This window comes from Juglans microcarpa x Juglans regia, chromosome 1S (assembly GCF_004785595.1).
Source record: "Juglans microcarpa x Juglans regia isolate MS1-56 chromosome 1S, Jm3101_v1.0, whole genome shotgun sequence".
In the NCBI taxonomy this organism is placed as follows: Eukaryota; Viridiplantae; Streptophyta; class Magnoliopsida; order Fagales; family Juglandaceae; genus Juglans; species Juglans microcarpa x Juglans regia.
In genome coordinates this window covers 8,174,369-8,246,457 of record NC_054595.1, presented here as the reverse complement: position 1 = coordinate 8,246,457, position 72,089 = coordinate 8,174,369, and the positions used below count along the sequence as shown (strand labels likewise).

The window sequence follows — 72,089 nt, the reverse complement described above, 5'->3', positions numbered from 1 at the left end:
TTGATATATTTTCGTATCTTGCATTGTTGTTGTGTATTACTCTCATGTCTTGTATGTTTCATCAAAATAAACTTTAGATCCATTCGAAAGTTATCAATCTAGATGAACAATTGATTGATAATTTTTGAATTATCTAGAGTGGACAGTTTGGAATTGTAAGATCATGTCGCAAACTATACAACTGTATCTGTTAGCGTCCGACATTATGATATTGGTAGAGTCATCCCTTCTTGTGCTCTGGATATGCAGTTTTAGTGATGGTGCATCAACGTGCTACTTGTTGGTGCACATGACCAAACGAGCATATTTGGAGAACTATGGAGAGATGCTGCCAAAATTTAGTTGGACATGACAGATAATAGTTGATAGGTTGGCGACTATGATCTTTCAATCCCGAATGGGATAGGACCAACTATCCGGTGAAAAGAAGAAATTGCACAATATGTTAGATACATGCTTGCTTGTTGATGCCCACTTGACTGTTTGTAATATGGTATTAAGAATGGATAAGAGTTGGATGTGAGTTAGAGATCACTTGGGTGAGGATTACAATGTATATGCTAAACGTGTTAAGAAATTCTTGGAGTTCACATCCTGTAGTTGATAGTGACGGGTGTATTAGATGCCCATGCCAACAATGCAAGAATTTGTGTTCTCATAAGATAAACTTGGTGAGAGAGCATCTGTTTATCAAATGTATTGACCAGGTTTATACTGATTGGGTCTTACACGGCGAACCATATCCAATGTCATTTGAGTCTCCATATGAAGAAGATGACATCGATGAAGATGTACTGCCAGAGGTTGTTGGTGATGAATACAATGAAGATATGGAGCAAATGCTAGGTGACATTGGTGCGGGAGTGTTTATGGATGAAGGTGATACGGACATATCAAATTCAAATGATGAGGGTAATAACACTTTTGCATGCTTGTGGAATGATTCATAGCATGAGTTATATCCAGGATGTAGAAGGTACAGTAAATTGTCATTTACAATTAGACTGCTTCACATAAAATCTATGTGTCAATTATCTATTAAGGTTGTCAATATGTTACTCAAGTTATTTAAAGAGGCACTTCCATCAGACAATATTTTAGCTTGCAACGTAATACATGCATATAAGAATGATTATGTATTATTTTGGCGAGAGAATAAGCAATTGAACGAGTGTCCCATTTGTCATGATTCAAGATAGACATCTGAGAAGCAGAATGTGCCGCGAAAGATTGTACGCCACTTTCCATTGATACCTAGATTACAAATGTTATTTATGTCTCGTGCAACGGCTGTAGAAATGACATGACACTCATCATCCAGAGTCAGGAACGATGGTGTCTTGTCACATCTTGCTGACTCCTAGGTTTGGAAGGAATTTGATTTGGAACACTCATGGTTTGCTGAAGAACCTCGTAATGTGCGACTTGGATTGGCAAGAGATGGATTTAATCCGTTTGGGATCATGAGTACTAGTCGTAGTACTTGGCCAGTTGTACTTATGCCATATAACCTTTCACCTTAAAAGTGTATGAAAGATCCATATTTCATGATAAGTTTACTCATTCCAAGTTCGAGATAATCAAGAATTAGAAAAAGAAGAGTATATTTTTTGAATTCCCATACTGGTCGACAATCCGTTTGCAGCATAGTCTCGATATTAGGAATATTGAAAAAACATATATGCGAGTCCATGTTGTGAACATTGATGTTAATTGAAGGCAAAACAAATGATTCGTTAAACTCACAGAAGGTTTTGAAGCTGTTGAGAATAAGATCGGGAATGCACTTTGAACAAAATGATTTGTCTGTTTACATGCCGATTGGGTTGTATACATTGTTAATGAACGAAATGGCTACATTTTGTGAGTGGCTAATGAATATTAAATTACTGGATAGTTATGACTCGAATCTAATGAGGTGTGTGCGAACAAATGACAGGAAAATTATTAGATTAAAAAGTCATGTATGTTTACAACGTATCTTGCCTATTGGTATCCGTGGGTACTTGACGAGAGATGTGCCCATGGCTTTGACTGAGTTGGGTGCATTTTTTAAAAACTTAAGTACTAGGACGTTGAATGTAGAAGCTTTGGATCATATGGAATGGAAAATTGCTATAATATTGTGTAAGCTGGAGAGTATTTACCCATCGTCATTATTCGACGTCATGGTTCACTTAGCCATTCATTTAACACGTGAGGCTCGACTTGCAGGACCAATCCAATAGATATGGATGTACCCCATTGAACGATTCATTAGGAAGTTGAAATGCACAGTGGGTAACAAGGCCTGCCTAGAAGGATCAATTGCAAAAACATATATTGACGATGAGTGGCATACATTCTGTTCCAAGTACTACCAAGGAGTTGACAAGAGGTTTGATCGGTGAAAAGAAACTTTGATGTTGACCAAGCAAGACATCGAAATGAGTTTTCTGTGTTTTCCCAACAAATACGTCTACTTAGTACAGCGCGTGGTTATGATTTGTGTGAAAGAAAGTTTGAGAAAGCTCAGTAGTGCATGCTAAACAATTGCCCTGAGATAGAGCGCTACTTAAAGTAAGTTGTCATTATTTGTTAATTAATATTGTAATTTACTTAAAAAAATTATAAGAATCTAAATTATTTGGTAATCTTTAATTTCAGTGATCATATGAATGTGCTCAAAAAATTGGGAGTAAATGATATAGACCAGAAACATGAATAAGAACTCCCAAAATGATTTCAACAACGGATAATGAAATTACAAACGCGAGTTTAAATTACCAAAAAAATACATTGATTGTTTATTTTTGTATGTTTATGCTTTATTCAATATGTAAGTTGTACAAATGCATGCGAGTAATCCAAACGATATACCAGACGACCTGTATGCATTGGCGCATGGCCCCTCGAGACGCACTGCTCGATATTCCGCATGTATTGCTCGAGAAAGTATGTATCACACAATGGATCAAGAAAGCTATAGGAAAACACAAAATAGTGGTGTCCTAGTTGAATGAAGTCATGACAGAGAAAACATTGATTTCTATGGGATTATTTTCAAGATAATTGGAATGAAATATTTCGGAGAGCTTGTGGTGTATCTGTTTAAGTGTGATTGATACGATTTAAGCAGTCCTCGAATGGGAAAAAGAGATAATGAATATTTTTTAGTATTAATACATCAAAAAATGGTATGAAGATGATCATATTATTTTGGCTTTTCAAGCATATCAAGTATTCTACTTAGATGATCCTGAGTTAGGAAATCAATGGCGAGTAGTACAAAAATTTTCTCCAAGAAGTATATATGATGTTATCCCTGAGGCGGAGAGACAAGATGAAGAAGAAGATGATCCTTCTACTCAAGAAGCATATCAAGAGATTCAACCCGTCTTTAACTTGTTTGTGGATTTGAACTAGTATGAGATAATTCCATTACATAGAGAAGATATTGAGGCTGAAATTGTTGATGCGAGAGTTGAGCAAAATGATAAGTCATTAGAAGTATTTACAAATGATTGACTGGTTTTGTATTTACATTACACATTATGACAAATCTCTTATGTAATGAATGTATCTGTATTTCGAAATTATGCCACCGAAGTGTAAGGAAGTTCGCATCCCATCTTCACCTGTTCCTAGCTCTCCGTCTGACTCACCACTGGAGATTGACTCTATAGAACAAGGTAAAAATCTAATAGTCATTTTGTTTCAATTAAGGTCATTCGTACATATTACATAGTTTCTAACCATCATTTACTTTGTTTCTACAACAAATTAAATATTTTATAAAGTTAACAGTACAATCTCATCAGGATCGAGGCACTACTAGAGGCATGATGTTGGAAAAATATCGTAAAGTGGGTAAGATTAAAGTTAACATTCCTGACGAATATACCAGAGGCAAAGGACAACAAGCAACTTGGCTTATATAGTACGTGAGTGTTCTTACATGAACTTATGCACCTTTGGCTATGAGTTCATAGTAGAAAGTCCAATAAAATGTGAAAGAGCTTATCAAGAAGTATTGTTTGGTAATATTTAAATAATTGATTTATATTAATATTATTTAATATATATGCAAAATTTAGAATATTCTAAGTTATAATATCTTTGTGTATAAATTTTTGCAATGATGATTTTGAACTAAATTTTGGTCGGAGAAAGGAGCATAAGACTATCGATGAGCTTATGTGTAACACATTCTGCAAATATAAGGCGAGATGTCATGAGCATTGCAGTAAGTTCGAGAACAATGAAGATGCACGCCAGCATAACTTTAAGGATATTCGATCTTCTGATTGGGAAAAACGTTGTGACATATTTGAGAATCCATCATATAAGGTAAATTAAATAAATTTTTTTACGTATCCTATTTATAATTTTAGCTTCCTAATATTTACAATTTCTATGCAAGAACAAAGTTCTATAAATAAAAAAATAGATCGAAGTTGAAGATTCATCATCATGCAAGCTCAAGATTTTTTCATCACTTCTTTAAGAAATCGGTAATGCTATTTTTTTTTATTGTATATAGTTTGTTATTTGGAAGTATTTTAATGACTTTATATCTCAACAAATGTCTCTTGTAGCAAGAGTCAGATACCAATTATGATCTGAAAAAATTATATGCTGCATCACATACTTATTGTAATGGAGAGTAGACTCATCCCGATACTCGTAAAAGTTATGTAAGAATTATAATCTGTTTTAACTAAACATATTTGAATATTTGTGACAATATTAATTCTTTTTCTTGTGTGTAGAATAAAATGGTTGCCCTTCGTACTGAATCTGCATTAGATCAAAATTCCTCAACAAGTAATGTTGAAATTTTTACACAAGTTCTGGGTCAACATTCAGGATATTTAAGGAGTTTGGGTCGCTGTGAAAAGCCTTCTAGCTCTTCTTCATTGTCCAGGTTTGACTATAATACCTCTATAGCGTTAGACAAAGCAAATTCCAAGTGCAAGAGGATGTCGCGTAATAATTAGGAATAAATTCCTAAATTGTCTCCTCAGGGAAAGTTACTTAAAATCAAACTCATTTAAAATGGTGAAAATATTCACAAAGAGAAAATAAAAATGATGGTATGTGCAATGGATGAAAGAGTGCAACAAGAATGAAAAGGGCACTAGTCATGGACTAGATTCATATTTTTGGATTTTTGAGTATCGAAATGAAATGTAAAAGACTAACCAATTGAAATTAACAATCAACGAATCAACTAAACTAAACAATCTTAATTAATCTGAAAATTAAACAATAAAACTGAAATTATTTAAGTCCTAATTAAACTTTAATCAATCTAATATGCAATGAAACTAAGAGATTAATAAAACTAAGCTAAGAATTAAACTAAATTAAAAAGTAATTAACAAAATACGAACTGATAATTGAAAAGCCCAAAAATCAAGATTCTAGGGTTCATCATTGTATTCAAATAACAAATTCTCAAAATCAATCCATAGTAATTGTAATCACTATTAAATGAAAGCTTAAAGAAGCGAGAAAAATAAAGAACACGAAGTAAATAAACAGCAAATAAATTGCCCAAACTTCTAAGCCAAAAATCTCAAAAATATTTCATAAACTTTAAACTAAAATTAAATAAAAAGTAGGGAATGAAAAGAGCAAACCAAATAAATAGAGATAGAAGTGGTAGGCAATGGAGGAGAAGGCTGGAGCGGCAATTGGACCCCAAAGGAATTCTTCAAACGGTGCTACGTCCTCTCCTCGAAAAAGTATGTTTTTTCGTCCGTCCCTCCAAAAAAAACCCTTGCCTTTTTTTTTTTATTTCCTTTCAGTGCGGCGTGCGTGCGTTTCCCTTTTCTTTTCTTTTTTTCTCTTCTGTGCGTCTTGCAGGTCTTGAGTCCCTTTTTGAGATAAGATTTTTTTTTTTCTTTTTTTTTCTTTTGTTACTTCCGTCCACTATCCAAACACCAAGAGGTTGGTGTCCTTTTTACTTCTTTTTTACTTTTTGACTTGCCTTTTTCTTTGACTTTTTTTATGCATTTCTTTGCCTATGTAAAAGTAAATAAAAATTAGAAAAAAAATAAAATAAAAAAAGAAGAATAGAATATAAAAAAAATATGTTGTGCATGTGAATGAACGTTGTCCAATTAAATCACAAGTTATAAAATTAAGCATAAATCATGCTATTAACCAATTTAAATCCTAATTCGGATTTATTCATCTTAACCATTTTCCATCTAAAACCAATAATAATGTAATGAAATAAATAAAATATATTGGTTCTAAATGTATAAAATATGCAATAACTCAGCTCAATCAGTTTGCCTATAATACCTCTATAGCATTAGACAAAGCAAATTCCAAAATCGAAGAATTGACTACAAGATAGCATGAGTTAGAAGCTTAATTGGTAAAACAAGTAGACATGGAGATGCGCATGAAATAGCAAGAACAACAACAAGAAGACTTCAGGAGAGATGTGTAACTCCAAATGCAATAGTTCAGGCCTCCAAGCAACTTATTTACATTATATGTATAGATTTTGGAATCTATTTCTGTATGAAGAACATTAGTACTACTACTGTTTTATTTGTTTACTATATTATATATGGTACTGTACTAAAGTATTCTTTAAGAATGAAAAAAAAATTTCATACAGAGATGACTTATTTATCCTAAAATAGATTTCTGCTTCGTAATAGATCACAAAGGATCAATCCTTGATACATTTTTTTTTTTGGGGGGGGGGGGGGGGGGGGGTCGAACCCAAATTCTCCATTTTGGAGATGTGGGTCTTGTGTCATCAGTCCACATGCCATTAGCTTTTTTAAGTTTTTTTACTAATGGGAAGGAGAGCTTGCTATATACATGCCAAACATGGTTATTCATTCAGTAAAATGCTAGGGATGTTCAAACATGCTTACAATAAATGAGCAATACATTGAGGAACTTCCTCTATATCAAACATTAAATCAGCAATACTTAACGCACTTCTTGCCAAAGCATGAGCAACTGAATTAAAGCTTCTGTGAATATGAGCAACTGTCCATTGTTGGAGTTGATTCAAGAGAGATCTAGCATCTGATATGAGCATATTGGAACTGTACCATCCTTGAACACCATTTTTAATACCCTCCATAACATTTAGAGCATCCTCTTCTAAAATAATTCGCTGGTAACCAAGCTCCATAGCAAACTTTGAGGCATAAAAAGAAGCATAAGATTCTGCTAGATGAGGATCAGGTAACAAATTCTGTTTTATCCTAATGGTAGCTAAAACATGATCCTCATTGTCCCTTATCACAGCTCCAAAACCAGCCAAATAAAGATGTTTATCAACCGATGCTTCCCAATTAATTTTGACAATACCTTGAGGTGGAGGCATCCAACATGATGAAGATGAAGTAGGAATAGATATTCTAATGGAATGCAAAAAATCAAATTATCATCAACAAATAAAAGATGATTTACAAGAAGGTGACCCCTTGCTAATGGAATGCCATAAATATAGCCAGTTTATTCAACATGATTCATAATGGAAGATAAGGCTTCAGAACATAGAATGAAAAGGTAGGGTGACAAAGGGTCACCCTGCCTAATGCCCCATGAAGGATTAAGATTCTGTTGAGGAGTACCATTGATGAGTAAAGAGTATGACACAGTTGACAGACACCTCATGATCCAATCAATCCATTTTCTGTCAAAACCTAGTTTATACATAACAACTTCTAAAAAAGACCACTCAACTTGATCATGGGCTTTACTCATATCAAGATTCAAAGCCAAGTAACCATCCTTTCCCTTGATTATGTTCTTCATTGAATGCAGGATTTCATAGGCCACAATAAAATTATGAGAAATCAAACGACCATGAATGAATGTACTTTGAGTTGGAGAAATGATAGAAGGCAGAAAATACTTCAGTCTATTGGCCAACACCTTAGCTATAATCTTATAATGGACATTACAAAGACTTATAGGTTTGAATTCAGTCACTTTTGTAGGCTTAGCAACTTTTGGAACCAATGCAATATAAGTTTTATGAATAGACTCATCCCAAGAGTTAGATTTGAAAGTCTCTTTCACAGCATCACAAACTCCTCTACCAACAATGTGCTAGTGTTGTTGATAAAAAAAAAAAATAGCTGGAAAGCCATTTAGTCTAGGAGAACCAAACCCATTCATCTGAAAAACAGCTTTCTCAATTTCCTTAGAACTAATCTCTCTTGTAAGAGAAGCATTCATAGTAGCAGTCTCACAAGGCTTCAAATTTATCAACCATTGCTGAAGATCCTCAGGATTAGAAGTAGTAAATAAATCTTTGAAAAAATCCTGGAACTCATAGCTAATTTATGTAGCAGAATGCAGTACACTTCCATCCATCTTAGAAATGTTCTTAATGAAATTGGTCTTCCTCCTCTAACTAGCACATTTATGGTAAAAGCTTGTATTTCTGTCTCCCTCCTTGAGCCAATGTTGCTTAGCCCTCTGCTTCCAATTCTGCTCTTCTTCTTCAAGCAACTTGTTAACTTCCTGCTTAAGCACACTAATGTCATCACCAAAAGTCACCTGATTATCATTTTGTAATCTATTTTATCAATTGTAACTTGAAGTTGATAAGTTGTTTTTGTCCCTCAAAAGCTATTGAACTCCACCTTTGTAATTGTTTCTTACATCTGGTAAGACCCCTTGAAGTATCTGAAAGAGTATTAAGATTAGGGGAATTAAATAGCCAAGCCTTCCACCCCACCTTAACACATTCTTCTCTTAATGCCTATCTAGCTTCATATCTAAAAGATTTGTTGCCTCTACTATTGAGAAGGTCTCTAGAATCAAACTTAATGAAAATTGGACTGTGATCTGAAGTGTTAGCAGCTAGTGTATAAACCTCAGTGCCATTGAAGTGCAACAACCAACTTGAATTCCCAAAAGCTCAATCCAACATTTCTTTTGTGAAAGCAGTCCCTTCTCTATTATTACACCAAGTGTATTTCCCACCATGATAACCCAAATCATGAAGGTCACAATAAATTAATCCCTCTCTAAAGTCTTCCATCTATTGGTAAGGTCTGTTAGGGCCTCCAAACTTTTCATTCTATCTAATGATTTCAATAAAATCACCAAAATAGATCCATGGTAGATTAGTAATAGGTTTATGTAACGCTCGTCCTTGTGGCGGGACTTTTTATAAAATGATTTTAGGAAAGATGACGGGAATTACCATTCTATTTAAAACTTTTACTTCCATACCCAAGGTGCAAGACTCTACGTTATAAAATAAAATGTACTTTAAGAATAAAAGAGGTTTATAATGGAAAACATTAATCTTTAAAATAAAAATGCCTCTCATACATTTAAACTCTCATGCCTAGACTTCTATGCTCTTCCCTATGGGCCGTGTCTGTTGTGACGCGTGCTACTCATTAAGTTCCTGTGGGGGGAGGGGCATGCATAAAACTAAAATGAGTCGATGACTCGTAAGCATTATTTCATACGATTAAAATATAATAACATAGGTTTTCATTCATGCATTCATCACACTATACATACTATACATACGTGCATACGTGCGTTCGTTTGTTTGAAAACATCACTGGACGGGGTTTTTCTTTAAAAATGGGCTTTCTCTTCGTAAAACATTTCTCCCGTCAGTGCCTTCATTTTTTAAAGAATGCGATGCATTCATGCATTCATGCATTCATACATTCATACATTTTATCTTATTGCTTTCATCGGTCGATACACACTATTACGCCCCGTGTGTTGGGTTTAGTGGTCTTCCTTTGGACTCGCACTCCGCCCGTGGCCACTGGTTGGGAATCTCTTTTCAATTAGGGGGAGCACTGGGTGCACTATCAATACTACTTACCCGGCATTACAATCTGCCCATTCATTCGATACCCTTTTCATTCATGTGGTTGTTACGTATTTTCATACATTAAACATTCAGTCGTTTCTTTCAATTCATTTCAGCTCTATCTTTCATTTAACAAATCGTTCATAGAAAATGTCATTTAAAAGCATGGGCTTAAACATCATCTTTCATGGCATCATTTAAAGCATTGGTTCATGGCATCCTTAAAACATCAGTTCATAGGGACCTTTTAAAACACTTTCTTCACATCAGTCAAAGCTCGAGGCACAAGCCTCAACATTTCTTTTCGTGAAAAATACATACAATAGATACAACGTATAGTCATCCATTCACATGCGTACAATTAATACTTTTGGATGCGTAAAAAGAGGCTACCAAGGAGGGTCGTACATACGTATATCTTTGAACACTTAGACTTAGGATGTTTTCGTAAAACATCTTTCATGTCATTTCGTAAAGCATCATAATGGAAAAAGATTTCATTTTCGTTTCTTATATTTTAGAAAACTCTAGAAGAGTATGAACATAATACTTACCTGGACTCCATGCTACTTTCATATCATGCAATCCATTCATGTGCGTGTCAGATGACAACCTACATACATACACATAACCTTGACTTCATTCTCTATCTAATGCATAAAGAACTTAAACTAGAAATAGAGCTATACTTCACTTAGAACACTCTCCTTATATACATTGCTCTTACGTGCCCTTTACTATGCTAAACCCCTTCAGGACCTTCTTATGGTCACTATCTCTTCCAAACTCGACGTTCTACTTCAAGTGCTCATTCACTAAGGTGAACCCATCATTCACCTTATGATTAAGACACTAAGACCATCATGCTACCCGTCCCTTTCGACAGTTCATCTCAACACTTAACACGATAAGACTCCATTCACAACTACGCCTTATGTCACGTCATATAGCTCGAGACTACTCCAAAGCTACACCGTGACCGTCTCACGTCACCTGACATCCCTCTACGTCATTTCTACGCCAACTCCTAACTCATCATGAGTACAATCCCTCACGTACTCCTGTCACATCCTGACATCTCGTCACATTCCAGCTACGTCATTTCTACACTAACTCCTCACCCATCACAAGCACGACTGCTAGTAACCATGTCACTTTGTGATATTCCTCAGTCATGCTTCCGCTGCGTACTATTACACTCGTTCTACCACTTCACACATACTCCCAGCCATAAGTCAATTACGGTGGCACTTGTCACTTCAGACTACAGGCCACATCACAGCTACTTCAGGACATTGTTCCATAGTTCCTGACACTACTCACCACGCTCTACGCCCATCAACCACACAACCATCTTTATCTTTGTGACATGCCACACGGTGTATCATTGCGCCTCATGGAGTACACTCCACATGTACTCCCTTCACACATGCTACGCCACATCACCACTACAGCATACCCACCATATGGTGTATCACTCCATCACGTGAAGTACACTCCACGTGTACTCCCTTCACACACGCTACACCATACAGAGTACACTTTGCATGTACTCTTCTCATTCCACATTACACCAAGAGGGTATATTTTAGATATACTTTCCTTATCCGACACTACGTCACGAGAGTACATACTCTCTTCCCAATCCATATGATGCCACGCCACCATTACAACACAGTCCACAACACTACACATCACACTACATAGATACGCCCAACACTTCACATACACAGCACATCACATCTCCATACTACACACCGAACTCCACAGTACAAACAGTATAGTCCACAACCTAACCAATCAACTAATAAAGTAAATAACGAGGGATAGAGGGTTATACCATTGTCGGGGTTGACCCATGCGTTGTTCGCTGACCGTCACGATTGATGATGTTGGAAGGGTTGTACGTGGCAGCTAAACTACCTACAGTGGCTATTTGGGCGTTTGGATAGCTAAGTAGGGTTTGGGAAGGGCTCATGGTGGCCTTGTGGTGGCGGTGAGGGGGCGGAACATGGCGTATCTAGCCTTGTACAATGGCGGTTAGCCATGTGCAATGGCAGTTTTGGCCACTAAAGGTGCGGGTCTGCTCGTGCCTGGCCATGGAAGAGCTTGAGAAGGGTACGGTGGAGTTGTGATGGCGAGGTGGAGGCGACATGGCAACAAATCTAAGCCGTGAGGTGGATAGGAGCCGCGGGAGAGAGAAATGGCTTGAGAGAGGTGGAGGGCTTGGTTGGCTTGATGAGCTCGAGAAGGAGTCACGATGGCCAGGGTAGGTGCTTGGTGGGGCTAAAATTAGCACACGGTGGCACTAGGGCCGTCGATGGCCTTAACCCGTGTGAAACCCATTTTTATGGGTGTTGCGCGTTTATGTGACGGAGAGGGAGAGGGAGGTCCGTGGTGGGTGGGTTTGTGAGAGGTGGTCACCAGTGTGAGGTGGTGGAGGTGCGGTGGCCTGGATAGACGCTCACGGTGGCTGGAAGGGGAAGGAACCCGGGTGGGTAGACCCATTTCGGGAAGAGAGGGAGAGGGCTGCCGTGAGGGGCTGGGTTTGGTGGGGGGGTCGCCGATGATGACTGGAGGTGCGTAGGTGGCCGGCGACGTGGCTACGACGGCGGCATGCGGCTGGGCGAGCAGAGAGAGGGAATCAGGTGAGGGGGAGGGGCTGCTGCCCGCGACGTAAGGGAGAGGGAGGAGAGAGAGAGGGGAGGGAAAAATGAGGGAGAAAGAGAGAGGGTCTGGGTTTTAATCCTGGTCCTTTTATTTTGTGATCTTCAAAATGATCTAACGGTGGAGGATTAAAAAATTGATTTGAAAAAGCGTAAACATTAACTTAATTAAAAGCACTAACAGGAATTAAGGTAAAATATTATTTAAACTAAACTTTAGTTGATAAAATAATATTCCTTCATCATTAATAAATCATGAAGTCTTATTTAATATCTTTAAAAGAATAAAACCATTTAAATAAATTAGAGTTTTCAACATAATTCAAATCTCATCATATTTAAATAACTGAAATCATTTTAATAATAAGATTAAAATGATTTCCGACAATTATAATATTTTTGGAGCTCTTCAAAAATATTATAATTGTCTTATTTAAAATCAAGGTTAGTTCAATAATACTGGAAATACCACATATAAATATTTCCAATGCATTTAAAACACTGGACGTACTTTCGAATTTACATAATATCTTTAGAAACACGCCATCGAGGTTCGGCACGCATAATGAGGCTTGTAGTCGCTAGAGAAAATGGACAAACTATTACATAATTTATGTCCTTAGAACTTGCTTACGTCAAAAGGAATGAGCGGGGTGTTACAGTTTAAAAGCAGCAAGTAACTTTCAACTCTCAGATCTCTTTGCTATAACTAGATTTCCATAAAAACTAGTCAAAAGACAATTGGAACTAGTCTCCTTATGAGTAACTTTTTGGGAAATATGACATTGTGTATAGGTATCCAACACTACCTCAAATAGATCATCCCAAAAGAAAGCTAAGCCTCCACTCCTTCCTAAACAGTCCATAACAAAACTATTTCTGAAACTCAACTGATTTCTAGTTGAGTTTCCTAACCATCTCAGCTTTACTTCTCTTGCACTTAATTTCCATCAAAAAAATAAAATTTGGGACCTTAGTTTTGACCGAATGGCCTAGCTCACGAACTGTAGGAGGGTTCCCAAGCCCTCTATAGTTCCAACTTAGGCAACTCATTGTAGTTGGGGGGCTGCTTAGCAGCCATCACCAATGATCCCTGTGTTTGACTCTTTACAGGACTCAGTTGAACCTTCTGCTTTTTAGGACATTGTTGATCCATACCACCTCTATCAAATAATCCAACTCCCCTTTTCCTTCTACCCACACTTGTATCCATAGGGGATGACTAGTCATGTTATAACCTCGAGCTCTCCTTTTCCAACCAACAGGTTTTGAAGTTTTAGAAACCAAAGAAATAGGAGACTTATGAAGAGAAGATTTCCCTTGAGTGACCCCCTTACCCTCCACAGAATTAGACTTAATACTAGGGACAAAAGTCAAAGATTCAACTGAAGGAGTAAAAGGTAACTTACTTGGAGGAGTGATTATTTGATGTGCCACGTGGGAAGCTGCATCCTCCTAGAGTAAAGATGTAGAATATTCCATAACAACTTTATGATAGGAAGGACCTTGAATATTCCCCATGCCACTAATTGCATCTTTATTGACCTCAGAGCTGTTATATATCTCATTTTGTTACTGATGGGAATCAGCATTGAGATCCTTAGAAAATTCCTCTCGATCTTGCAATCCCTCCTTGCCATTAAGGTTACCATTATCACCACCACTCACAACTGGGGAAGGAGGTTTCCTCCACCTCTGAGAAGACAAACCACCACGAGAGCCACCACCACCATACAATTTCTCAGTCGCAATGGAGAACTTCATTAGTTGTGCTCTGAGCCATGCACCATATTGAAGTTGATTAGAACTTGAAGAAGGGTTACTAGCATCAACCTTAAGACAACTGCCACCATTGTGTCTGAGAATGCCACACCTTAAACAAAAATTTTGTAGTCTCTCATATCTAAAAGCTATCCACTACATTCTATCACCAATCTTTAACCAACTGCCACGACACAAAGGCTTGGTAATGTCTAGCAACACTCTAACACGAAGAAACTTACCCCACCCCATACTTTCCTTATCAACATCCACCTTCAACACCTGCCCAACACTAGTTTAGAACCAATGTCAACATTCATCCCTACAAATGGAAGATTATGTAACTACACCCAAAATGGCTCAGTTTTAAAACCAATATCATCCCTTGCTTTACAACCATCAAAATCTTGCATTGAGACTAGCCATTTATCAAAAAACCACGGTTGACCTTCCATAATTCTGTTCTTATCCTCCACATTTTGGAAATCCACCAGGAAGCGATTATCACCAAATTCCTTGAATTTGATCCACCCTTTAGAATTCCATACCTGAGACATCGTAGAACGAAAACCTTCCTTATTCAAACCTCTATCAGCCACCATTAATGCCAAAAAACAATGTTGTCCTCGAGCCTCATAAACTTGGAGAGTCTCTGAAGAAATATTAATGACAAGTTCTTTATTCCTTCCCAAGGGAAGAAAAATCACTCTCAGCCATGCAAAAAGTCTACAGGAATAACCTGAGAGACAACTTCTTTGCCTTGACAAAGAAGACTTTCACCTCACTCTCGAGAGAGAGAAGGACTTCAATTGGTATGTGAATTTGGTTGAGTGAGATTATAAGTTATATGGCACGGGTTGGGTTTATGGGTAAAGTAGGCTTTCGGGTTACATATTATTGACTGGATATGTACTTCACGACTCTTAGTTAGGCATCGTATTTTACGAGGTTTCATTACGTACGGTCATGTTTATGAGTGGCCTCATTATTTTGTGTGCGAGTTGTGACATGAGTTCACATGAATTAGATGAGTTTGCATGAGCCGTATTATAGGACCGATGGATGGAGTTAATGTGATTTTAGGGTTTAATGATATTAGAATGAATTCTTTGGATGGGAAAAAATTATGAGGATTTTATATGGATATTAATTTTAAGACATAAATTATGATGATGAGATTTTATATTGGTTATGATGGGTCGTGGAGTTATAAAATTATAGCTAATTTTATATGTATGGTATGGGGTATAATCATAATTAAAAAGAAAGGTGGTTACCATTATTTTATGTCATGAGTAATTGATATTTAATGAGTTACAGGAATTCATGACATAAAATAACGGTATAAATATATATATATATATATATATATATATATATATATATATATATATACGGTCTTAGGGTTGATTACAAAAGACTATGATATTATATGTAACGCTCCAAAAGAATACCCAAACCACATGATCTATACTCCAAAAGTATTAGTCAATGATACAATTGAAGCCCTATTAGAACTTTATAAAGAGCAAAAACTTCTCATTCCCAAGCAATGTGGGATCTCATACACCACCAACCCTTATCCATATCATATGGGGTATCACAATCTACCCCCTTAAATTCTCAACGTCCTCGTCGGGCCTGTCCATTGTAGGTGGCACGGCTCAAGTCCCACATTTCTAGTTGGAATAGTCTCTGATATGATTTTTAACACCCCAATGGAAGACTCAAATCACATGGCCTATACTCCAAAAAGACTAGTTATTGATACAATTGGAGCCCCATTAGAACCTTATCAAGAGCAAAACTTCTCCTTCCCATGCAATGTGGGATCCCATACACCACCAACCATTATCCATATCATATGGGGTATCACATTATAGGTTAACAATTTGAGGCAAAGTCACCTGTTGGATAATTGAATATTTATTATGAGGTCAAGTGGAAATTATTTGAAGATCACATATTACGGATCAAGCCTTATTAAGTGAAGTTTTGAGTCTTTAACAGTTATGGTGCGCTTAAGAAGGAAAATTGAAGTTATAATATGACGTTCTATATATGTAGGTGCCATGTGATGTGAATGTGATTGACTCATGCATGAAAGTGATTTCTTCATAAAGGTTATTTTTTGCTTAAGGCTCAAGGCAAGTGGCTATACCCAGCTTCTTACTGTTTATGCAAACAGTGCAAGCTATGTATATCTACATGTTTAAATGAATGAAAGATACGGAAAAAAAGGCTTTAATGAAAATAAAAGAAAATAGACTGAAATGCATGTTTGATTGTTTGAGGGAATATAGGTATAAAGGGCAATGACAGTGAAGACAATGACATGACGCTAAGAAGGGCGGATTGCAACATCAGAACGTATCATTGGCAGTTCATAAAGTGTTGCCCATTCTTGAGGAGGACTAGGTTGTCTCCTAATAGTCCCAAGAAGAGCCAAGATAGCAATAAGAGTCGCTAATCCTAACATGACATAAATGTTAATAGTGTATACCGGCCATGAGATTAAAGGAGGAAAGATAGTAAAGACATAAATGAGACTAAGGTATCGTTTGGATTCAAAGATGAGTTGAGATGAGTTGTGAATAGTAGTGAGATGAGTTGTGAATAGTAGTGAGATTTGTGAGTTAAAGTTGATGAATAATAATGAATAGTAGTGAGATGAGTTGAAATGAATTGAGATGACTTGCGAATACAAACTGGGCCTAAATAAGAGGTGGGCAGCAGGTGCCCGCCACCCGTTGCGCCGCCCCGTTCACCCCAGCCCCACCTGGCCGGGACGAGGGATCTGCCCTATACAAGCTGGGGGCGGGGGCCCCCACCCTTATGAAAGGGGCGCTATGGAGGCGGGGGACGGAAGGAGCTCAACGTCGCTCAATAAATCTCCCACCCCGCCCCCGCATATATAAGGGGAACCCAAATGCTGGGCACCAAGACGAACTTTGTCTTAAAGATCCTTTGCAAGTTCCAGATGGGCCAATTACAAAGTCAAGAGCCAAGAAGATCAAAGACAATACAAAGATTAGTGAAATCCACTTAGGACGAGTATAGCAAGAGCCCCACATTCAAGTGGGCTCGAAAGATGAAAATCCAATTTTGATTCATTTTATACAAGCTATGGAAAAGGGCGATAACATGACTTAAAGGCTTTAGGCACTTGAAGGCTTTCAACTTGTTTAATTCATTTAAATGACTTATTTTTATTAGTTTTGAATAATTGAGTTTTTTATTAGAAGGACTTAAAGGGGGCACTTATTCAAGGGCATGTTAGAAAATTTATTATTTTGTTAAATTAGGGTTTTTGAAGGCCTTGTATTTTGGCCAAGAGCTTATTTGAAAAATTACTTTTTAGGAACTATGGTTTAAAGAGATACTGTAGCGAGTTACTGTAGCACGGCACTATTCATCCAGCGGTATTTTTGGAAGAAAGGGCTTTATTTTGGCTATGGTTTTAATTAGGTTTTGATTTAAATACTCTTTGTAGTCTCATTTTAAGAAATTTATGAAATTTGATGAATTTATTCATTGTAAGTTAAGTTTACTACTCTTGTTCTTGATTGAACTTTTGAACTTATCAAAGGTAAATCACAACATTTGTAGTGTTTCTCCTTATAATCTGGGTTCTTGAGACAAGTTCTTCAATGGGTTTAGAATTTAATATAATCTAAGTTCTTGAAACAAGTTCTCATCAGGTCTAAATTCTCCATCCATTGACTTGATTTTAGCTTTCTTGGGTGAGTTTTCAAATTGATTATGGGTTCAAGGGATTCCATTCCTACGGGTTCATATCATTTGGTATCAGAGTCAGGTTTCCAATCAGGTATGATTCTATCTTTTATTTCTTGCATATTTAATTCTAGGGCTTTATTGTTCTAGGATTACAAAAAAGTAAAAAAATAAAAATAAAAATAAAAAAGAGTTGGTTGCCGAATTTCTTCACCATTGTTAGGGCTGCTGAATTTCATTGTTCTAGTGGCTGTCTTATGTCACTCATCCTAGGATTGTTGAGTTATTGTTATGGTTTTGTCAATTGTTTATTCTTTGGATTGTGATCAAATTAGTTGGTGAAAAGAAAAGAAAAAAAAAATTGTCCAAAAAAAAAATCAGAAATGTTTTCTCGAGCCTTATCATCAAAGTGGCTGCATACATCATTCTAGTTGGTATCTTGTCTTATAGTTACTCTTTCATTCGTATAATTTTCTTGATTCTCGTGTCATTTTTTTATTACTTCTGTGCTTCTCTTGTTCTTGTTTCTTGGACCTAATTACTAGTTGGGATAAAACACGGTTGCATTTTCTTGATTGAGTTCAATTAGTTCTTAAAGAACTTGAGTGGGAAACCTCTTGAGGTAAAAGGCAAGAGAGTGTGAGGCTATTATCGGATAAAAAGCCAATTAATAGTGAAACACGAGTGGAGTGCCATTATTCGAGTGTAAACACGTAAGGGAATGTGTGAGATTTTCCACTAACATTCTTTTTGTGAAGCACATTATGATGTCTCATAGGAGTGACTCACCATTGAAGGGGATGGCAGATAACTCATCATTTGTATTGCAAGTCATGCAACAACAGTTTGAGCGGTTGAACTTGGTGTTGGGTGAAGTGAGGGATAGGATGGATCATCAAAAAGCAGTAATTAGAAATCTACAGGACAGGAGAGATAGGAGGAGGCGTGAGGCTAGTATTGAACATGAGTATAAGAATGAAGAGTATGGTGATTCTCTTGTTGCCAGGTGTGCACTTAATACACAAATGAAAATGGATGATACAAAGTAGCAGAGCGATAATATTTTTCATACTAGATGCCACATCAACAACAAGATATGTATTATGATCATTGATGGAAGGAGTTGTATTAATTTGGCTAGCACTACTTTAGTTGAGAAATTCAGTTTACGGACCTTGAAACACCCTAGACCATACAAGTTGCAGTGATTGAGTGATTGTGAGGAGGTTAGGGTAAATAAGCAAGTGCTAATTTCATTTTCAATTGGGAAATACCAGGATATGGTGCTTTGTGATGTAGTGCCTATGCAACTGGCCATATTTTGTTGGGGAAACCATGGCAGTATGATAGGAAGGTGATTCATGATGGGCTAAGGAACATGTATAGTTTTAAAAATGATGTAAAAACAATCAAACTTTCTCCTTTAACTCCAAGACAGGTCTGTGGGGACCAACTGAAATTGAAAAGTGACGTTGCTCAAAAAAAAGAAAAAGTGAGAATGAGGGTGATCAAAAAAGAAAGAGTTAAAGTGAGAGTGATCAAAAAAGAAAGAGTGAGAGTGTGAGTGATAAAAAAAAAAAGAGTGAAAAAGAGATTAAGCTAAAAAGCAAGAGTGAAAGTGTGATTGAGCTAAAAAACAAGAGTGAATATGAGATTGAGGAAAAAAGAAATAGTGAGGTCGAAAAGGAGAGAGAGAGAGAAAAAAAAGATGAGGATAAGGCTGAGACCTCAAGGAGAAGAGAGAATGAGGTGAAAAACAATTGTGAGGTCGAGAGTTCAAAAAAATATGAAAAACAAAGAGAGTGACAGAAAAAAAAAAAAAAAAAGAGTGAAAAGAAAAAAGAGAGTGAAAGGAAAAAAAATAGTGAAAAAGAAAAAAAAGAGTGGAAAGAAATAAGAAAGTGAAGAAAGTGGGAGAAAAACAAAGAGAAAAGTGAGATTTTATGCTAAAACAAGTCTTAATACTAACGAACTTGACGTATCTTTGCCTAGTGTTGTTGTCTCTTTGTTGCATGGATATGAGGTCGTGTTTCCTAGTAGTGTGTTTAGTGGATTGCCACCTATTAGGGAGATAGAGCACTACATTGATTTTGTGTCAGGTGCGACAATTCCTACCCGACCTTTCTTTGAATAACACAAGTCATTGACACACTTGAAGGGACAAGGTAAGTTGTTGACTAGAATGCATGCTAAGTGGGAGGACTGCATTGAGACTTTTCCTCATGTAATCAAATACACACATGGTGAGAAAAATTTTGTGGTTAATGCATTAGCAATAAGGTATGTCCTTATCTTTATTTTAAATGGGAAGTTATTGAGATTTGAATATGATAAGAAATTGCATGCTAATGACAATGACTTTGCTAGTGTGTATGGAACATGTGAGAAAGCATCATTTGGAAAGTTTTATAAACTAGATTGGTACTTGTTTAGAGAGAATAGACTTTGTGTGCCTACTAGTTTTATGCATAAGTTGCTTATGTGTGATAGATATGGTGGTTTGTTGGGTAACTTTGGTGTAAGGAAGACTTTAGACGTGTTGCATGAACGTTTGTGGGAGTATCATTTGCCATTCATTGACATGTTGCATGAACATTTGTGGGAGTATCATTTGTCATTCATTAACGTGTTGCATGAACGTTTGTGGGAGCATTGCTTGCCATCATTGACTTTGCATAAAATTACAGTGGTCATTTTGGTGTAAGGAAAACTTTAGATGCGTTTCATGAACGTTTGTGGGAGTATCATTTGCCAATCATTGAATTATTACATGAATGTTTGCGGGAGTATCATTTGCCCTTGTTAGAGTGTGCATATAATAAAACATTGCATACTACTATTTCTTATTCTCCTTTTGAAATTGTTTGTGGTTTTAATCCACTTACTCCTTTAGCTTTGATGCTTTTGCTCGTTGATGACAGGAGTAGCTTGGATGAACCTTTTCAAATTCTTGAGAAAATTAATGATAATGCATATAAAGTGGATCTTCCAGGTAAGTATCATGTTTCTGGTATTTTCAATGTTACTAACCTTTTTTTTCCTTTGATGCAGGTGGAGATTCGAGGTCGAATCCTTTTGAGGAGAGAGGGAATGATGTGGGTTTTCAAATTCATTGTGGGTTCAAGAGATTTCAAATTGATTGTGGGTTCAAGAGATTCCATTCCTACGGGTTCATATCACCAGATCCCCAAGTTTTCAGCTTTACTTTTCCCAAACCTTCTTTAACAACTCAGTCCCTCTTCTCTCTCAATCTCTCTCGTCTTTGTTTCTCTCGATCAAAACTCTCTTCACAGTTTGCACATGATATCTCTCGATCTGTCTTGTCTTTGAGCCTCTACCCTTCCTAGGTAGATGAATCCACTGCTTCAACCCTCTTCGTCTTCTTCCTCAAAATCTCTTTCCTCTGACCAGTTTCGTTTGTAGGACTCGCTCTTTATTTTGCAAGTTCTTGAAGCTTTTGTTTTCCTTACATGTATTTCACAATAAACTAGATTGATAAGGGAGGAAAAGAAGAAACCAACACGTTCGCGAGCTCCACAGACTACAGAGGGCAGAGCCTGTTTCCAGATCTTCAAACGAGGTTGTTTCACTCCCCTTTGAGTTCGCCTACGCTAAAACCCAGTCCCTCTTCTCTCTTGATCTTCAAACCAGATTTTCACTCTCATTTTCTTTTTGGGGTTTTGATTCCGTCAGCAAGTTCTAGGGTTTGGTTTCAATGGTTTGTCATTGTGGTTGGAAAAATGGTGGACACTAGACACAATAGTAATCGATTGGGGAGGAGAGGGGAGGGGAGGGGGCAGGGTGCGGATGGATAGAAGTCCAACCCCGCACCCCGTGCAGCGAACGGGGTACCCTGCCCTCGCATGGACAGGGGCAGATTATGGGAAAGAAATCCCCACCCCCACCCCCACCCCCACCCATGCGGGGCTGGGAAGGGGTGGCCCCGCCCCATAGGGGGCGGGTAGCACTCCTAGACTAAATGTGACGGCCTAACTAATGTACAATCGAGACCTTGAGAAATCAAGAAAAATGTATGTATACATATTAATGTGATTGGATGTGATGAATGTCACAGTGAATGTTATTGCATGAATGAAAACTTACGTTCTTATATACTTACAGTATGAAATAGTACTTGTTACTAAGTATTCGATTCAATTTAGTTATAATGTGTGAATCATGTCTTTGGAAAATTCTTAAGCTAAGGTTTGAAGCTGCAAGACGGGACTAATTTTGGGTGACGAGGTATATATAGGCCTAGATCATATACCGAAGTTTGGATTTTTTATTTTGATAGAACAAGATTTGAGGAATTTTTAGTAAACTTAATAAATGCTTTCGCATACTCTATTTTAATTTTTATAAAGTATGTTGTATTTTTATGAAATTGAATTTTTTTTTATATATCTAGTGTTTCATAAAAAAGGAAAATTTTTAAAGGTGACTTGCACTATATGGTCATTCTATTTTCTAAAGTTTACATTATTCTAAACTCTAGGGAGACAGAGTGCTACATATTTCTTATCACTTTGAACCTAGAACTTATAATCAACCTGTTATATATGTTTCAACATTGGAAAGATGCAGTGACTACTAAGCCTTTGAAGAAAACAATACATAGACGCTAACTAGTCTTCCACATGCATGGTAAGAAACCCATTGGTTGCAAATGGGTTAGAAGTGCAAATTTAACTTAGAATCTCAGATGGGAAGCTTAGAACTTCATAAGGCCAGATTGGTTGCAAACAGCACACAACAAGAATGTATTGATTATTTTCATACCTTCTCACCAGTTGCAAAGGTTGATATCATTCGATGTCTCTTGGCCTTAGCAGCTGTTAATAATTGGCATTTATATTAGTTTGATATTTAAAAAAAAAAAAAACCTTTTGTAGGGAGAACTCGATGAAGAAGTTCACATGGAGGTTCCTCTTGGCTTCACTCTCAGGTTTGCAAGTTTAATAAGTCCCTTTAAGGGGAGTGAAGCAAGCTTTCAGATAGTATTTTTCAAAACTCAACCATTTTACTAGTGTATTGGTTTAGTCAATCCAAATCAAACTACTCATTATTTACTAAATTTTTTTCATCAACCTTTATAGCACTACTTGTCATTACAACAAATTTAACTTTTAGAGACAAAATCTTTTTGAGACAAAATTTCTTTCATCTCTAAAAGTCACTTTTAGGGATGAAATCTAAATATCGTCCCAAAAATAGTGCCACTGTTCGAACAATAAAGAACAATAAAATTTAGAGACGAAAGTAGTCGTCCCAAAAAATGATGTCCGTTCGAACGGTTGGTTATACCGTTCAATTGGTATGTATTTCGTTCGAACAGATTGTTATATTAGTTTGAACGGCAAAAAAATCTGTTCGAATGGTAAGAAATATGTTCGAACAACTACAACCACGTTCAAACTATCTGATTCTAATGAGACTTGTAGCCTCACTTTTTAGGCGCTCTTGCTCTTCATAAATCGGCATGTTATCCTTATCTAAAGGAGTAGGAAGTCGAAATGAAGAGGCAAGTAAGGATTTTAAATCCTTATTCTCCTGCTTTAAGTCTCCAATTTTTTGTTAGATTCATGAACAATTCGTTAAAGTTCATAAATCTTCTCATTAAGCTTTTCAACTTCAAGAGTTCTGGACTACAATCGCCAGGAAAATGCAACAATGGCTGATGAGTATCAAGTACCGAGACTCACCATCAGATTTGTTAGTCAAATCATTTTCCTGCTGCATCACGGCACCTATGGTGGATGCAGAAATAATTGGTAGCTGAGATACAGAATGCCCCATATGGTGAAAAAGAGGGTTGCTGGAAGAAGATTGCTGAGCCATTAAAGAAAAAGCTTAGAGAATGAGAATGCAAATGAACTTTAGAGAACAAAAAAGAGTTGATGCAAATGAAACTCAAGACTAAATTTATAGGGATGGAAATGAGAACAAGACAAGCTATCATATTACATGATATGCTGGGTACATATTTTAGAGAAATGATAATTACAGTCGTGAGTGCGTAAGTGTTACGCAATCACTTTGAAAAAAGTGAAAAAATACAGACCCACATGAAAAAAGTTAATTGTTTAATAGTGGGCCCTACTCTTTTTCAAAGCGATTGCACGACGCTTGCATATCCCACGACTGCATATAGAATTACTCCATATTTTAGTTAGCTACAACAACAAGATTAACTGCGGATTGTCTCTATGTTTCTCGTGACCAATGAACCTCTGCTATTAACCGCTGCTGTTCACTTTGTAATTGTATCCCCTCTCGTTCTAGATCCTCTATGCATGGTTGCATGTCTTGAGCATACCAGTCCACATATTTCCTCAACTCCCTGTTTTTGTGTTTTAATATTTTATTCTTTCTCCTTTTATTTGCAAGTCTTTGTTGCAACTCTATTATTTGATTCTTAAGCTGATCAACATCACTAACCCGTGACAATAACCTATGATACATGGTGGTAATAGCGCCAGCATATTGAGCGTTGAGCATCCTCGAACTTGCAACAACCTCAACATCACTCCTATTGGAAAAATGCAACTCTGCCCCTATCATGGCGTTGACGGCCTTAGGATTAAAGATGAATGGTTGAGGTATAAATGGTTCCTGATTTAAATTGAGAACATTACCGGAAGAATTTTGCTCAGCCATTTGAGAGATTGTGAGAAATTGTGAAAAAAGTGAGAAATATGAGAAATGCAAAGAAATTGATGTGTATTTCGAAGAGTGAAAATGGTCTTTTATAAAGACCCAAAGCATTCAAGGCTCTGCAAAATCTTATCCAAGCGGGACCCGAGACAAAGCTCAAGCCTCTAAAGCAGTTGTCGGCTCGTGCTTCACAGCACAAATCAGGACCTGGGACTCCGTGATTTAGACTCCAGAATTTACGGCACTTGTCGAGTTCCAGGTTTTACGGCAATTGGATGAAAATGAGTGCTAGTTTCTATTATTGTTGTTTCTAAAAATAAAATAAAAATTTTAGAATTTAAAGTTGGTTATTATATTTATACTCTTATTTATCTATTAGTTAGTTATTTTAAAAGTGTTTAATCTCCACCGTTGAATCTAGGTTAAGAATCCTAGATGATGAAGGCCCTAGATTAAATACCCAAGACGAAACCCTAGATCCCTCATTTTCCCTTCTTCCCTCTCTCTCCTCTCCCCTTCAGCTGCACCCCCTTCCTTTGCGATTTCCCTTCTTCCCAACGCAAGCCCCAGACCACAGCCGTCGCTCGTCGCCGACAGCATCATCAGCTCCTCCTCTTCTAGATCTCCTCCCCAGATCCCGACGTAGCCCCCTCTCTCTTCCTCACACGCTCTCTCTCACAGCTTCTCCACGTCACCGCCGCATCCCAGACCATAGTCGCTGCTCATCGCAGACTGCATCATCAACTCCTCTTTGCCGGCCAGATCTCCTCCCGCAGCCCCCTCTCTCTCCCTCGCATGCTCTCTCTCACGGGTCTCCACTGTGCACTGCGATTTTGTGATTAAATGTTGTTTTGTGATTTAGTTATGTATGTTCCTATAGTTATTTGGCTATTTTTTCTGAGTATTTAACTTCGTTTAATAATAGTTCATATTGTTGAGGTTGTAAATGTAAATATATATATATATATATATTATAAGAATATTGTTGGCTTATTTCTAATATTGTTGTCCCAAAAAATCTGTTTGAATGTAATTGTTGGCGTTCAAATGACTATTAGGGATGAAAAGATTTGTCTCAAAAAATATGTTAGACCTATTGGCATTTGAACTATTAGGGATGAAAAAAATTTCGTCCCTAAAAAATCCATTCAAACGGACATGGCGTTCGAACAATCATTAGGGATGAAAAAAATATCCGTTCGAACGCATTTGAATGGTTCTGTCTAATTTCGTCCCTAAAAATAATTTTTTGAGACAAAAATCAAATTTTGTCTCTAAAAACTTTTTGCGACAATCTTTTCGAGACAAAATAGGGACGAAATTTTTTCACCTCCAAAAACTTTTTGGGACAAAATTTGGGTTTTTTTAGACAAAATGATTTGTCCCAAAAAACCCAATCTCTTGTAGTGTGTTTATATGGACGATATAGTCATTATCAGTAGTGATGTCAATGTTTTCATCGCATTGAAGTCTTTCCTCGAGTCCCAATTTAATCTCAAATATTTGATAGGCTGGCCTTGAAGTGGCTAGAATTGTTACAGGCCTTTCCCTTTGTCAGAGGAAATATATATACTATTGAGATTTTATCAGATTCTGGCTTGTTTACATCTAAGCCTACTACTATTACAATGGAGCAAAACTTGAAACTCTCCAAGTTAGATGGAGACCTGATCTCAGATCCGAAGTCTTATGGACGACTCATTGGTCGAGTATAGTATTTGACCACCACTAGACTTGATATTGGATACTCTTCAATACCTCCATTTGACACTTTGAACCCATTTCTTGCTCAGCCAAGACAACCCCTTTTGACAAAAGTTCATCATGATCTTCAATACCTCATATTCACACCAGGTCAAGGTTTATCCATCCCAGATGCAGTTGTGAGCCTTTTGTGACCCAGATTGGGCTCCATTCTCCCGTGGAGGTGAGTGAAGGAAGAATCAATAAACACATAATAGAGTAATATTAGATACAACTCTAAAGTGTGCAAGTCCCGCTTACTCTCTTTGAAAAAAAGTGGGGTCTACCATTAAAACAATGATTTTTCTCATGTAGGTTCCATATTTTCCCATTTTTTAAAAAGGAAGTGGGCAAGACTTTTTTTTTTTTCCAGAAAGAGCCGGTAGCCACCCACATAGCAGCCCCGTCCCAAATTTATTAATAAGCCCTCACTTGTGGCGGAGGAATACCGTGGTTATATTCAAGGTAAAAACCAACCAACAAAACATAAAGCAAAATAAACAAAACAACACAATAAGCCTATAAAGAAGCCTATAAACAAAACAACTCAATGACATCTTAATGAAGGAATACCAAACAAGTCCAAACGCAACAAACCTCTAAGGGCCGAGGCAAAACAGAATTATTTGTATAGACCAAGTCGACGCCATTGGCACCATCCTTGGCCAACCAATCCGCCATCTTATTCCCTTCTTGTAACACATGTTGAAACCAACAAGTAATGACTTGCGCCAAACTAACAATCTCTTCCCAATAATCCTCCAGGTACCAAATCCCACACCTCCCCCTATTCCACCAAGAAATAATCACCAAAGAGTCAACCTCTACAATCACATTCAGAATATGAAGAGATTTGCATAGCCGCAAGCCAGTAAGGAGCACAAGTAACTCCGCTTTATTATTAGTGCCAAAACCAATAGGAGAGGCGAAAGCTTGCACAAGCTATCCTTGGTCATTGCGAGTAACTCCGCCAATACCACTAGAACCTGGGTTCCCAAGGCTACTATCATCTGTATTCAATTTAAACCACCCTGAAGGCGACTTATGCCACTTGACTACTTTGCATCGCCTTTCTTTTAATGGAACCGGTTGGATCTGTAAAGCCTCAAGGACCATGGCATCATATTGAGACAAACTATAAGAATTATCAACTGCCTGGCAAAAAGTACCAATCCAAATGCAAATAGATTTGATGACCGCATCATGGCAAAAAGTACCAATCCAAATGCAAATAGTTCCAATTTACCCTCCATTCGAGCTAGACATCGCCTTCTCCAAAGTCGCCAAGTAATAATGATAGGGAGCAAACCAATAATAACACCCACCTGAGAATTAGACTGAGCACGCCGAAACCAAGAGGAGATATGCAACTTTCAATTGCTACCAACCGGAAGTCCAAAGAGGTTACTGAAAAAGGACCATATCTTTTTAGGAAAATCTCCCTCAATGAGAACATGGTTAATGTCTTCATAATGACCTGCAATACAGCAATCACATTTGGAAACAATAGGAATGCCAACACGGCGCAATCTGTCATCTACACTCAAAGCCCTATACCAAGCCTTCCAAAAGTGAATAGACATTTTTAGGGAAAGATTTTTATGCCAAATCCAAGAATGCCAATCCAATGATGAGCCTCTGACACGAATACAATGCCATGCACATTTAGTAGAAAACATACCAGTCTCTGAAGGAGTCCAGACAAGAACATCCTTCCTCGATTTTAGCCCAGATAAAGAGACTAAAATATCATCCACATTCTCAAATCCAACCAACTGCTCTAGGAGATTCACATTCCAACTGTCTGACAATCGACACTCTTTAATTTTCAACATAGGTTGACCCACAATAGGCCGATCATTGCACAAAGGACCATTGTCCCTCCATTTATCATACCAGAAAAAAAATATCACCATCTCTAACTCTCCATTTAGAATTATTCAAAATCAAAGGACCACAACGAGCAACCATTCTCCAAAATCTCGAGCCTTTATCAACATCAATAAGGACCCAAGGTTTCGAACCCACATATTTAGCCTTAAAGAAATTTACCCAGAGAGAGTTACCTTGTAAAAGATTCCAAGCTAACCTCATATGCAGAGATGTCTACGTGTCCCTGATATGCCTCAACCCGAGCCCTCCTTCAATCACAGGTCTACAAATATGTTTCCACGCCACCTATTTCTTTTTATCTTTTCCATTAGATTCACCCCAAAAGAAAGAGCTCATCATCTGATGGATCTTATTGATGACTACTTGATGGACTTGTAAAACAGCAAAAAGGTGAAGAGCCATATTAGAAATGATATGACGTAGTAAAACCAGTTTCCCTCCAGAAGACAGGAGCCGCATTTTCTAGCCACTAAGTTTTTGTCACACTTTATTCATCAGGCCTTCCAGGTCTAAAATCTTTAGACGTCCCAGAATAATGGGAACTCCAAGATATTGAAAAGGGAAGTGCCCTTCCACAAAACCTGTACTACAGAGAAGACAGCGCTTGCGAGAAGAGTAGATTTTATTCGAACAATACAAGGCGGACTTTTGTTTATTAATGGCCTAACCTGACCAACTTTCATATTGGTCTAAAATACTTTGGAGCAAACCGAACCGATCTTTGACTTCCATTAGAGAAAATAACCACATCATCAGCATATATTAAATGAGAGATGATAGGCGTACCTCGAGCCTGATGAAAATGCCCAAATCAATTCTCAGCCACACTCCAGTGTATCAACCTGGAAAGGATCTCTTGCTGAATAATAAACAAATAGGGAGATAGGGGATCACCTTGTCAATGGTCACAGCCTCCCGGGAAAAAACCTTTCATTGTCCCATTCATCATAACTGAATACCAAGGGCTAGAAATACAGAAGAAGATCATATCACAAAATTAGGGCGAGAACCCAAAACTCTGCATGACCCGTATCAAGAAATTTCAATCCACACGATCATATGCTTTTGCCATGTCTACTTTTAGCATAATGTTACTGTTGTGGTTTCTTTTATTAATAGAGTGAACCATTTCCTGCTTTAGGCTAATGTTCTCATAGATACTTCGACCAGGGAGAAAGGCTCCTTATTCCAAGGAAACCAAACATGGCAAGAGACTAATCAAGCGATTCACAATTATTTTAGAACAAATTTTATAAAAAAACTGAGCAAAGACTGATGGGACGGAACTTGTCAAAACTTGTTGGAGAATCCACCTTTGGAATTAGAACCAAATAAGAAGCTGTAAAAAATTTTGGTAGAGACTTGGAAGTAAAGAACTCTGACACTACATTCAACACATCAATTTTAACCACCTCCCAGCAACTTTTATAAAAACCAGAGCCAAAACCATTAGGACCAAGAGCACTATTAACTGAAATTGAGGACAAGGCATCAAATATCTTTTACAAGGAGGACGCGTGAACAAGGGAGGCATTCTCCTCCACAGAGATAACCAAGTTAATAAGCCCCTCAAAATTTGGATTCTCAACCGGCGGCTCACCCTAAAGAAAGGATGAGAAATAATCAACTGCACCTTGGTGTATGGACTCTGGGGACGCATAAACCACCTCATTCGAACGCATCTCAAGTACCCTCTTTCGCCTTTTAGTGGCAAAGCAAGCATGGAAAAATTTGGAGTTCCGATCCCCATCCACCGCCTGTTTTAGCTTGGCCATTCGAGCCAATCTAATTTCTTCCCGACGCCTCCAAGTTGCTAGATCTGAAATGGCCCCCTGAAGCTCTCGATCAATATCTTCTTCCCATTGTAATTGAAGCTTTAATTCAAGCTCCTCAACCCTATTCTCAAGGGCAGCAATATGACCCACCGTATGCCCAAAAACGCTTTTATTCCAAACACGCAAAGCAACCTTAGTCTGTTTAAGTTTCATAATCAGATTTTGGATGGTTGAACCACCCAATCCAGATGCCCAAGCTTGCCGAACACAATTCAAAAAATTATGATGTTCCACCCACATCTGTTGGAACCGGAAAAGGGCTGGACCATAGGAGAAAAGGTCTTACTTGAACTCAATATACATAGGAGCATGATCCAAAGTAGATTGTGGCAAGTAGGAACAAATAGCATTAGGAAAAACCGAGAGGAAGGAGACATCAAGCAACACACGGTCCAACCGTGCCCAAGAGTAGGCAAGACCATACTGACCATTACACCAAGAGAAGGCACTACCCTTTGAAGCCATTTCAATCAAACCCCCATGTTGAATCCAATTATTAAAATCCTCCATAGCTCCAATTGGCCTTGGCCTACCCCTACGTCGCTCTGAATCATTCTGAATTATGTTGAAGTGCCCAACAAAGATACACGGGTCTAAGCCCACATACTGGGCACTGAGTTCATCCCACAATATGTGCCGATCAGCCCTTGTGCATTTAGCGTAAATCACAGTTAATAAAAACTTCTCAACACCTTCACCCACTGTGAGTGAAATATATTGTTCTCCCATACGCATCAAACTCACCGTCATTGAGCCGTCCCAGAATATCCAAAATTTTCCCCCCTCAACCTCATTTGATAAGAAGTTATCAAAATGTAGAGACTGTGCCAATCGCCTAGCAACTTCCTGATTTTGGAAAGGCTCCAAAAGGGCAACTATCTTCGGTTTCAACTTACCAATCAACTTTTTTAATCTACCTTTAGAAGTCCCAACTCCCCTAACGTTCCATACAAAAATCATTGAAGTGGGTTAGGGACTCGAGCAAGGACCCGAGTAGAGCTTCTCATTTTAACAAAACCTTTTTTCTTATACTTTCTTTTATCTTTGTTGGCCTTGGATTCAATCATATACTCTTTGTCCTGCGGAAATACTTCAAGATGTAATTCTATCTCTAGCACTCGGAGACAACAACCTCTAAACTCAAGCTTTCCTCAGCACGTTCTGCAACCTATTCCTCGGCATCTACATCATCCTCCTGGTTCACACTCTGTTTCATTCTGATGGCAGAAGTAGGCTCTTTTTCGGAGTCCATTTGCCTTGGTTCACACTCTGTTTCATCAACCATAGGCAATATCATGGCATGTTCTGTAACACGTATTTCATCATCATTCTCCTTATCAACCTCATTTTCTAGAATTACCTATTCCATAAGCAACAAATCAGTCACAGCTGTGCTCAGAACCATCACAACTGCACTCGGCACCGAGTGAATAGGATTCCCATTCACAACTGCACCCGAAGTCTCCCCCTCATGCTCACCATCCCTCTGGTCCCCATTCTCTGTCTCACCACGCTTTTGGTCCCCATACTCTACTTCAGGCAACGGATTAGTCGTAACACTCAGAACTGTGACATGAACCTCAGCAGATTCCCCGTTCGCTCCCGTTTCTTTCAACTCTTTTCTTCATGTTCGAGACTTACCCAACTTCTCAATTTTCTCAACATGGCATGTGAGTTTATCATGTCTTGCATCCGGCACTTACAATAATAGGTAGGGAGAGTCTCATAAACTACTTCTTGTTTCCTACTCGAATGCAGCCCCCAGTGCACCAATCTAGAAATGAGATAGAGGATCTTTTGCCGCATCAACCTCCACACACAACCTCGCACCATCCATTCTCGTGCACAACGAGTCGGATTATCCTGCTGAATAAAAGTACCGATAGAAGCCACGAGAATACTCAAAAATGCTTCACTGTAAAAATTTGGAGGGAGTCCCGGGAGGGAAATCCATACCGAAACATGAGAGGGCTCTTCATCCTCAGTGAATTCTAGTGTCCAACGGAAGACTCGATAGAAACTCCCATTGATCTCGCAAACGTCCCTCGACAATGCTTTCGTGAAATCTGCCTCGTTGGCCATATGTACAAACACGTTCCTTGGCCTACGCATGGAAGAGACAACTGGGGTGGATGAGAGGCCCCAACGATTGTGTATAAATGCATGGACTGCATCCAAAGAAGGACGTTGTTTCATAAACTTGAGGATCACCGAGTAGCGAAACAGCTCTGCAGACTTGATAATTTCTTCACGTGAAAATTGAAAATATACTTCACCATCTAGGACTTTCGGAAGACGAGACGGCAGCACCATCTCTGGGATGGGCTGAGGGACAGTAGCCACCAAATCCGCAAAAGAAGTCCGACCAATGGCTCCATCTACGGATGCCATGCAGCCAGACGTGGGAGGCTAAGCAGGAAACAACAGAAACCCTAAACCTCACATAGAGCGAAAAAGGGCAAAAACGAAAATCTATATATATATATATATATATTAAGTGGGCAGGACTTGCACACTCTAGAACTGTAAATATCATTTATCTGCATTTAATATATTGTTGATTCTCCATCCCTTGATTCTTATGGGTAGTTAGATCAAATCAATGCAGCCTAAAATTGAGGATGGGCGTATAACCTATTTGAGATAAGAAAGTTGGTGATCAAATTGTAAAATGAGTTGTAGTTTGAGTGGTATTTAGTGTGATTTCCCCTTTATGAAAAAATTGAGAAGGCATGTATTTCAAAACCAATATCAAGAGCATTGACAAACTAAGATCAAAGGATTTGTAGCTTGGAGATGATGCCAAAAATGGACAATTTTTCAAGAAATTAAGTTTCTGTAACAAGCCAATTAACTTGTGTCACAGTCAAACAATCAAGAAGGGAATTCCTAACCCTAGTTCATGACCATTGGATCGAAGAGCTGGGAAGGCATATGAAGGGGACACATAACGAAAGGATGTTAAGAGCTCTATTTAGTATTATCAAGTAATATTTTAACTGTAGTTGTGATTTTACTGCTAACGTTTTATCTTTAGTACTATTTCCATTTATATCTGTTTAGCTATCAAAGATCTATTGGCTGGGACCACTTTTGTAATGCTTTCAGTTAATTTTCACCGAAAGGATGAACAATATAGGGAGGCAGAGCGTCATGAGTGATTTATATGCAAAAATTAAATACCATTATTTCCTTATTCTATATCTTCTCTTCTTCTCCATCATCCTGGAGGTTCTCACCCTCTAAGGGAGAGATTTACCATTACTATTCTATTGAATTATTACAAGTGGTATCAGCAGTCCTCGATCCTTTGTTCTGCTCAAATGGCAGAGGGAACACGTCAAAAGCAGCTGCAAGAAGGGCTTAATGCCTTAAAGAAAGCCATTGACTCTCAATTTAGAAGCAATCTGATATGCTAGGTCTCAAAAAAAGTACCGAGTCCTAATTCAAAACCCTCACGACTGAGATGTGCGCCTTAAGGAGGGAGATGGGGAAGCAGCTAGCTGCTTTGACCCTGGAAATACAAAAGAAAAACCAAAATCAGTGGAAAGAAGAGTCACCATCGGGAGTTACCATGCACTCAAACAATCATAGGGAGCAGTTTGGAGAGGTACTACCCAAGTCTGTTCGTGTGGACTTTCCATCAGTTCATGGGGATGACCCCAGCGGCTGGATCTACAAAGTGAACCATTTTTTTGCCTTTCATAACTCTCTACCCCAGCATAGATTGAGGTTGGCATCCTTCCACATGGAGGGAAAAGCATTAGTATAGTTTCAGAACATGGAAGAAATGGCTATGCTTATAGATTGGGATGCATTTGTATGTGCCATATTAGTGAGATTTGGGCCTAATCCAATGGAATCACTAACTATGCTAAGAGAAACAGGAACTGTTAAGGATTACAACGCCACCTTTGAGAATTTGTTAAATCGAGTACAAGGCCTTTCAGAAGCTAATAAACTAAATTGTTTTCTAAGTGGACTCAAGGATGAAATCCGCTTACCTGTGAGAATTTTTAATCCCCCTAGTTTAATAGCTACTTACAACTTAGCAAAGATCCAAGAAGAAAATGTGGCCTTAGCTAGGCGATATCATAGAAGTCCACTACTGCCTTCGAATGAAACATGTATTTTAAAATCTCTCGTTCCTCCTACAGTTGAGCAGGTGAAAACCCCTTTTAAACCCCAATTGCTAGTGCACAAAATTAATCAATCACAGATGAAGGATAGATGAGAAAGAGGGTTGTGTTCTTATTGCGACTCTAAGTGGAATCATGGCCATAGGTGCCAAAAATCGTAGTTGTATATACTAAAAGAGATACTGGAAAATAGTGAGGATAAGGGAAAGGTGGAGACAAAAAACCGCAGAATAGACTGCTGAATCTTTAGACATCATCTTAGTGGGTACACACCCAGAAATATCGTTGCATGCTCCCACATGTTTCCCTAATCCTCAGACCATGAGGGTCAAAGGGAAGGTGGGTTCCCAGTGGGCAGTTATTTTGATAGACACCGGCAGCACACATAATTTTTTAGATCCAGCTATAGTAAGGAGGGAACAACTTCTTGTTAACCAAGAAAAAAGGGTCAAAGTCAGGGTGGCTTCTAGAAAACAGTTATTGAGTGAAGGGGAAAGTGTGTGCACCAGATTCAACATTCATGGGGTCAACTTTGTGGATAATATGCATGTTCTGGTCCTAGCAAGGTGTGATATGGTGTTAGGCATACAATGGTTAAGGGGTTTGGTTTCCAAATTGTGGAACTTTGAGAAGCTCACAATGCATTTCACTTATCAGAATCAGGCAGTTGAGATTAAGGGAATGGCAGCTTCACAACTAATTGAAGAAGGGCCCTCAACTAAGACTCACAAGCTGGAGTCAAGGGGTGTGATCTTACAATTAATGGAGGAACCTGGGTTGACTAGAGAAACAAAGGCAGTAGGGCCTATACAAGAACTGCTAGAGGCATATGTAGATGTGTCTGTTGAACCTAAGGGGTTACCACCCCCGAGATCCCACAATCACTCTATCAACTTGTTGCCCCAAACCAATCATGTTTTAGTAAGACCATATCGCTACCCTTACTTCCAAAAGGATGAGATAGAAAAAACAGAAGAAGCTCTTAAATTCAGGGGTCATCCAGCTAAGCTAAAGCCCTTATTCATCCCCTGTACTGCTGATCCTAAAAGCATATGGCACATGACATCTATGCGTGGACTATAGAGCCCTCAACAATGCCACAATTAAAGATAAGTTCCCTATTCTTGTAGTAGAAGAACTTATGCATTGGGTCAATAATCTTTTCTCAGCTGGATCTTAGATTTAGGTACCACTAGATCTGTGTTAGGCCTTAGGTTGTCCACAAGACAGCTTTTCGAACACACAAGGGACACTACAAATTTTTGGTTATGCCTTTTAGGATAACTAATGCTCCCTCGACTTTCTAAAGCCTCATGAACAAGGTATTTAAGCCATTTCTCAGGAAATTCATCTTGGTATTTTTTTTTATGACATTTTAGTCTATGGTAAGGCTGAACTGGAGCATGTGGAACACCTAAGAACTACTCTGGAGACCCTCAGGCAGCAACATCTCTTTGCAAAGATCTCAAAATGTCAGTTTGGCTGCATTGAAATTACTTATTTGGGACACTTGATTTCTACCCAAGGTACTAGGGCAGACCCTAAGAAGCTACAAGCCATGTTACAGTGGCCACTTCCTGATTCTCTGAAGGGGCTGAGAGAATTTCTAGGCCAAACAGGCTACTATAGATGGTTTATAAGGGGGTATGAGGGTATAGTAGCACCTCTTACCCAAATGCTTAAGAAAAGCAGTTTTGAATGGACCTCAGAAGCAAGGATGGCCTTCCAAAAGTTGAAAGAAGCAGTCACACAGCCACCTGTCCTTGCCCTCCCAGATTTCTCATAGCCCTTTACCATCGAGTGTGATGCACCGGGAGGAGCAGTGGGGGCAGTGCTCATGCAAAAGGGGAGACCTATTACTTTTTTCAGTAAGAAGTTGAAGGGGAGATCATTGCAACTTTCTACCAATGAGAAAGAGTTGTTTGCACTAGTGTCTGTAGTCCACAGGTCGCGACCTTATTTGCTGGGCCAGTCATTCATAATTAAGACTAATCAGGAGAGCCTAAAGTATTTACTAGACCAAAAGATTGGCACACCCATGCAACAAAAGTAGGTGACCAAACTATTGGGATATGACTTTGTAGTGTAGTATAAAAAGGGCCAGAAAAACTAAGTGGTTGATGCCCTCTAAAGGAAAACAAACGCGGGAGAAGCTACTCTGTGTCTCATTTCATTTCCTTCAGTTGAATGGATTCAGAAGCTGAAAAGTGCCTATGAGAATGACCCACAGGTACAAGTACTTTGTGCTAACACCCTCCCAACCCATTATACCTTAAGAGAGGGCCTATTATTTTACAAGAACAGACTGTATGTTCCTAATGATGAGGCCTTTAAGGTTAAGCCACTGGAGTTGGTGCATGGTAGTGTTCTTGGGGGACATGCTGGATATGATAAAATTGTGCACAGGGCCAGAAAGGAATTTTTTTTTTGGCCAGGGCTCAAAGCAGATGTTAAAAGGCACATCAGGGAGTGTGATGTATGCCAGAGGGTGAAAGTTGAACATAACTACCCAACAGAACTCCAACCCTTACCAATTCCCCCTCAACCCTGGTCTCACATAACCATGAATTTCATAAAGGGCCTACCCCCTTTACAAGGATACAACAGCCTCTGGGTTATTGTAGACCAACTCACCAAATATAGCCATTTCACACCTCTAGCCCACCCCTACTCTACCAAAACCATTGCCTAACTATTCCTAAAACATGTCTTCAAGCTCCATGGCCTACCCCTATCCATAATCTCAAATCATGACCCTACCTTTACCAGTAACTTCTGGAAAGAATTTTTAAACTACTACGTGTACAAATGGCGTTCTCTACAGCATACTACCCTCAATCCTACAACCAATCAGTAGCAGTCAATAAGAGTTTAGAAAACTACTTGAGATTTTTGGCTGGGGATTGACCAAGGGATTGGTCCAAGTAGGTTCCCTTGGCCGAATGGTGGTACAACACTAATCGGTATGCTTCCACCAAGATGACCCCGTTTGAGGCACTTTATGGCTATGCATCACCCCGCCTTCAGCTACATTCCTGGAACAGCTAGAGTTCAATCAATGGAAGAAGAACTCAAATCAAGGGATCAAATTTTATAGGAAGTAAAACACAACCTACACCGAGCTAAAGACTTGAAGAGGACAGTGAGGGAGTTTACCGTTGGGGACTGGGTCTATCTACGTTTCCAGCCTTACAAACAGGTCTAAATGGCACAGAGGAGGGACTTTAAGCTGGCCCTGAGGTACTATAGGCTCTGCCATGTCTTGTAGCAAGTTAGATATGTGGCATATTGCTTGGATCTACCTCCATCAGCCAAGAGACGCCACCTTTCATGTATCTCAGTTGAAGAAAACACTGGGGGCAAAGGTCACACATTTGCCCATTCTTCTGCCGGTAGATACGAAGGGAACCCTTAAACCGAAGCTGGAGGAAATCCTAGGCCGCAGAATGACCAAGTGCAACAACAAACTAGTGGTGGAGTTACTCACCTGCTGGCAAGGAAAAAATTCCAAAGACGCCACTTGGGAACAATATACCAACTTGAAGAGCTCCTATCCCGGGCAAAGGTGTTCTAATGGGGGAAGTATTGTCACAATTGCGGTGGAGAATGAAGAGAAACATGCAAAGGAAGGGAGTCGAGGGAGAGAAGGAAGAAAGAGGACAGATGTCAGTTCTAAAGTCCTTGTCGTTAGTCAAACAGTCAAGAAGGGGGTTCCTAACCGTAGTTCGTGACTGTTGGATTGAAGAGCTGGGAAGGAATCTAAAGGGGACACGTAGCGAAAGGATGTTAAGAGCTCTATTTAGTATTATCAAGTTATATTTTAATTGTAGTTGTGATTTTAATGCTGTCTTTTTATCTTTAGTACTATATCTGATTATATCCATTTAGTTGTCAAAGATCTATTGGTTGGGACCACTTTTATAATGCTTTCAGTTAATTGTCACCGGAAGGATGAACAATATAGGGAAGCAAGGTGTCAGGAATGATTTTTATGCAAAAAGTAAAAAACAGTTATTTCCTTATTCTCTATCTTCTCTTCTGCTCCACCATCCTAGAGATTCTCACCCTCTAAGTGAGAGATTTACCATTACTGTTCTCTTGAATTGTTACAACTTGGAGCCCAACCCAAACCATAGGCCACATTTATCCTTATTACTTTTACTTCTTTTACCCTTGTGTGTTAGTCTTTAGAATATTTTATTAGACCTTTGGTTGTATCAATTAATGGGCTTAGGCCCATATACTTAGTTTACCTTGCAAATTGTGATTTCTCTATTTTGGTTAGCTAAGCCCGTTATGTGGATAAATTTGTTTGGGAAGGTAGCTATATGTAATGAGCGGTTTCTACTTTGAAAATTATCCAAACAATACAGGAAAGCTCAATTTCTTCTTCTATTTTTTATCCTCTTCTTCTTCCCATAGATCCTTACCCTCGAAGTGAGATTATTCTTTTAACCCTTTCAAGTGTGTTACAAATTGGTATCAGAGAGACACCGGTCTTTGTGCTATCATGAAAGAACTTATTGTATCCCTCAACAAAATCAGTGAGTCGGCAGAACAATACAAGAAAATCTCAAAATTCTCCAATAGCGTGTAATTGATGGCATGAAGGATTTTGAAGAAAAGTTCACACATCAGAAGCAACAGTTTCGTACAATGTAGGAAGAGGAAGAAAGAGCCAAGGAAGGTGATCTCGCCAAGATTCCTCTTCCCTCTATTCTCAGATATCCCTTTAGAAATTCCATCTTATTTTTTCAACTCCCAAATCTCCAACTCATTCATTCATTTCTTTCCATTTCAATGGTAGTACTTAGCAAAAATAATACCATAGCCAGAAAAGGAAAAGACCTAGTGTTCGAGACCATTCCAAGCACCCATGCCAAAGACTGGCACATCCTTGATTTCCTGGGCACCATATGGGAGTTCGACCCTGGTGGGGGGCATTGTCAAGAACCATATCGAGCATTATCATGAGCACGGCGTAGATCCAATCAAGAGATACAAGGGCAATAGTTCTTCCTCGGATCTTCAACTGAAGCAGATCAATGGTTCTTTTCCCAAGGTTGTGCCCATGGATCTTGAATCAGGCATCATGGACAGCCTCATATCGAGACCCTACAGCCAGATCTTTCACCCTGATAGCTTCGCATTCATCTCCACTAGAGTGTCGTTTGCACTGGAGCGTCGTTTGGTGATATTTATGATATTTTACTGGGTGGTGGTTGCTTGTGGGATTTTATACTTGGTTTGCCTCTTAGCTGGTTATGACTCATTTTTTGAAATATGCTTCTCTCTCGCCTTCAATTTTTCTATCACAATTCCAAATTTACTAGATATATACCTCCATTTTTTTTCACAGTTCACTACTTCATGTTTTGTTCAAAATGTTGGCATTGATTCCTTTGAGTTCTGAGTTGGAGAAAATCATGGGATATGTCAGCTTCTTGTACATGATAATTATATTGGCTATAAGCAACACTATCTTTCATATTCTCATTCCACTAGTGGTGGCACAATCATTTTCCCCCTCATATATTTCTTATGAATGAGTGCTCAATAGGCTTCTCACGGATTTTATTTTCTATGATTGTCATTTAAACAAGATTGAGTGGAGTCCAATCTAGGAGTGTCTTCGGACTCCTTAATGTGAATGCCAAATATGAGTTCTCCTCTTGGCTTTCATCTTGTGTGAGGCAGCCTAAATTTATTTTGTTGTATTGGTGAGAATTCAGCGGGTGACATCCCAACATATTCAAGCCAAAACATGGCTTTTAGTGGATTCTTCTATGGAAATATTTGGAGAAATTTGTTGTTTGGGATGTCACAAAGGGAATCGTCTACTCAATTTACTGAAGATAGTCAAAGAGTTTTTGGGAGGGGAAGGACACTTGGATCTGGGTAAAGTCAAATAGTTTCTATTGATAATTCAGATTCAAACTTGCATGCTAGACTCTTGGATAATAGCAGCCTAAACCATTCTTTAGATGTGGCAGCAAAGAAATTGAGGGTGATGATAGGAAAAGAAATTCCCAATTTGAGGTTGGGAGCCTCCAGAGAGAAAAGAGAGTAAAAAAGAGATATGCAGTCTAATGATATACTAGAAGCTACTTGTGTTGGAGCTATGGAATCTGGGAAGATGACTAGGGTGGTAAAAAGAACACTCTCATTTTTTACCCAGGTAATGGACGCATGTATTGTTATGAGAATGACTGGGACATAGTCAAACTAGGATGGGATTCCCAAGTTCTAGGTGAAGCACCTTACTAATTTAGAAGTGTTGTTGAAGCTATCAATAAACTTATGGAGGAACTTAAAGCCAGTGACCAGTAGTTGCCTCCTTTTATTATAGTTGATGAGAATTTGGACGTTTAGAAATAAGTTGCAAAGGGACGCTTCCTTGGTTGATATGAACCCATGGAAATGGAATCCCTTGAACCCATAATCAATTTGAAGACTCACCCAAGAAAGCCAGAATCAAGTCAAAGGATGAAGAGTCTAGACCATTGAGAACTCGTTTCAAGAACCTACATTATATTAAAATCTAAACACATTGAAGAACCCGTCTCAAGAATCCAGATTACAAGGAGGAACGCCACAAAAGTCGTAATTTATCTTTGATAAGTTCAAAAGCTTAATAAAAAAAAAAATGAGTAAACTCAACTAACAATTAAAATTCAATATTGTCTAACCTCCAAGTGTTGCACGGCTACAAGCTTAAATAAGCCAAAAAATAAAAGAAACCCTAGGCGCCCAAAGTGACTTCTTCCCAAAAAGCCCTTCGCTGAATATTACATGGCCTTCCCACTAGAAACCCTAGCTGAAAAATTAACCCTAGCCAAAATACTATGTGGCCGGCGCCCCCCCTCCCCCCCCCCCCCCCCAAGTGCATACAATAAAAGTTCTTTTGAAACCCTAATTAATAAAACATCAGAAATATATCGGCCAAGCATCATCAAGCCCATTTATTCTAAACTAATAAAATAAATCATTTAACTAAATTGAAAGCCTCCAATAACAATAGACCCTATCTCTAAGTCATGTCTTCCACAGCTTGAATCAAGTGGATCAAAACTGGTTCTCCTTCTTTCAAGCCTATCTTGAGTGTTGGGCTCTTGATCTTGTAATTGGTCCATCTGGAACTTGCAAAGGATCTTTAAGAGCAGACAAACCTTGGTTATTCGACCACGAATCTTCACCTACATCAAAAGGAGAAAGATAAAAAAAAATAATAATAATAATTGAAGGTAGCAGAAACATTATACTCACCTAGAAGATCCACTTTATATGCATTGTCATTAATTTTCTCATGAATTTGGGAAGGTCCATCTCCTCGAGTATGCAACTTAGTCTTCCTATGAGCTGGGAGTCTTTCTTTGTGCATGTGAACCCAAACCCAATCTCCTTGTTCAAAAATGACACACCTTCTCATGAAGTGACTTCACCAACCCAAGCCATTTATTGGCTTGGAAAGCAACTTTTTCATTCTTTTCGGCAATATGAATTCGTACCCTCTCATTGAAGTGACTTAACCAACTCTGTCTTATTTTGTCCATCCAAGCTACTCCTTGCTTGTATCGGATGACATATGGAAATGTCTCAATGTATTCCATCCACCTAGCATGCATTTTATTCAACTTACCTTGACTCTTGAGATGCTTCAATGATTCATGATCGGTGTGGATCACAAATTCCCTAGGTCACAGGTAGTGCTACCAAGTCTCTAAGGCACGGATAAGAGCATAAAACTTTTTATCATAAGTAGGGTACTTCAGGGACGCCCTACTTAGCTTCTTATTGAAGAAGGCAATGGGTCACCTATCCTGCATCAAAAAGGCTCCAATCCCTATTCTTGAGGCATCACATTCAATCTCAAAAGCTTTGTTAAAGTCAAGTAATGCTAACACAAGCGCAAAGCACAACCTTTCCTTAATAGTGGCAAAAGCATTCTCTTGATCAACCCCCCAATGAAACCCAACATTCTTTTTAATTACTTTAGTGATGGTGCAGTAATGGTGCTAAAGTCTTTAAAAAAATGCCGATAAAAGCTAGCTAAGCCATGAAAGCTTCTTACCTCAGTGTTGCTTTTTGGCATTGGACTCTTTAATGGCCTTGACTTTCTCTTCATCCACCTCAATACCTTTTGTACTAACAACATAACCAAGAAAAACAATTTTTTCCATACAAAAGGTACATTTCTTGAAATTAGCATACAATTTTTCACATCTCAACACATCAAACACATATCTCAAATGCTCAATATGTTCATTTAAGTCATTGTTGTACACTAGGATATTATCAAAGTACACAACCACAAACTTGCCTATGAACGGACGTAGGATATGGTTCATTAATCTCATGAAAGAGTACTGGGCGCATTTGTAAGTCCAAATGGCATAACCAACCATTCATCAAGCTCATACTTAGTCTTAAAAGCAGTTTTCCATTTATCACCCTCTTTCATTCTAATTTGATGGTACCCACTTTTAAGATCAATTTTATTAAAAATACATTAGCTATGTAATTCATCAAGTATATCATCTAATCTAGGAATGTGATGACGATACTTTACCGTAATATTGTTGACCGCCCTGCAATCAACGCACATCATCCACATCCTATCCTTCTTTGGCACTAGTAGCACTAGTACTGCACATGGGCTCATGGTCTCACTCACGTACCCCTTGCTCATCAAATCCTCAACTTGCCTCTGAAACTCTTTTGTTTCCTCTGGATTACTCCTATAGGCTGGTCGGTTTGGAATAGTAGCTCCGGGCACAAAATCAATCTGGTGCTGCCTCTAATGGGTAGCAACTCATTAGGCATCTCTTCTAGGAATACATCCTCAAACTTCTGCAACAAAGAAACAGCCAAACTAGGAATGGACTGGTTAGTTTCATCAAGATTAAAATAAGACTCTTTATAGACAAGGAAAATCATAGGGCGATCTGCGAAGAAAACCCTTTTAACCTCACTCTCTCTTACGTAGAAACTCACTTTTGTCTTTCATTTTCTCTCTGTAGACTCTCTTTCTTTTTCTTTCGTGGCTCCACTCTTTTTTCTTTACTCTCAGCCACCTTTCTACTTTCTTTTTCACTCTTTCTTTTTTGCTCATTTTCACTCTCACTCTTTCTTTTTTGCTCAATCTCTTTTTCACTCTTTCTTTTTTTATCACTCTCATTTTCACTCTTTTTTTTTAGCAACCTCACTTTTCAGTTTCAGTTGGTCCTCATAGACCTGGCTTGGAGTTAAAGGAGCAAGCTTGATTGTTTTGCCCTCCTTTACAAAGTTGTACATATTCTTGAACCCATCATATGTCACCCTCCTATCATATTGTCATGGCCTCCCCAACAAAATATGGCCAACATGCATAGGCACAACATCACAAAGTTCCTCATCATGATACTTCCTAATTGAAAAAATAACTAACACTTGTCTATCCACCCTAACCTATCCACAATCATTAAACCACTGCAATTTGTATAGTCTAGAGTGTTTTAAGGTTGGTAAATTCAATTTATCAACCAAAGTAGTGCTAGCCACATTAGTACAACTCCCCCATCAATGATCATACTACATACCTTATTGTTGACATGGCATCTAGTATGGAAAATGTTCTCTCTATTGCTCTGCAGCATCCACCTTAATGTGTGTATTGATAGCACGCTTGGCAACAAGAGACTCACCTGTCATAGGGTATACCACTCCATCATCATCACTAGTATCAACCAACTCGGGCACCTCATCACTATCATCCTCACTCTCAGTCATCACCTCTCCATTGTCACGCATAATCATCACCCGCCTATTTGGACATTGAGAAGCGATGTGCCCTGAACCCAAATACTTAAAGCATTTAATATCTCTATTCCATGAAGGTTGAGATTCTACCTTAGGTTTGTTGCTAGTTCCCTCATCTTTTCCCTTAAGTGGTTTGGTCTTTCTCTTTGCTTCAACTGAATCATTCTTATCCCACTTTGATTTCCAAGTAGTGATAGAAACTGAAGCGTACCTTGTTGTCCATTTTCTCTTTAATTGCATCTCCACCTTCATAGTCATGTGCACCATGTCATCTATCTCTATATAATGCTGCAATTCAATTACATTGGCTATGTCCTTATTCAAACCACTCAAAAATCTAGCCATGGTAGCCTCCCAGTCCTCCTCTACATTAGCCCGAATCATCGTCACATCCATCTCCTTATGGTAATCCTCCACACTCCTAGACACCTGTATAAGATTTTAGAGCTTTTGGTAAAGGTCCCTATAGTAGTGGTTAGGTACAAATCTCTGTCTCATGAGAGCTTTCAACTCTCCCCACATCTCTATAGGCCTCTCATAATTCCTCCTCCTATTGGTCACTAATTGATCCCATCAAATGATAGCATAATCAATGAACTCAATTAACGCCAACTTCACTTTCTTATCCTCAGAGTAATTATGACAATCAAACACCAACTCTATTTTTTTCTCCCACTTTAGATAAACCTCAGGGTCAGTTCTACCTTGGAAAGATAGTATTTTCATTTTGATGCTCCCAAGGTCTCTATCTACACCATCCCGACCCCTAAGGTTCCCCTAGGATCCTCTTTCACGCCTAACTCTTATATGTCTACCCGACCCAACTTCAGATGTTAAGTCTTCCTCATCCTCACCATCTCCTTCATTCTCATACTCATTTTCAACCCTAGACTCACGTCGCCTCCTATCTCTACCACCTTGCAGATTTCTAATTGCTGCTTCTTGATGATACATCTTATCCCTCACTTCACCCAACACAAAGTTCAACCGCTCAAACTATTGTTGCATGACTTGCAACACAAATGATGAGTTATCTGCCATCCCTTTTGGTGATGAATCACTCCTATGAGACATCGTAATGTGCTGCACAAAAAAAATGTTAGTGGAAAACCTCACACACTCCTTTACGTGTTTACACTCGAATAATGACACTCTACTCGTGTTTCACTGTTAATTGGCTTTTGCCCGATAATAGTCTCACACTCTCTTACCTTTTACCTCAAGAGTTTTTCTCACTCAAGTATTTTAAGAACTAATTGAATTCAATCAAGACAATGCAACCTTGTTTTATCCCAACTAGTAATTAGGTCCAAGAAAGAAGAACAAGAGAAATACGGAAAGAATAAAAATGACACGAGAATCAAAGAAATTATACGAATGAAAGAGTAACTATAAGACAAGAGACCAACTATAATGATGTATTCAGCCCTTTTGATGATAAGGCTCAAGAAAAAATTTCAGATTTTCTATACTCTTTTTTTTTTTTTGGGACGATTTTTTTTTCCTTTTCTTTTCTTTTGACCAACTGATTGGATCACAATTAAAAGAGTAAGCAATTGACAAAACCCTAACAATAACTCAAAAAACTCTAGAATAAGTGATATACGGCAACTCCTAGAACAAGAAATTTCAGCCAGCACAAATCCTAGAACAATAAAATTCGGCAGCCTTAAGAATAGTGAAGAAATTTGGTAGCCACTTTTTTCTTTTTTCTTTTTTTTTTTTTTTTTTGTTTTTTGTAACCCTAGAACAATGAAGCCCTAAAATTAAATATGCAAGAAATAAAAGATAGAATCAGACCTGATTAGAAACCTTACTCTGAATACCAAATGATATGAACCCATGGGAATAGAATCCCTTAAACCCACAATCAATTTGAAGACTCACCCAAGAAAGCCAGAATCATGTCAAATGATGGAGAATCTAGACCCGTTGAGAACTCGTTTCAAGAATCTAGATTATATTAAAATCTAGACCCGTTGAAGAACCTATCTCAAAAACCCAGATTACAAGGAGAAATGCTACAAAGGATGTGATTTACCTTTAATAAGTTTAAAAGTTTAATCAAAAACAAAAGGAGTAAACTCAACTCACAATTAAAATTCAATATTGTCTTACCTCTAAGTGTTGCACGGCTACAAGCTTAAATAAGCCAAAAAATAAAAGAAACCCTAGGCGCCCAAAGTGACTTCTTCCCAAAAAGCCCTTGACCAAATATTACATGGCCTTCCCACTAGAAACCCTAGCGGAAAAATTAACCCTAGCCAAAATACTATGTGGCCGGCGCCCCTCCCCCCCTAAGTGCATACAATAAAAGTTCTTTTGAAACCCTAATTAATAAAACATAAGAAATATATAGGCCAAGTATCATCAAACCCATTTATTCTAAACTAATAAAATAAATCATTTAACCAAACTGAAAGCCTCCAATAACAATATGCTCTATCTCTAAGTCATGTCTTCCACAGCTTGAATCAAGTGGATCAAAATTGGTTTTCCTTCTTTCAAGCTCATCTTGAGTGTTGGGCACTTAATCTTGTAATTGGCCCATCTAGAACTTGCAAATGATGTTTAAGAGTAGGCCCACCTTAGTTCCCTCGTTAATGTTTCGGACACAAAGGCTAACACAAACCACAAGCTTAAAGCTTCTCTCTACATTGTCCAAGAAAAATCCGTCCTTGAATTTGGTAGTTGTTATTGTCTCAACAACTCGTGGTGGAATTGTCTTTGCTTGTGTTGAATAGCCGATTATCACTAGATATTTGCTAGCAAGATCTTTAATTGGACTTGGAGGGTTTAACTTTGTTAGCAAAGTGGTTCAAGTTGAAACTATGGCTCAGTTTGGTGTAGTTTTTCTTCTTTTTGTGTTGGGCCTAGAGTTTTCCCCAACGAAGCTTCGAGTTGTTCGAGCTGTTGCTATTCTAGGGGGTCTGCTACAAATTTTCTTGTATGTGCCTGTGTAGTATTACAGCCCCGTTGTCTAGTAGTAAAGCTTCCGATGGGGGTATTTGTTGGTGCATTCCTTTCAATGTCTTCAACAGCAGCAGTTTGTGCGATGGGTTTACTGTTTGCTCTGCTTCCAGTTCTGTGAGGGACTTCTGGTGACCTTCAAGGAGTGATATCCATGACTAAAGTGCTTACCAATGAATTATATCAATTGACATTAATTGTCTTATTCTAGGGCATACCGGTGATGTTGATGCTATAATTGCAGCTTGCAAGGCTGCTGATGAGGCTGTCAAGATTATTCTGGATGCAATAGAGCAAGAGGGAGAATTTTATGTTGGATTGTGAAATCATATCTTGGAAAGCAAGTTACAAAGACTAAGCCATAGAGTTGCATCAATGCTCCCAACCTTGAGGACAAGGTTCTTTGGAGGGACGACAATATAACAAGCCAATTAACTTGGGGCCAACCCAAACCATGGGCCACATTTATCCTTATTACTTTTACTCTTTATATTATTTTATTAGAATTCTTGTTGTAATAGGTAATAGGCTTAGGCCCGTAGCCTTAGTTTACCTTGCAAATTGCAATTTCTTTGTTTCGGTTAGCTAAGCCCATTAAGTGGATAAATTTGTTAGGGAAGAAAGTTATATGTAATGAGCGATTTCTACGCTGAAAATTATCCAGGTAGTAGAAGAAATATCAATTTCTTCACCTATCTTCTTCTTCTTCCCGAGGTCCTTGCACTCGAAGTGAAATTATTCTTCTAACCCTTTTGAGTGTGTTACATGTTCCTTAAGATTTAATTCCATTCCTATCAAACCACGGTGCTTGTATCTTCAAAACACACTTGGGCAGCTTCTTGAAGCTGCTGAGAAGAAGACGGAAGGCAAACATCATTCGATTGCAAACATGAAAATGCATCTAAAAGTATTAACTAGTAATTCCAACCTGTCAAAGCAAATTATGGTACAAATTAAGGCTGTCTTCCCTAAAATCTGCTATCTGGTAAGCATGAAAGCCTTAACTTCATCCATAATTCAAAAACATGAACGCATATTAACATAAGGTGACATCAAAAGCAAACATGAAGGCAAACATCATTCGATTGCAAACATGAAAATGCCTCTCAAAGTATTAACTAGTAATTCCAACCTGTCAAAGCAAATTATGGTACAAATTAAGGCTGTCTTCCCCAACTCCGCTATCTGGTAAGCATGAAAGCACATTAACTTCGTCCATAATACAAAAACATGAACGCATATTAACATAAGGTGACATCAAAAGCCTGAGAAACCGCACTACATAATTACAAAGAAAATCTTTTTGTTAATACAAAAGTTGTAGTCAGAAATCTGAACACTAAGAGAGACATGCCAACCATTCACCTCTCTTGTTGTCGTCAGTCGCTTTAGCTTCAGCACTACAAGAAGAGATCCCACGTGGGACAATCAACTCTTCTCGCAGCAAGTAATTGAATCCATGGAAAGTTTGGGAACCCAGATTGACAACACATCGATGATGAATTTCATATACAAACATCGGTATCACCTACTGGAGGGTCAGTTTGCACCTTGCGTACAAACTGTCCTTTCACTCGAGGACGTTGCTCTGCCAGTCTTTTCCGGCTGTGATAGCGAACCTGTCCAAGATTACCGATGTCAGAATAAAAAGCCTCTTTCATATAGGTTAGTGTATGCCCATAAATGAATACATAAAAAATCTTGATAGACGTTAGTAATCCTTTGGAATACGGAGTCGGGATTTGCCGCATGGCTTCAAACCAGAGCTTCAAAGTTAGTTGAAACTACTAATGCAGCTCAACAATTAATGGAATAACAACTGTTATGAAAAAGAAAGGCTATCAACTCTGTATGACAGGAAAGAAATTAGGTAGCAGAGACGGAATGTGGATGGAGCAATTCCAGAGTGAACAGACATCAACGTCTGCATAAAACTGGCATTTTTATACATGAGATCATCACCTCTGATGAATGAAATAAATACAATTAGTACCTTTTTCTCATAACATCGATCTTTCCGCTTCAATCGAAACTTTATGAGAGCTGCTTCCCTTTGGCTAGAACGAAGAGCATCCATTCCTCTTGATCCATCATGAATAGAGAGACTACTTTCATTCCAACTCTCAGAGCCAGTGGCAATCTCATCTCTCCTACTGGAGCTGCTCCCATATGCAACCCTCTTACTATTGTCGACAGCTCCATTGCATAAACTACTACTAGTAGTCTGATCAGCAGCAGCAGAACCATGTCCAAGTTCCTCCATCTGCTCCAGATTTTTATCCTCCTGCATAGCCTGGTGAATGGAACTTTTGCTAATCTCATCAGAGAAGTGATAACCTTGTTCTGAGTTTTGAGTTTCAGGATTGGATTGAATTGAGGTACTTGAAGGAAAGGGAGACTGATCTCGCTGGCAGGCCAGTTTGGGAACAGAGGGTAGATCAGATCGAGTATAAAACATGGGTGGGAAAACATGACTGTATCCACTATTAGCATCATTTACCCCCGAGACAGGAATAATCCCAACCTGATGACTAGAAAACTTTGGTTCACCTTCTCTGGACTGATCAATGACAGAAGTAATTGAATTTTCGTGACCTTGCTGAAGTAAAGTACCATTGATACTTCCAGAGAGTTGATAAGATGAAGGTTCATGGGACATACTTCCACCCTCCTCCAAATTGGTGCAATTCCTAGATAGTGTCGTGCTACTATTATACCTGCAGACAGGTTTGTCAAAAAGTCAGCGATGTGAGCTCACTACCTTTCATTCACAATTCAGTAACTCCAAGGAGAATAACAAACAGTAATTGAGAATGACCTTGCCCTTCACATGATGAAATTCTCAAAATCAATATAATCATTTTAGGTCGGACATAACTTGGACCCTTGCTATAGGAGTAAAAAAATTATAAAACAGCTCCCTCAAGACCAGAACGAATTTGTTGACTTCAAATAGGTATATCCGTCATCTAGGCTTATTATCAAATAGTTAAAAGAATGTGAAATGCTTCTACTAGCACGAGTCATTGAAATATGACTACCAAAAAAGAGTTCAATAATTGGTCTTTATCATATCATGGATACAAGTATACCAAATAAAAAAACTATGTATTATATGGATACAAGTATACCAAATAAAAAAACTATGTATTATTAAAATCGCAACTGTTATCTAGAGAAACTTTGCAAAGGTTCTTTTAGGTACTAAATTCAGTCCCATGCTCCTTCCCAAGCCACTTGATTGATATAAAATTGTGTTTTAACCTAAGACACTCACCATGAAAACGGAGATGCATTAGAATGGTTCAGTAGAGGCCTTTCCTCAGTCCAGTGGTTATTTGAGCTACTTGAGCAAGTTCTTCTCAGAGAAAGTTGTAAATTTGGAACAAGATCAAACTTCTTTGTGCCAACACCATTATAATTTGTATTCTCATAAGTGCACTTGGGATGATTATCAAATGTGCCAATCAAGTCAATGGCTCCACTAGAAGGTTCAACCAGTTCATTGTTGCAGCTGTGAGTCTTACTAGCAATATTAGCATTGCCTCTACTTCTTTCCACTCGCACACCATCATTTTGAGTAATAGATTCAGCACAAGCAGTGTCTTCTTCCAATCTCAAAGCAGTTGAGTTTGAAGCTGCTCTGTACAGTGCAACCTCTGATGCCAGTCTATTTGATTTTTCTGCAGTGACTAGAATGTTAGATTTTTCTGGAGAGAACATTTCAAAAAAAAAAAAAAAAAAAAAAAAAAAAAAAAAAAAAAGAAACAAAAAGACAGGGAAACAAGATAATATAACGGACCTTCATCTTGACTACCAGGCATAACTGATTCCTCATCCAACTTAGCATACCCTCCCTGCTTCTCCATAATTATATTTCTCAAATTTGAAGCACCACCACAGTTGTTCTCTGAAGGACCCTGCATATTTTGTATGCACTTTCAGCTTCCAAATAAAGAGTTGTACAAGAGCTCTGCACAAGAAGTGCCAAAACATGCAGTCTCTATGTGACACTTCATGAAGCAAGCCAACCTAATCAGGAGAAGGAAGCTTTTCTCAAGCTATAGTTGGCCTTACGTATGTGTTCCATGGATCCTGGATACAGTATTCTAACTTATTTCTCTCCATTTCATCTGTCCAATCCATGGGCCAGAAGAAGAGATCAAGGAAAACCCGTTTAAGTTTAGCAAGTTAAATGGAAAGAACCATTTAAGCTTAGCAAGTCAAATGGAATTTTTTTCATCACTTGTTACTCTCTTCAGCTGTAACACATTAAGAGGAGACTGACATCTGAGAAAGTGTTACTTGTAACACTTCTCCCACAATTCACAGCATACAAAGTACTATGCCTTAAGCATAGATAAAAGATGAGAAGGTACTCACTTGGGAGTCGCTCCCTCTCTCACTGCATTCAATATTTCTGTGTGTAGAAGCAACACAATCGCTTGAATTATTGCTTCCTGCATTATTTTCAGAACTGGCTTCATCTTTTTGCAGTCGAACAGTCAAGTTTTGAGGAAAATGCCCACCAGTCAACTGTTCAGATGAAATTAACAAAAATAAGTTCACTTACACATTGATTTCTATGCTACAATAAAAGAGAGAAATAGAGAAAAATCCAAAAAGCATTGCAGAAGCAAAGTTAAAGGTTAGAAACATACAGTATGCCTTCTCCATACATGCTGCCAAAGGTTTCTTAGCTCATTCTTCCTGACAGGCTTTATTAGAAAATCAGCTGCACCTTTTAACATGCATTTCAATACCATGTTGATTGAATCGTGTGAAGACATCACTGTATCAGCCAAGAGAATTAATGTCAACACATTTAGCTTCTTATCCTATTTAAGATCGAGTCAATAAAATAAAGTGACAGCTTTGTCAATTAACATACTTATAACAGGAATATTCTTGCAACTGTCATGCCCCATGACTAAGGTAAGAAGTGCAAATCCAGATATTGATGGCGAATCCACTTCAGTTAATATGAGATCGATGTTATGAGGTCTCCCCTTTAACGTCTCCCATGCCTTTAATCCATCAGCGACTGCTGCAACTGTTTGAGAAATATAGCTTATGTTGAGTTCCAAAACTGTAATTCATCAAAATTGTAAGGCATAATACCTTCCATTGACTCACTTGAAGAAATAGGAACATAAAACACAGTTTGGTGTTCCACAGAGTTTATTTATCCATATAAGAGGTATGTTTCACAAAGGAAGAGGAACTTTAACACGCTGGAGCTAGTTCCTGAGTTCCATGTAAGCAGGCTCGCTGAAGCCCCCCGTTGTCAGGTAAAGAATTTGATGAGTAAAAATCAGATTTTGCAGAACACAACGTATAAGGCACAGACCTAAGGAAAAAAATATATATATTTGAACTTCCCCAATATGTAACACAGACACATGTAGTGGGGCGCTTTATTTAAAATAAACATAAGATGGTTGATCTTAAAAATGGTTGAGAAAATGTATCCATCAGAGGTTAAAAACACAAAAACCCAAGTACTCAACCTAACAACAAAGGCTGCCCATAAAACCGATGCAGATTTATCAAGTCGTTATGAAGTTAATATATTGAGCAATAAAGTCATTGGAATAAAAATCTCCATGATACAAACATAAAAACTAAAATATTTTCTTTTTATTCAGGAAAAGAACCGTTTAAATGATATAGAAATGCACAAAACCGAATAAAAACATAGAAAGAGAGCGAAAAATGATTAAAATCGTAAGTTATAGCAACAAGTAGAGAAGAGAAGGAACCAATCGAATCAAATGAAAGTAACAGAAAGGAGAGTCACTGAGTCAGAGACGGAAAAGGAAGTGACCTCTGTAGCTGCATTTTCTGAGAAGCGCGGCGATAATCTGGCGAGTGGAATCATCAGGTTCGACGAGCAGAACCCTCAACCTCTCCCACCTGACAACCTCTCCAGTCCCATCCTCCTTATGATGATGATCATCTTGTCTCTCCATGTCCATGGCCTCCTCTCCTGCTCCAACACTCAAAACCCTAATCCCTCAACGATCTGCGCACCAATACATGCCAGAGAGTAAGAGCGAAGCGAAGCAAATATCTGAAACCGCTTTAGATATTTTATAATTTTAATCACTTGAGTTTACTCCAGGACCGCGAAATCCGGAAAAAATATCTTCCTGAGGGGGTCGAATCAAAAGGTTGGCCGTAATTGGCCTCTGGTTGTGAGGATGACGTGGCGTCCTTGCAGCCACTCTTTTCTGTGGTGGTGCCGAAATTTCCTCGTGTTGATGGGGCCCACTACAGGCACACGTGCCGAGTTTTCGCAGCTCCTGCGTAGTTTGTATTTCTACAAGATGAGTGCCACGTCGCCGCAAGGTAGTGACCTTACGTGGAGGAATAAAGACTTTTTTTAATTCTTGATTGTTAATCCGCCAGCTACTGATGGTGTGGGCCACATAATTGTGGGTGGCACCAAATCAAGCATCCATGACTCATCCATGACTCATCTCTCAGGAGTTATTTATTTATTTTTTTAATAATTTTGTTTGAAACTTTTTACACTACACATTATTTATATAATTTAATTTAATTTAAAATTTTTTGTAAATTAAGTTATACCATGTGAGCAGTATGTGATGTAAAGACTTTTAAATTGTATTATTCTTATTTCTATAACATATTTCACAACTTTTTATATGCGTGATTTAAGACCTGAATGTATACTTAAAATATTTCAATATATTTTATAATATTTTATATAATCATATGAAGAGTATTTTTTTATAAGTAATGTTATTTAAATAAATTATTTTATTAAATAGTTGGTATTTAAATTATTTATGTAAAAAGATATCCCAATTTCGACCATCCGAGAATGAATAAGCAAAAAAATGAGATAATACTTGTGTGTCTATAGTCATGAATGAAAAAAAGAGAATATGTTCATGAAGTAGTCTTCTCCCATGCCATGGAAATGGCAAAGTGGGCGTCGCCCAACCAACTCTGGGTAATTGTCGGGTTGTCCGCTTGTTGCTCTATGGGGTTGGCGGATTGGATGGACATGTCAGGTAGCACACCCCAGCTCCTCACCCTTGTTCGATGGTGTCTTTGGTTCCAGTTATTTTCATTTTTTCGATTTTAGTTCATTAAACACTAAATGATTATCGTATTTATTAATACCTTAAATTGCATAACAGGTCGGAATAGAGGAAATAATTATCCCCGGCCCTAGATGATGGTTTGGATGTCGGTACGGTCCACTTCATGCTCATCCATAAAATTATTAACAAATAAGCAAATAAAAATAAATAAAGAGAGACAAGATTTACGTAGTTCGGCATAATACCTACGTTCATGGGTTGTTTGGGGGCAAAATTCACTATAATGGATGATTTTATAATCTCTCATGACTTCTGATATCTCACAATACAATGAAGGAATTTAGGAAAGATCATTTAGAATCATTGTGTGTGGTGGAATTTGCACGTAGGGAATATGTGTGAAAAGCTCGTGTAAAGTCTTGTGTCTAGAGATCTGCCTTATATATAGGTATGTTTCCTTGGAGTAATTGAGTCCAACTTGCTTTGTGAGTCTCTTTCCTTTTAGAAGTATGAGAGTATTTCCTTTTAGGAGTCTGAGTTTCTTTCATTATCTCTTCTTAGCCTTATCTCTTAGCTTGATTTTCAATTTTATCTCGAGACTAATATTTAGGCTGCTGATTTGACCCCTATAGATGCTCGCGATTCTTAAGGTCGATTTGCTCAATAAGAAGGCCTTGAGAATCTTCAATCAATAATCTGCTGAATAAATTTTGAAAAATTAGTCCTTGGTTTCCTATTTGGTCTCAAGTTTTATGTTTGTTTTGTGCTAAGCGGTTAAGAGCTCAGCTTGGAGAGATAGGCAGGAGATGTACTCGAGTGCATTAGGTGTGAGCATGGAGCTCTACTTGGGCAGGAGATATACTCAACCGTGGTAGTAGCAGGCGAGGAACTCTGCTTTGGCAGGAGATATACTCGAGCACATCAGGAGTGAGCACGAAACTCGATTTTGAGTTTGTTTATTTGTGTAGATGTTTACTTGAGAGATTGTTTATTATCGGCAAAGAGTGCATATTTTCATGATTTAATTTTTGTGTGTATTTTTGTGATCTTTTTTTTGCTATTGTTGGTAGTAGTGGATTTTCTACCCTTTGGTGTAAATCGTCGTTTGATGTTCCTCTTTTGGGGTTGATGTTAGAGTTTGTTTGTAGTACCCCGTGCTTAAATGGTCAGGAAGCCCGTCGACTCCCTCGGTCCACATTAGGCGGTTGTCGAGCCCGTCAACTTGTTCCTGAAGGAAACTCGCTCCAAGCGATTGTGGAGCGGTGGTTGACGAAGGTAACCGGCGATTGTGGAGCGGTGTTTGTAGTACCCTGTGCTTAAATGGTCAGAAATTGCCCAGTGGCTCGTTCCCGAAGGTAACTCGCTAGCGGTGGTTGTGACTTGAGCGTAAACACTTGGTAGTTCCTAGAGAAGATGTTGTGCTTGTATTATTATCCATGTGAGAAGGGTTGGAAAGTCTAGAGAGTTGCCCACCTATTAGGCACCTGGGAGGTCAGGCGGTCCTTGACCTTTTTCGCCTGTTGGCTCACCATGAGAGAGGTCGGGTAGTCTAATAACTTGTCCCGCCTATTTACCATCTGTGAGAGATGAGTGAGGCTCAGCGATCTCAGACCTTTTCTGCTTGTTTTGATGGCAAGGGTTGCACTTATTCCACCGTGAGTCTTTGGACTCAACTTTGGTGGTTTAAGGAAAGATCATGGGGTCTTTTGACCTCCACATCCATTCCATCGCGAGTCTTTAGTTTTTGGACTCGACTTTAGTGGTTTAAGGGAGGTCATGAGGTCTTTTAACCTCCACACTCATTCCACTGTAAGTTTTTGGACTCGACTTTGGTGGTTAAAAATGAGGGTTGTGGGGTCTTTTGACCTCCATGCCTATTCCACCGTGAATTTTTGGACTCAACTTTAGTGGGACGTTGTTCATCGCGAGTCTGGGGACTCAACTTTGGTGGAGCTATTTGTTCACCGCGAGTCTAGAGACTTGACTTTGGTGGGGTTGTTGGCACTACTGTGGCGTGTGGCGAAGTTAGCTCGTCTTAAGAGGTTTTTACCAAAAACCAAATAGGTAAGTGTAATAGAAATTACAAGTTTGAGATTTGTAAACCTGAACCATTCTGCTAGTATGGTGAAGGATGGTGACACATGGGCGATGCCCACAACCATGCTTTGGCACTGATGAAGGCCTTCACAAGGAGTGACAGAACCACATATGCTCTCCACGGAGACTTTGGTTTGGTTGCATGGTGGAGATGTTTGTTTTGTTGCTTGTCAAGGGGTGTTGGTCTGGTTGCTCGCCAAGGGGCATGGGTTTGGTTGCTCGCTAAGTGACGTTGCTCGGCATGCAACATTGCTTGCTGTGTGGACTGCTCTTCGTGGGCATGGGAGCTTCCGTGGCGTGCAAAATTGGTGGCAAATAACTTGTTGCCCGCCACAAGGGTAGTGGGCTACAGAGGGTGCAGACAAGGTTGGCTCCACGAGCTTACAATTGAGCTTCACAGCAGGAGGAGCCTTGCCACGATTAAGAGGTGCTCGCCAAAGGATGGACTCGCCATGCAACGTTGCCAGCCATGCGACATTGCTCGCCACAAGGGTGGCAAGGAACAGTGGGCACGGGCAGTGTTCATCATCTCCATGGTAGCACCATGGCTCACGAATGATGTTGGTGGTGAAGAACGTCGGTGTGGTTGTGGGTGGCTACACGAGCTCACAATTGGGCTGCACTGGCGAACATGTTGTGGTGTAGGCATCGAGCGACTTCTTGTGATGTGCCCTGGTGAGAATAGTAAGGGATAGTGGCGAGGAGCTCCAGGTAGGTCAAGAACCACCACACCGATGACAGATGACGCCGGTGAGCAAGGTGGTGGTCGGTTGCTGGACCTTCACGGCGAGCTACAATCGAGCCATCTTTCCACGGTGTGAATAACGAGGATGGCAAAGAATAGTGGCGAGGAACACTAGGGAGGTTGGGAACCACCATGTCGGTGACAGACGATGTCGGTGAGCAAGGTGTTGGTTGGCAATGGGCTGGTTGGCACATGGATGCTTGGTTTGTTGGTCCTTCGGTAGCGTGCATCCTTTGCCTGACTTTTGGTATCGAGGAACCACCCCACCGGTGACAGAAATCGCCGGCGGTGTGGGTGGTGGCCCCGTCAGCTCAAGGACGCTGGTGTGTGGGCCTCCAACCACTCGTCGATCTTTGCCCACACTGTGCAAGGTGTGTACAGCGCACTATTGCAATGAGCGGCTGATTTTTAAGGGGGGGCTCTACCGTCACAGTATCTCTACCATGCAGGGCGGCCGCCCTTGAATCCCGTCATGCTATGGGTGTATTCGTTGCAGGACTTGCATGAGGAAAGATCAACTGGGTGCATGGCATGCACCCCTTACGTACGTTGTGCATGCCATGTATAGTGCATCTGCACGTGCATAGTGCATGCCATGTACTCCACTAGTTTATTTTTTTTTTTAACATCATGCATGGTCTGCAAGCACATCTACACACACTCTCATTTTTTTTCCTTTTTTGTACAAAAAAATATTAATGAAATTAAAAATAACAAGGAAATAGTTGATTTGGTAGGGAAGACTTGCTTTTGGACACGATCTTGTAAGTCGAGAAATTCACCTACTTCCCTTTCTGGCGTTAAAAATAAGAAATCGATTCCATAAACGACGCTAACGATTAATGTCTAGAATCGCACAACAAATCAAAAGGGAGGAAAGAATAATCCACGGCCCACAATGGTGATTCGGGTGTCAATACGGTGCCATTCGCATTCATCTATAAAATAAATAATAAATAAATAAATACATAAAAATAAATAAAGATAGATACAAAAATTTACGTAGTTTGGCATAATGTCTGTATTCACGGGTTGTTTGAAGGTAAAATTTACTATGATAAGTGATTTTACAATCTTTCATGGTCTCACATATCTCACAATATAATCGAAGAATTTAAAATCGCCTTCTCTATTAGGTTTTGTCACGTTTTAAGCATTAACAAAAATCTTAGGAATGAATAATGATATACGGACAAATTCTTTTAAAATTTTTTATATCATATGAAGAGTATTTTTTATAAGTAATGTTATTTTAATAAATTATTTTATTAAAATGTCTCTCAATTAAAATATAATTATTTAAAATTTAAGAAAAAAACTATGATTTTCAGTCAAGCGTCCGTGATGTACTCCGTTTTCGCCTCATAGGACATATGAAGCTTGTTTGGATTTCAGTCCACCCAATATTTCGTATATGCGTATCATATCAATCAATCACCGCCCAAGTCAAAAGTTTATAATAAAAACGGTTATAAGTTATCTTTAAAAGAAGTGGTCCAAATACAACCATTTCATAATTAATTTATAACTTTATATTATAATAATATATATATTTTTTAATTGAAACACGTAAAAAAGTCTAAAGGTTTTTAAAAGGATAAGATTTGGAAAAAAACTCATTTTATTAATGTTTGAGCCAACCAATAGAGAGCTACGGCAGGCACTTTCTAGTTGTTCTCAACATTTTGCAGGACATGACCAAACATCTCGCGACAACAAGAGCTAACGACAGCCACAAGACATGTAGGTGGGGTCCGAACATCCGTTCGTTGTTGGCACTGTAACTTTAATGAAATGGCAAGCAATGCCAACCACCAAAAGGCACAAAACATTCAAAAAAAGAAAAAAAAAAAAATAGCACATAACATGAACGGTAAGTATATCTATTTAAAAAGATTTGCTACGTATCGTCCATGCATATCATACATTATATATTTTTTCTTATATTAATTAAATTTTTCTGCTCATCATCTAATATCACACATTTGACATATTTGATAAGAAAAAAAAAATTATGTGGTATGTGTATATAGTGTGAGGATGATGAGTATAATTTTTCATTTAAAAAATAGAAATATTTTAGCTATAGAGAGATTTTATGAAAAGAAAATTTACAAATTGATGTAACCGGATGTGGTACATTAAATTATAAAATTATATTTATTATAAAATAAATCTAACGTACCATATAAAATCATATTAATTTGTAAATTTACTTTTGAGAGATGTGATTATAGAACTTTGTTTAAAAGAAAACAAAACAAAACTCATGATTAAGACCGATTTCATGCCATGTTGACAGCGTTGTCTTTCATTGTTTCGTAGATATAATTTTTCAGATAAATGATAGTTGCAGTCGTGAGTGCGTAAATATCGTGTAATCACTTTGAAAAAAGTGAATAAATACGGAATCCACGTGAAAAAATAATAATTTTATAATAATAGGTCTCACTATTTTTCAAAATGATTGCACGACGCTTGCGCATTATATGTAGCATTACTCAACTATTTTAACTATAAAATCTGATTTGAAAGGTAAAAATTATAAATTCTTCTTGTAATAAAATCTACACCGTAAAAGCCTTAAAAAAATAAATTTTAATTAATTATTGAAACTAATTACGTACGTAGAAACAGTCAAAGTTCACGTGGAAAATCATCCAAAAACAAAGAAAACAACACATTGTTTGATGTAATTCGAAGCATGAAAATATTTGAGACTTTTTTGTTGTTCATTTGGAAGGACTAATTAGCAGTTGAGTTTCATTTAAACTCGCAAAAAAACTTCATATCCATGCAATCAATATCATGTGCAAAATTAAACTTTCTGATATTCGATGGGCCTATGGGTTATCACCAATTAAGACGTAACTTTAAGAGTGGGCGCATAATCCTGCTTATATTCAATCATCTATTATGGAATACCATCATGGTTTATATATGCTTGTCTTCCAAAAACTAAAAAGATTGAACCAAAGGCATGATTAATGGACTTTTAACAAAATAATTAACAACAATTGGGATATAATTTAAGAGCGGTGCTATTCCGCTGCTCAGAGTGCACCGCTCAAGCTTACCACTAGGCTAAAAATATATATTTTTTTATTTTTTTTCAATTTTTTTATTCAGATTTTTTTTTATCATTTTAAAACATTTTTAAAAAATATAAAAATATATCAATACATTAATAATAACTTCTTTAACTATTAAGTAAAGAAAAGAATTAAAAAAAAATTTAAATACATAAAGTGTCAAAATGAATGGATAAAATAGCATTTTTCATAATTTAAACAGAAAATACTGTTCCCGTTGTTGATATTTTCACTTTTTCAAAATTAGTATATTTGATTTAAAAAGCTTAGATCTAGCTGATCTTATAGTTATGGCTAAATTTTAAAATGGTACTCCCTCCATCATGATTATGTTAGTGTTTTAACAGAAAATACTGACGTGCATGGCATTTGATCGTGTAAAGCTCCAAAGGAAAATATAAGTAATATAAATTGGACCATACTCCAAAAGAACCAGTTAGAAATACAATTAAAGTCCTATTGAAAACATTACAACCGGTAAAAGTGTTTTCCTCCCAATCAATGTTGGATCCAAGTTCATGTTTGGAGTTCAAAAATGAGCCTATACAAATTTGTTGCGTGCTTGCATAATTTGAATCAAGCCACAGTAATAAATTTTCAAAGCATGTGGGTAGGTGAAGGGTAGCAAGGTTTACATGCAATGTGCGACGCTCTGGCTTTGCCAAATCAACCATGATTTCGAAGATATTGGTTAATCAAAAGAAGTTAGAAAATAGAATGAGGAACCAACACTTGCAAAAGATAAGCATGTCACCTCGGTCACATGAGTTGTGACGATCGACATGCATAAAATAAAGAAAAACACTACTATGTCCACTTATTTTGATACCTCTATTTGACCGCTGGTCAAAATTTATTTATTTTATTTTATTTTATTTTTACTTAATAATTAAGAAAATGATTTTAAATCTATTGATGTATTTTTTTTATTTTTTAAATATAATTAAATATGTTAAAAAAATGTGAAAAGAAAAAAGAGAAAAAAAAATAAATTACGCCCAGCGGTCAAGATGGGGTGGCATAGTAGCCGCACCCTAAAATAAAAGGCTTCATTCAAGGACCCAACACTAACCAAAATTAACATGAAGCAAACACGAATACTGTATATGCTATCAATATATTATAGTTACAATGTTTAATATCTTTATAGTGTACGTATATCATATTAGTACTTATCACATATAGTAGTGGCAGTCAGCTGTGGATTAAGGCAAATTTGAATGCTTCTCTCAACAAACAAAACATCGGCCTAGGAGTTGTTTTTAGAAATGAAAATGGTCATGAAGTGTTGGCCTATGCTTGCTACAAAAAACTTCCAGTTCTTGATTATGTTATGGCAAAAACTGTAGCATTGAGGTATGCTATAGATTTATGTAATGATCTGGGTATCAATAGAGTCATTTTTTAAGGGGATGCTCAAGTAGTAGTGAAAGCTATTAACAATGAAGAAGATGACTTGTCTGCTAGAGGCCACATCATTGAGGATATCAAAACAGTATTGAAAGGAAGAAGTGCATGGAAGGTGCAGTATATAAGAAGAGAAGGAAATGGGGTAGCCCATTTGTTAGCCAAAAATGCATTAGTTTTAGAACAATAACAGATATGGATAGATGAATGTCCAGATTTTATTCTTTTACAAGTTTCAAAGGATTGAAATTGTACTGGGTTTACTATTGAAAGATGAAATATATGAGGTTCTTTTGATTCCAAAAAAAAAGTACTTTTCATATTTATAATACTATACAACTTATTGTATAATTGAATGAGAGATCCACCTATAGTGTTTACATATGTATATATACCCATTACAACTAGGGCTGCTACCCGCCATATATAGGCGGATTGCAACCCTTTCTGCCCCCATAAGATGAAGAAGAAAAAGAAAAAGAAAAAGAGATGAATACAAGACGAGAAAGAGGTCGAGGATAAGGAAAGGAAGAGAAGGAGTGAGATGCGGCTGAAGAAGATGAGAGGATAAGATGAAAAATCGATTGGTTTTGTATTTATAGGGGGATATCATACCCGCATCCCACCCCGATTTTTATTTTAACTTTCTACTCAGACCGACCACTTAGTGAATTGGGCAAGTTGTTCGCCCAATACAATAGGGCTATTTTTATTTTAGTATTTACGAAAATTTGGTCATAAACCACCTATGCTTATGCCCATTTGCGATTAGCCCCTGTGATTTTTTTAAGGATTAACCCCATGTGGTATTAAATAATTTGGATCAAATCCCTTCGTCATATTTTCCGTTCATCTCAGTTAATGGATCCCACGTGTCAACTTGTAAGCTGCCAAGTATCAAAATTGCTTTTCAAAATCTAAGATGAAAATAAAAAATAATTTTTAATTAAAAAATAAGAATAAAAAAATTAAAAAAACTCAATTTTTGTGGGAGGGGAGTCCTCCCTTCCCCACCGGTGGCCACCACGTGGTGGCTAAGTTCAGGCCATCAAGGGTGGTCGGCCACGTTCTGCTACCCCGTGGTGGTTAAGTATGGCCATAGCATGGGTGGATAGATTCAACCACCATTCAATCACTTTAATGGTTTGACCGCCGGTGGGAAGGTCTTCCCTCCCACAAACTATAATTTGTTTTTTAATTTTTAATTTTTTTAATAAAAGATATTAAAAAATAATTTTCATTTTCATTTTAAATTTTACAAATAAGAAAAAAAATGACACGTTTTAGGCTCATGAGATGGAATTGGATACGAGTACTTCTTATAATACTTTAGCTATAGTAATAATGTCATACAACTAGTCACCTTGGAGTGCCTGAAGGATCCCCATTTTTTATCGGGTTCACTTAGTTTGAGGCACAAATCATACAGAATAATATACATATCATTTTTGAACCATTCTAATGCAAAATTGAAAGAATTGTTGGAAAATGGTGTCTGTACATATGATATGTTATCAATTTCATTCAAGATGCATGTTATTTTGTTGGACATTAAATGGCTCTTTTGCTTATAGAAATTTATCTGGAGGGAGCACAAAAAATAAATTGGCATGCCCTACATGTAATAAAAAGACTTAATTTGAGTGGCTGATGTATGATAGGAAATTATGTTTTATGAGTTAGCATTGTAATTTACCAGTTGATTATAAATGCATGAAAATCAAATAATGGTTGATGGGAAAGTTGAATGGAGGTTATTTCATTTGGAGTTGTTTGGGCAAGATGTTCTTGCCTAGTTATTTGAGATGCAAGAGAATTTTCTTGACAAAGATCTATAGGGAAGAATGAGGAAGCAACAAACAATATAATTGAACTGGATAAAAAAAAACATATTCATTGAGTTGTCGTACTGATAATGTTGAATTTATATGAGAGTCTCAATATTATACATATTTAAAAAAATATATATGATAATGTGTTGAATACATTTTATGTCAAATGAAGGAAAAACAAATGATACAACGAACTCACATAAAAATTTCAAAAAAAAGTGTATAAGGAGGGAGATGAACTTGCAAAAATATGTAAATTCAGTTTGATGCCCCTTGCAAGGTATACACCATCCACTAGTTAAAGGAAAAAATTGGTAGTAGTTGATGAGCAAGTTACCATGCGGATATCCCTCAAACTTGTTTAGATGTGTGCAAACTCATGATTGGAAGATAATATGCTTCAAAAGCCATGATTTTCTTATCCTTTTGCAACTTTTGTTAGCAATTGGGATCTGTGGATCATTTATCAAGAATGCATGTCTTGACAGAATTGGGAGCCTTTATATATATATATCAAGAACTCATTTATTCAAAACAACCACACTTACATCATAGAATCAGCCAAATAATTTGTGAAATACAGTCAGGATATGAATCTCACCAAACTAACAAGTCATCAAGATTCCAGGCATGTTTTGACATTTTGTGAGCTGCTTCATTAGCCATACGTCCATTATGTTGTATTGTGCATTTCAGGATCAACTACATCATATTCTTTATCTCATAAACCAATTGCCCAACAAAGACATTGAGTTTCCATCAGCAAGTAACTCATTAACCATAAGAAGGGAATCACTTTCAATGAGTAGTTCATGTATGCCCAAAGGGATGCTCAATTGTAAACCTCTCAATATAGCAATCAATTCAATCTCCATTAGATCATTCACCTCATTTTCATTTTTACTAGCAGATAAGATGACCCCCCTATCATCTCTTAAAATAATCCCCACTCCTGCTCTACATTGATCATGAAATATAGCTCAATCAACATTCAGTTTCAACGCCCTTGAAGGAGGGGGCAGCTACCTGTAGCTTGACAACTTTTTTTGCTTTTGACATTCTTGAGCTTCCTTATGTGCTTGAGATAAGGACAGAGCATACTCTACAACTTGCCCAAAATGTAATGTTTTATCTTCAAACATTTTTTTATTCCTTCTATACCACATACCCCAAGCTATAAGAAAAAACTTCTCCACATCTTCACTACTCCCCCTGAGCATAACCTGCTTTGCAATGTGTACAAAGTCTGCTTTCTCTTCAGATGCCCACAAATAACTAAACAGTTGTCACCAACAATCTCTTATAGAAGGGCAGTAAAGGAGTGCATGATTCACATCCTCCTTATTATTACACCACTTGTAAGAAGCCTATATAATTACTTTTGGATGCATTAAATTCTTCAGAGTTGGAAGCCCATATTTACAGGCCCTCCAAGCAAACAGTTTCACTCTACTTGGTACCTTCATTTTTCATATCCACTTCCATAGCTTTCTGTATTCCACAGCATTTGAACTTTAGCCTACCTGCCTGGGTTATCCAAGCGAATGAAAAAATCTATATGCACTCTTGACACTATAAATCCCATTTTTTTCATGTTCCCATATGAGATAATCTGGTCTACTTTCAGAGCTGATCAAAATCTTCAAAACTTCCGCTACTTCTCGAGGTGGTAAGATCCTTCTGACTTTATCCACATCCCACCACTTTGTGGCATCATCAATAAGGCTTGCCACTGTTGCATTATCTTGAGCTGTGGGTACAGTGGAATTATTTGGTTTAAGTTTATGATCTGGCAGCCATAAATTTGTCTAAATGTTAATAGATTTCCCATCCCCCACTTTCCACCTACAACCTTGCATCAAACTCTTTTTGGCCTCCCATATACCTCTCCATACATAAGAAGGGGCTGCGCCTAATGATGAATCATTGAAACTGGTATTTGGGAAATACTTAGCCTTAAAAACTTTATGCAGCAAAGTAGTGTCTTCTTTTAAGATCCTCCATCCCTGCTTTGCTAGTAGAGCCAGATTGAGAGTCTGGAAGTCCTTGAACCCCATCCCTCCATTTATTTTTGACTCACACATCTTCTTCCAACTCACCCATTGAATTATGTTCTCATCCTTCTTTTGACCCACTAGAATTTTGCCATCAGATTTTCCATCTCAGTACATAGGGTTCCAGGGAGTTTGAAGCAGCTCTCATCATGTATGTTGGAATGGACAATGTCGCTGTCTTTTTGCATTAGAACATTGAATGTGGTTTCGTTATAGAAGATGAAACGTGATGTCCATTTAATATTATATACTTTTGGAAATACATATCGACCATCTTTTCCATGAGGATTTACTTACTGAACCGGTATAGTATAAATTGATGTATCCGATTGAATGATTACTTGATAAATTAAAATGGTCATTGAGAATATAGCACGCCTAGAAGGACCAATTGCTTAGCCATATTTGGCTTTCATGCCATATTTGTCAATTATGCATTAAATCTCCACCAAACGAAGTGAGACAAGGCACATTTTTGTTGGCTCATTTCTTTCCATTTTTAAACAAGTTGCGATGTGATTTAAGTTTCAAATTAGATGCTCGAATTTTGAAACAGTTCAAATCTCACATGCCTCTATTATATGAATGGTGACTCTAAGTTTCAGGGTAAGTTCTTCTCATTGGAGTTGTTTTCTTTTACATTCTTATGTCACAGCATAAGAAATATTCTCAAATTATAAATATTTTAGAGTACTGGCAATGGAGAAATTGAAGAAATCCAGCACATGTAGTTTCTAGTACATATGACAACTACCTCATTACTCAACCCCAATTCAGAAATATTTTAGAATATGGAAATTGGAATTGTCTCTGTTAAAGACATGTTTCACACCCTCACAATTGCGTTCGCTTCGTACTGCCCACCTATTCACACCTGAGACCGATAAAGCTAGCACGACTTCTCCGACAGGGGAATATCTTCGATGCTTAATTTAGAGCCGATTGGAATAACTATAATGTGGAATGTTGGAGGACGAGTAAACGATAAGTTGTAGTCAACATACCTCTAGACTTTCCCTTCTTCACTTTTTTGTATCCCTTGTTCCCTCTGGGAAGGTTCTCCTCTACTATTGCTCACTAGTCCGATGGTTTACCTTTTTTCAGAGGAGGCATGTCATTGTATTTAATGCGGTAACTCTTTTGGAGTCTGGGGTCATTTTGGCCTGCCCGGGGCTCATTCTCCCAAGTGGACATATTTGCGCATTTAATGCAGTAATTCCATTGGAGTCTCGGGCCATTTCGGCCCACCCGGGGCTCGTTCTCCCGAGCAGGCATATTTGCACATTTAATACGGTGTGCCTTTTTAAGGATTTAGATGAAACCCCACCACTTCGATGCAGACGTGCACGTCTCACAAGCCCTTCACAGACGAACGCCTTACCACATTTAATTGAACCTACCCATTGGGAATCTTGGCAGATTCTCCCTAATGGGGGTGGGTCTGAGATTCAGGTTACCAGAAGACTTTTCGACTTTGCTGACCTTTGTGGTCTCGTCTTCCTGCCGAATGGCAGGCCCTTGGAGTCTTGGACCATTAGCCTGGCTAAGTCTCTGCAGTATTTGTTCTGGTGGGTTGGTTTGACCGGCCTGACTGGGCATTTATTTTTTGGGGTGCATTTTGGGCTCAATAGTCTCCAACCGATTGGATACATAATCAATGAAAAAATTGCTTGAAACTGAGGACACGCACTTTCAAGTAGACTTTATGCGACCCAAAAAAAAAAAAAAAAAAAACTAAAGCACCCACTTTGAAACACAAAGCTTCGTAGGCGCCAAATGCCATTTTCTTTTCTTCCAGTTGGGTTGGCTCAATTGTTTGCTTGTCTCAGTTATTTATTTAGCTTAATTGTTTGTTTGGCTTTGTTTTGAATATGCACGCCAACTATATGTTAAAATGCCATAACCATTTCTCTCTCTTTTTCCCCTTCTATCTGTCTTTCAATCTAGCATATAGTATTTTAGCTCATTTTGACCCTAATTCAAAGGCATTGATGAGGGAAAAACCTCAAAGAGCCACGTTGACAAAAGAAGTTAAACAACTCTCAGTCATAACGGGTAAAAAAAATATTTTTATATGATCCTAAGACAACTTTTATCTTGAATGTAGAGAACGCACGTGTTAGCTCTTGGACATTTGGGCTATAAATTATAGTGCTCTGCATATAGATATCTAGAATTGATACAAAAGCCACCAATTTCTATGAAAAGTAGCACTTATTTAGCCTTAATCCATAGTACGTAGCGTCTACATAAATGACAAAAATAGCTTCAGGTCCATATTATATTTCTCTCCTATAATTTGAAGTCTACCCTTAGATAATTGTCTTATCTTTTATCATGAGTTTGAATTGGAATCAGCACATGCATTTCAAATCTCTTGCATTTTAGTCTCTCTTAAAATATAAAATAAATAATAAAATCTACATCTTCTCATCAGTTTAATATTTTAGAATAAGTGATAATTTTACATGATATCAAAATAGAGGTCCTGAGTTCGAATTCTGACTCTATACTCTATCTCATTTAATTAAATATTCCACGTGTTGGGTCAGACTCCTGATTAGACGCCCAAAATTAACTTTGACAAAAAATTCATATGATACCAAAATGTATTCAAGAGTACTATATATGTACCTAGATCGAAGAGGAGAATAGTCAAAATAAGAAAATAAAGAAAATATGTACACCAACATGCATTGCATGAATATGGAATCTAACCTTTTTATTAAAAGAAAAGACTCAATTTTTGTAAGTCATGATTTTTCAATTCATTAACTTTTACTACCTGCTAACTAAAAGGACATAATCTTAGGTATATTATACTATTACTCCTTTTAAAATTTTAATTTTGTTGGTAGTGTCTTGAATTGTTCTTTATTGTGTTCTATCGGTGAAGCTTTGTTTTTTGTTATTTTATATATGTTATTTGTGGATGCTCATATTGGAGTCTTTTTAATGTAAATCTAAATATTATAACTCAAGTAGTTATTAATAAAAAAAAAATATATCATTTGAGGTAAACGAGTTTTGGTATTTGAGGTTGTGCTCTGTTTGGTTGTCGGAAAATGCATTTATAGAAATGAAGTTGAGGGACATGATCATCTTTAGGGTTGGTTTGGTTACACAAAATCAAACTATTTCATCTCATATAATCAGTACAATTTTCACAAACTCTCACACAAAATATAATAACAATTCAACTTTTTCAAATATCAAAACAAAAATTATATTAAAAAAATATATTAAAACAATATTTTATTCAACTTTCAACAAAACATCTCTTCTCATCTAATCTGAATTGCGTAACCAAATGAAGCCTTAATTTCAATTAATATCTATTCACGAAATTGCAATATTTTTGTTCTTTGGATGCTGAGAAAATGCAGATATTATTTTTTTTTCCAGTAAATGCGGTAATGTTAATGTTAAGACTGTTCACCCAAGTTCCGAACCAAATATCCGGGTACACCCGGACTGGAACCCGAATTTCAAATTTGAGCAGGAACCCGAATTGGGTTGATTCGGGCTATGAACCAGGCCGGAACCTGGATTAACCCGGGTTTTAGAAAACCGAAAATCTGGGTTCCGGATTGTACTTATCAACAAAGAAATTAGCATCTCATACCACAATGAGTGATGCAAACTGGTTGACCCTAATCTATATAGCTCCAATGAGGCAGCAATGACAAACAAATAGTCGCTAAGTTTGAGGCAACTTAAAAATAAGAAGAAAGACCTCTACTAAGAGGAAGGCGAGATATGAAATCTACATCAACAATTACATATTTGGCTTCAATGCAGCAACAGTGACAAATAACTCTTTTGATAAAAGAACAATGACAAACAAATAGTGGCAGCATCCTTTTAGACATAAGTGGAAAGATCTTTGCTAACTCTGGTAATAGATCAAAGTTTGAGTCCCAAGCTTTAACTGCAATTTCAGTATGAACAATAGTTGGGAAAATAAATAACAGACTTTAGAACTTGAATGCTTCATTACAGAAAATAAAAAATATTCAAGGAACTCCTAAAAAGCATTCTCACAAATTCTACATTTTATTTTCTATAAATAACTCATTACACAGCAGACTTGCGCGCACTTCGACTAATCCCACGGGGTCCTAAAGTTAACAACCAGGTAAACCTCTAGTGACCTTAAGGAGACTCGAATTGGTGACCATTGGAGAGTAAATCGAAGGTCGAACCAGCTGAGTTACCCCTCAAGACTCAAAGTGAACTAAGAAAACTAGAGCACGTGAAGTTGACAATTAGATACACTAAATCTCAAAAACACCATAATCCAAAAGCAAAAACAATAATACCTACTACTGGAACAAACAATCAAATTTAGTTATTGCGTATAGCTCAACTGGGCTTATCATGGTTTGAAAAAAACTGCATACAACATAATAAGTTACAATCAAGCACAAATTTTCTTTCCCCTCGTTTTTCCCAGGAACCAAGCATATAAACAAAAACATAATGGTAACGAGAAAAACAAAAGATAAATCGAGTAGAGAAATACCAGCAACTCAACGCGTGAAGCTTCAAAGAATCTTCAAGGGAAGTTGAAATAGTGGATTGCTTTGATTCAGCTCCTGATTTGTTGATGCCTCCAACTACAACCACCCAAAAATAGCAATTTTCCTTTAAATTTCCAAAACTCAAAAAATTGAAATTTTCTTTTAAAAATACCCACAAATAAGAAAACACTCTCGAAAAGGAAAGGCCCAGCAGACTCCAACAATCAAAACAAAAAAATGAAGGAACCCTAGATCTAGGCATAAAACACAAATAAATGAAAACAAAACCATTTCTTCTAAATACTAACAAATCTCTCAGCATCAAAACAAAACCCTTTGTTTGAGCTTAACGAAACAACAGTGTCGATTCTTATCAATACACGATAAAAGTACACATAGTGAAAACTGAAAAAAGAGTTATGGAACTTTTGAGAAAATACCGATCTGCTTTGAAAACATCTAAGTACCTTAAAAAGATTTTCTTTTTCCAAAAAAGAAAAGAGCAACAGCTTATCCACTATTCACATTTCACTCCCAAAGTCTTTAGGGCTTAAGCCTTCTGATATAGTGTCGGAATCTCCAGCAAGAGAGAGAAACTGCCTCAGATACTCGAAGGCTATGGCTTCAGGGAGAGAGAGAGAGAGAGGACGACAGAAACTCTGAAGGCTAGGGTTTCCATTTGTTATGGTCTCCCACATTGGTTGGGATTTAAATGGTATGTGCACATATAAACTTGGGGCACCTCCACCTAGCAAGCCAGTTTTCTAAGATCTGAATCCTTGGACCATATATGGACACATAACAAATGGTATCAGAGCTGGTTGTGGGCTCCCATGTTGCCTCGCTTAACGAGTTGGGCCTGCAAAGTGGCCGATTATGGATCCAGTGGGACGGGCCTTGTTGCCCCAGTTTGGTGAGAGCCTCCCATAGTGCTCGACCAACGTGGACGTTGGTCTTGAAGGGTGGGGATATGTTATGATCCCACATTGATTGGGATTCAAATGGTATGTGTGCATATAAGCTTGGGGGCACCTCCACCTAGCAAGCCGGTTTTCTAGGATGTGAATCCTTGGACCATATATGGACACATAACACTGTTTGGGCGAGGGAGAGAGCAGAAGATATGGTTTGGACGAGAGAAAGAAAGCATAACGTATGGGCGAGAGAGAGAGCTAGGGTTTTGGTTTGGACTTTGGGCGAGAGAGAGAGAGAGAGAGAGAGAGAGAGAGAGGGATTGAGCTAGGGTTCTGGTTTTGATTGGTTTGGATTTTGGAATTTGGGCGAGAGAGAGAGCCAGAGAGGTCTTAGACTCGCACGACTGCTGAGTGAAGAGCGAAAGAACGAAGGTTTATATATATATATATATATATATATATATATAACACGGGTACTAGGTTTTAAACCCGAAACCCGAGTTTCATACCCAGTCTGGGTTTTGCAACACATGTTTTGGCCTGAATTTGATCTAGGCCAGAACTCGAAATCGGAATCCAGTTTTCTAGATTCCAGACTGGGCCGAGAAAGAACCTGGCTTAGATGAACATTCTTAAGGTATCTCTGAATCTTATTTTTTTTAATTGTTTACTTCTTTTAAGTATGTTCTCAAGGCTATTGAGAGATCTGAGCATGCAAAAATTCCAAAGTTATTAAATCAAGCACAGGTACGGGACTTGGCAGGTGAGCTTCATTTTTTCTTAAATATGTGTTGGGAAAAAGAATCTGCTTGAATATAGGAGAAAGATGGATTCTAATTTCAATCTCAATCAAATCTAAAGTGGAGGATAAGAGTATTATGCAGCATTCTCCACGGTATATGTGGCAAACTCTATGTATGCTACAAAATTTCTATACGTAATGTATTTTATATGTTGACCATTTATTATAATTATTAATTTTGAATCGTTCTAGCAGTGGCTATGTATAGTTTACTATTGAAAGATATAAAATCTCACATAAAAAGTAATCCTCCAGCTTATGCTACTGTAGATTTTGAATAAAAAACTAAAAAAATGCTAGGGGTGCCCCTTACGGTGTTCCACTTCCATGCATTTGCCCCTGACGTGGCTTTGGTGGCGGTCACGTCAGCCATTATTAAAAAATAAAAATAAAAAGGAAAAACGCAAAAGCATTCAAGTGTAGGAATGTAATCGATCCAGCTCGATCTAGTTTTGAATATATTTTAGAACTGAATCGATATATACTTATTTTAAAATTTGAAAAATCGATACTGCACTTTCGATTTTACTGAT

General features: G+C 37.9%; 1 protein-coding gene and 1 pseudogene across 1 annotated transcript; one reads left to right on the top strand and one right to left on the bottom strand.

Annotated features, from left to right (window-relative positions):
* Positions 1–39,122: 39,122 nt before the first annotated feature.
* On the top strand, positions 39,123–40,316 carry LOC121247276 (annotated as a pseudogene).
* Positions 40,317–48,098: 7,782 nt separating this feature from the next.
* LOC121246278 (two-component response regulator-like APRR9) lies at positions 48,099–53,139 on the bottom strand. The gene is given in 9 exon segments (XM_041144382.1): positions 48,099–48,633; positions 49,008–49,731; positions 50,292–50,697; positions 50,817–50,948; positions 50,951–50,987; positions 51,398–51,550; positions 51,676–51,806; positions 51,906–52,067; positions 52,842–53,139. Coding segments are annotated over 9 exon segments (2,010 nt in total). The 5' UTR covers positions 52,993–53,139; the 3' UTR covers positions 48,099–48,519.
* Between the last annotated feature and the right edge of the window lie 18,950 nt (positions 53,140–72,089).